We start from the raw sequence: 72,089 nt of genomic DNA on the forward strand, positions 1-72,089 counted from the left end.
GAGACTAACAGATCAGTTTAGAAAGCATTATCCAACCTTTAGCTGCATCCACAAAATTCACCTTACTGTCAAGGATTTCACAGCATGGTAAAAGGATGAAAAAGATGTCCTAAGCAAATGGACCCAAGAAGTAAACAGGTCTATCCATTTTAATATCTGAAAAAATATACTTCAAATCAAAACTAATTAGAAGATATAGGGAAGGATACCACATGCTCAACAAAGGAAAAATCCACAAAGGGAATATTGCAATTCTCAATGCCTATGCACCCAAAACAAGAGCACCTAAGTTCATAAATTAAACTTGACTACAGACAAAATCAAATATTGATCCTTGGGAGACTTCAGTATACTCAACTCTCAGCAGTAGACAGATCATTCAGACAAAAAACAAAGTAGAAATGCTAAAATTAAGGAAGCTCATAAGTCAAATGGACCTACTAGATACCCAGAGAACTTTCTAGTAGGACACTAAATATACCTTCTGTTCAGAAGCTCTTGGAACTTTCTCCAAATTTTACTACACATCAGGAAATAAACAATCCCAATAGATTTTAAAAAGTGAAATAATACCCTGCATCCTTTTGGCCATCATGAATTAAAGCTGGATATTAACAATAGAAATTACATGAAGTATACACACTCATAGAAGCTGAAAAACTCATCACTGAATGAAAATTGGGTCAAGACAGAAATCAAGGTGGAAATTGGGACTAAATGAAAATACAACATAGCTAAATGTATGGGATATGATGAGTGGAGCTCTAAGAAGCTAGTTCACATCACTAAGTAAATGCCTGCCTGTATAAAACTGACAAGCAAACTAACAAAATAAAAAAACTAGAAATGGCATGTTAGTAAATTTATAACACACTTAAAACCTCTAGAAAACAAGAAAAAAAATACCCACTGCAAGGGTGTCTCCTGTCCCTTTAAGAGACAAGCCCTGCCCACATCCCCACTTTCTGCTGAGGCTTGTGGATCTTCCTTCCACTTCCAGCCTGCACTCTCTCTGCCCTATCTCTCTTCGGAAGAGGTGGCTGCTGCTGTGGCTCCTCTCCTCTCCCCTCTTCTCTCTCTGTCTCTGTCTCTCTCTTTCCCTCTCCCCTTCCCTTTCCTTTCATAATCCACTAAATAAAATACTATGCATGCCATGCCTATCTGTCTCTGTCTCTCACCTGCCACAGCTCCTTGCCAGACCAGTCTCTCACCCACCACCTCCCACCCACCTGGGACCCACAGAGGCCAAAGGCCTCAGGTGATGGGACTGGCTGCCCATTGTGACCCACCATGGTCTCCTACCCGCCGCTGCCCTAAACCACCCACAGTGACCCACTGCTCCCCTTGGGGAATGGTACCGGTTTACCATTACATTGGTGTTCTGGGACTTGGCCAGGCTCTCTCCACATTTCCTCCCACTTTTGGGCAGGCCAGCTGAGGACACGTGGAACCCTGGGCTCGGGAACTGGGTTTCTTCAAAACAGCTCCATGTTCTATCTGCCTGAATGCTGACCTCTATGCATACCAGTGGCTTCAGTGGTGAGTTTTCCTTTTCCAGTCTGCTAAACTGTTTCTCTGAACCCAAGGAATTGACCGTGGAGCTCCTCTCAATCCTATGGTGTTCCTAGAAATGGGATATTGCCCCCAACCACTGCCTTCATGGCTACAGTTGAGCCCTCACTGACATTCATCTCTGGTTACTTCCCATAGCTAAAAACATGATCAGACTACCCAGGGTAGTCCTTCAGTGCTAGCACTGCAAACACTGAACAGGGCATTTGCATTGGGACCCGGGGTCTCTCGGATATTGTTTTCTCTTTTCTTTTCTTTTGGACCAGTCATAAGTGGTCCCTCCCATGAGAGACTGCTTGGAGTGGCCTCTACCAGAGTCACCAGACTGGGGCCAGTCAGGCTTCATCAACACCCTGCTGTAGAGAGAAGATATTCTCCTATAGGCCTTGCAGCGTTGCTGTTCTCACACGTTTTCAGCTATGGAGAATAAACCCTCAAACCAAATGCTCTGCCAGTGTCCTACCAGCTCTGCTTTGCCTATTGCTGAGCTTTCCCACCCACCTGAAAATGCTCTTTTCCTCTCGCTCCCATTCCTTCTATTCTACCCTGCCACTACTACCACTGGTTCCACAGAAACCATCGAGATTAGTCAGATCCATGAGGCATCTGTTTTCAATTCAAGCCTTTGCACCCTGCTCTGGCTTACTTATGGCATTGCAGCTTGGTAACAGGGCAGACATGCCTCTAGATCTCTCTTGTTATTATGTTTAAAACTCCTGCAGCTCAAAAAACATGACTTCTCCAGACAACACGTGACTGCTGCCATTTTGACTGAAGTCAGGTGACCTTACTGCCATCTTAACTGAGGTCAGGTGACTGACTTTACTACCATCTTAACTAACACCCTGGTTAGATAACCAAGTCCTGCCATCTTTACTGAGGTATATATACCCTGCACGTTCCCCTGTTTACTTACATTTTTGTCACTAAATTCCTCTTGCTGACTCTGTTACATGTGTGTGTTGCGCAGTGGCAGGCCTTTGGTAGGGCCTACCAAAAGCATCCACTTCCTGTTCACTGTTTTTGTGTGTGTGCATACGTGTAACTTCAATGCACTTATGTTTACTGTTAAATGTTGTCATTGTCTGTTCATTGTATCTCAGACTACAAAAGCAATAAGTCTCATGTTTTAAATTGGTATGTACTTTTAAGTCCCTTACAAAAATACGGTATAAAATATATTAAATTGTTCTCTACTATTGTCAGTTACATCATTAAGCTTTATTGCAAACAGGTTTTTTTTTCTTCTTTGTCTTTCACAAGTACAAATATTACCTGTTAATTTGAGATCCAATACAGTTAAACTTGGGTTCAGTTCTCCAGGAAGATTCTATATTGTAGTTATAACAGTAAACAGCCATCAAGTTCTCATAGATCTGGCATTTAAATGCTTAATTATTAAAAGATTTCATAACAAAAAGAGACAGGTTGGCTCCTAGCATCAGCACTCTACTTCCCCCAAAGAAGACAGAAGATAAACAGGCACAGAACAAAGTTCATCCACAATTTGCTTCAACTGTTAAGTGCTGACCACTGGGTAAAATTGCCTTTCATCTAAACTGAAGATCTCCAGATGGTGGACAGAACAGGATATCCAAGAGAAGTCCCACTGAGGACACAGCATCGACTGTAGCAGAATCCAGAGACCTTGAACCAGACCAGTAACTCTTTGTAATGAACACTTGCAAGTAAATATATATAGACAGAAGAGTTTACTGCATGACTCAGTGTGTCACATAATAGCTCCCATGACAAGATTGAGTTTTTCATCTTCTTATCTCTTAAATTTTTATTTAATAATAAAATAATTATTAAATATTTTTAAATAAAATTATTTTATTTGTGGGAAGGTGGTGCAAGGGCAGAGGGTAGATACAATAGGATGGAGAAATGAATGGGATTAAGATGCTTGATGTGAAAATAACAAACAATAAATACAAAGAAAATTTAAAAAACATATTAAAGGCTTATTCAATATAATCAAGTTGGCTTCATCCCAGTGATGCAAGCATAATTCAACATGCATAAATTAATAGATATAATCCACCACATCCTTTCTTGGTAAAAGTCCTGGAGAGATTAGGGATACAAGGGATATGCTTCAATACAATAAAGACAATTTATAGTAAGCCCATAGCCAACATCAACCTAAATGCAGAGAAACTCAAAACATTTCCTCTGAAACAAGACAAGATTGTCTACTATTTCCATACCTATAAAATATAGGACTTAAAGTCTTACCTAGAACAATAAGACAACTGAAGAAAATCAAGGGGCTACAAATAGGAAGGACTGAGAGAAAGACTATGATAACGTGCACAAGACCTTCACAGGTTCAAACTAGAAAAAAAAATCTAGCACTGAGAAGAGAAGTATGGCAGGGTTCATGCTTAGGAGAAGTTACCTAACACAGGACAAACTCCATTCTGTTGGTGTGTGTGTGTGTGTGTGTGTGTGTGTGTGTGTGTGTGTTTATACTTTTTGTTTTGTTTTGTTTTTGTCTTACTGACTTTTTCTTTTAGATTTATCTGTTTTGATTTTCATTTTTTTTGTTTTTTGTTGCTTCTCTTTTCTTTTTCTTTTTGAGAGGAAAAAACATGAAGTTGGGTGGGTAGTGAGTTAGAGACGATAAAGAAGGAGTTGGGGGAAGGCAAAGATTATGCTCAAAATATATTATATAAAAAATAATAATAAAAATTTTCAAAAGTTCATCATAAAATAAATGAAATCTTTCCTTCAAAAAAACTGGAAACAAGATAATGACTTAAGTTAATTTTAAAAAAACATGATATTATTGAATAACAAATAGGGTAATGGTAATTCCCTAGCATGATAGATAATTCCTGTATACTATCAAGAACTGAAACCAAAAAATCTGTTATGCTCTGTTCCTTACATGCAGAAAAATCTCACTGGAAACAAATCTATTACACATTGCAATATGAGATAAAAAAATACATTGTAAGGAAGACTGAGGCAAGTAACACAGTCAGAAGGCAATGCAGATCATTACCTCAGCCACTCATTAATCAAGAAGGTAACTCAAAATACTGATTAAAGAAATATTAGACGTGAAACTTTATTTTTATCTTTATAAAATGCAAAATATTGAATGTAGGAAATTATATTTCATTTTGGTTTTGTATGGCACAAAATGACTAAATTGCAAGTAGATGTGTTTTTACACTTTTAAAAAGTTGCTACCCCTATTCATTTCCAAACAGCATTTCTAACAACACTTTATATTTCCTTAATCATTTTTTGTATTTGTTGAACTATTTGACTATTTTGTATAAACAGTAACAAGTAATCACAATCAGGATAGTTTTTCTGACTAGAAGAACAATAGCTATTAGTAATCCTGCTCTGGAACCAAGGACTGGATTTCAATAGGACCTGCTTTCACCTAAGCCGAATTCCATCCTTGCTCTTGTTCTCTTCCAAGTATCTTCTTCACTGCTGCCTTGACATCCTTGTTCCTCAAGGTATAGATAAGAGGGTTAAGCATTGGGGTTATGAGTCCATAGAAGAGTGCCAAAAGCTTGCCCTTCAATTTAGCTGAGCTGCTCTTAGGTGCCATGTATGCATATCCACTGATGGCAGAGCCATAGAACATTATGACCACCAGAAGATGGGACCCGCAAGTGTGAAAAGCCTTCTTCCGACCTTCAGAAGACTGTATCCTTATGACTGCTCTGACAATATTGATATAAGAGAAAAAAATTAACCCTAGTGGGATAACCTTTATGACAACCACGGCAGCATACATCTCTACCTCATTGACCCAGGTGTCAACGCATGATAACTGAAGCATGGCAGGTACCTCACAGAAGAAATTCTCTATCTAGTATTTCCCACAACGAGGCAACAAAGAAGTCAGGACTGTTTGCACCAAGGAGTTGCTGAAACCAGTTATCCAGGCTACTGCTGCCAGCTGTTGACACAGCTGAGAGTGCATGACAACTGTGTAACGCAGAGGCTGGCAGATGGCCACATAACGATCAAAAGCCATGATGGAGAGAAGGACACATTCTGTAGACCCCAGGCCGAGGAAGATGAACAGTTGTGCTATGCAGCCCACATAGCTGATGCTTCTCTTATGACTCTGTATATTTATCAGCATCTGGGGGACAGTAGAAGTAGTATAGCAGAGATCTAAAAAGGAAAGGTTGGCCAGGAAGAAATACATGGGGGTATGGAGTTTAGGATCAAGGCGAGACAAAATGATAATAGCTGAATTACCAAAGATGGTTAATATATAGAAGATGGAGACGACCACAAGAAGAGCCATTTCCAGCTGGGGCCATTCAGAAAAGCCTACCAGAACAAAGCCATTGGTGTGATGGGGGGTGCTATTGAGCCTTCTCATTGCTGGAATTCCATTTTCTGAAAATATCAATAATAGAGCTTTGCTGTCCTGGTTATCCTTAACGTTTCATGTAGTAGAGAAACTGGATAGGGGATGCTGAAACAAAATCATGAATAACTTCATTTTATTTCCTTGATAAGAAAAATAGCATTAACAACTGTGCATGTATAGTCTGTCATCTGTTCTTTTACCCACATTTTTACAAGTAAAGAGTTTTAGAAAGTCAAATTAGAGCCAGGCATGGTAGCTCACACTGGTAACCCCAACACTTGAAAGGCTGAAGCATGTGAAAGAAAGGCCAGCATGGATTGCAGAGTGAGGGTCTGTCTCTCTCCATTGCTCCTGCAAGCTCCCGAAATACAAAACAAAAATAAAGAAATACAAGGCAAATATAATAAAGATGTATTATAAGATACTTGTTATCAGGTGTTGTATCTATTAAGACAGAAGTAAATGAAAACCTCACTGAAGCTTTATTAAGTTTGTAATTTACTCAAAATATTTTTGAACATAATTTTTCTCAATTGAACTTGCTTTCCTGTAGGTTCTTTTATTTATTTTTTAAAAGAGAACAAACTATCCTTTTTTTTCATTTTACATGCCAATACCAGTTCCCCCTCCCTCTTCTCCTCCCATTCCCTCCACTTTTCCCCCAACCCCATTCATTCCTCAGAGAGAGTAAGGCACATTCCTGCAGGTTCTTAATACTTTTGTATAATAGAAGTTTGAAATTGCTACCCGTGAAGAGCAGTATCAGTTGGTGGTGACAAATATACTTCCTTTTCTTTTCTTTATTTTTTGTAGAATCCTCTTTCTGCTTAATATAATTAAGATAATGAGGATAAAACCTCTAGGACGCAGGATAATGTGCATGTAGAATTAATAAACAAAGATGTTTAGCCACAGAATAATTAGGAGTTAACATCACTGAGACTGATGGTATAAAATGTGTCCCCTTTTGTTTATGTAAAGAAACATACACACAGCGGGACAGTGGTGGCGCATGCCTTTAATCCCAGCACTTCACTTGGAAGACAGAGGCAGGCAGATCTCCGTGATTCCAGAACAGGCTCCAAAGCTACAAAGAAACCTGTCTCAAAAACAGACAAACAAAAAAAAAGGTAAAAAGAAACACACACACACACACACATACACACACACACACACACACACACACACAACAGTCAAATAACACAAGCTATAAATGTCAGTTTCCAGAGATGATCTCATTCTTTCCAATTTAGTCATACTTCCGACATGAGGACAATTCTCACATGATTTCTTAGAATTTTGCATTATATTCATGTAATCTTCCTGAAGCTAGAATGCATGTTTATATATTCAGTTTTATGCAGCAGAATGGGAAAAGTTGTGAAGAATATTTTTAAATATTCTCTGGAACTTGTTTGTGTGTGACAGCCACCAAAAATATGACTATGTACATATGCAAATTGATTGCACGTATGTGTACTTTGTGTGTTTTATGCTCCTTTGTGTAAAATAAACACTTGGATTACATGAGAACAAATTACTCAAATTACACAGTTGAAGTACAAGGTTATATAAATGTAATATTGTTGTTAAGATATCAAACATTATCATGAATAAAGTGACTCTTGGTAAAAAGGTTTTGTAACCGCTTTAGAGATAATGTTTAATATAATTTAAGAATAGTTTTAATCCCAAAATAAAGGTGTGTATAATTCTTTTCCTTCACTTGCTGGAGAATTTTTGACAGTCTTACATGAATTTGTTTTTATCACCATCTTATTTTTGACAAAGTTGTATATGCTGTCTATAAGTAATTTGAGCAAAGGTTACACTATGACTAAATATAGTGACTTATTCATATGATATTAAATACTAATAATTATTGTTGAAAACACTTTACCTCAGCTCTGTTATCATTTTTCAATAATAGAAGGTATCTTTTCACCTATAGTCACTCCTTTGTATGATAGATCTCTTGCTCTTATCTCTCCTGTTTCACTGAAATGTCTTATCCTTTGCTCATTATCTCTGCAATTCCTTCTGCACCTCTCCAGGATCCCAGTAACTTTTGTTCAGCTCTGGTTCTGTCAGATCTTACAAAAGTATTGTCTCAGAATAACGCATTATATGAAGCAAACACAATATAAAAAGTGAAATATTTTCTCACTTTTTTGAGATATATGCAATGGGAATCATGAAAAAAACCACAAAAATAAAAAATGTGTTCTTTGCCTTTCATAGAATTAGCAATTTTATTTTATAATTGTATTACTCTTTTCCATATTTTATTTAGTGATTATGCTCTGTTTTCTACTAACCAATTACAATAGATGTGTTTAAATATAGTTCCCTTCCAAGGAACATTGTAGTTCTTCTTACTGATATTTGTCATACTTGGCATTGTGGTTTCAATTATTAACTGTCAGGACCCTCAATGAAGACATCAGGAGCTTTGCATGGAATAGAGAAAACATCCACGCATTTCATCTTAGTCACTTTATAGCCCTCATAGTGGAATAACTGGCTAGGGAAGATGTCATAGAAATTCAATGACTGGATGTAAGAGAGTAGAGATGGAACAAAAAAATTTTTCACTACATGAAAAATTTCAGATTGATTACTATCCCACAATGGCAAAGAATGTTTTGGTCACCAGTTTCCTTGTGGTTCACCAATTTCATAATGGATATATGCAGAACTATTTGATAAATTGTGGAGATAAATATTCTAAGTATAATTTGAGTTACCAGATCCCAGTAATAAACAGATTGTTCTCTTGCATGTACCAATAAGCATTCCTTTTGGATTTAACTGACATAAACATGAGAGTTAATATTTCATGAAAAGAAAGGTGTAAGACTTTTAGCCTTCATGGATGGTCTTTGGACAACAGAGAACATCTGGAAATGGTATTTAAAGTGGAGCAAACCATAAAATCAGATATCACGCATGGCGACATTTCAGTCTGGGACAACATGACTTCTTCATTTTTAAAGAATATGATTTGTTACTAATTTTAAGGAAAACACAGCAAAAAGAAATTTTAAAAATTTCTAAATTCAATGGTGTTTCCTGAGAAAATTTTCCAAATGGCCTTTATTATTCTGAGAAACTTTATAAGACAGAGTAGATATGTTTGGAGGTTTACTTAGAAAATAAGATTTATAGCTATTTTAAACAAATAGTTGACATCAATTATTCAAAAAAAATGTTCTCATGCTTACATTCATAGAAAAAAATGTAGCCTTTCAGTTTTAAGCAGAAAAGGACTTTGTGTATAAGGTGCATGATCAGATTGCCATGGGTAGAAGGCTCCTAGTAACCTGTCTTTTCATTGATTTATTTTTTTTGCGAGCTAACTAGAGTGATAACAAACTCATTGAGCATTTGCAAGGCTCATTGTGGGTAAGCAGTGCAAATAAAAAATGTAGACTCCCCAATCCCCAGTGGCCACTCTCTGCAGATTAAAGCTAATGCATATAGAATTATGACTATGTGATAAAGAGAAATCCAGTTTCTTGGTTATTTAAATCATTTCTCAAACCTATAATTTGGTTTCTTATGAAATCTCCTTTGGGTTTGAGGACAATGTCAGTTCATGCTTTAGCATAACTACCTGGCACAGCTTCTCCTGCCATTCACTTGGCTATCCTGATGGATGAAGCTAGTAATCAGTCCAATCTCAATATCACCTGTGATGGTCAAGTTTAAGATGGCTTTGGTTTAATTTATTGTAAATTAGTTTTTTATTGACAATAGTAATTTTAATTTCCAATCCCTGTTGTGCCTCTCACCTGCATTGCTTATAGCCTCTAACTGTGAAACAAATGCTTTTACTATCATTACAGTTCACAAAGCAATACTTTGAAAAATATAAGAAATAAAAGTAAAGTTACCGTTTTTAGAATACTGACTGCTCATCCTAATGGAAGATGTGTCTAGGGTTTTTGGGTACCTCACTTCTTAGGCTGGCTTCACCTTTCACCTCTGTAGTCCTTGCATCTCTGAATCTTAGGTGTATCTAACCTTCACCACAGAACTGACTCTACTTATTTTGTAAGTCATGTTTGCCTATAATCTGCCTTTTAACCTTTGTAGACTAGTGACATTAGAACAAAATATGTTAGAAATTCTGACCTTAGGGAGTCAGTCCCTCTGTTGCAATTAAGCAGAATTCAAGTAAATAAGAATTGTGGTCATGGGGGAAAATATAAGAAATAGAAGCATGAATTATTATAAAGCTATTAAATTTTATGTGATTCTTCTACAGGGTTCATCTCACTTTTTAAAAAAATTATCTATTCCTTTTGTGTAATACACACTGAAGACACTCCATATTTAAAGTTACATTCAGTTTTGAAGATGCCCCCTAGCTGCTGTGACTGACCCTCAGTGCTCCTTGAGACTCTTTCTAGTAAGGATGCTCTCAGATACTATTGAACTGTGCCTTACAGCTGCCTGCTTTTGAAATTAGGGTAATAAGCAGCACGTAATTCATATTGTGACTGGTTTCTGTTGTTAACATTTATGCTTTTCACATATCATTCCACCTATGAAAACAAGATGTGCAACAACAATTATACTTTTGGTTACATTTAGGAGCACATGATGTGGAAAGAACTTTCTCATATATATCTTTCAGTGAACAAATGAATAATTTTTATTTTTGCTAAATCTAAGAATGTAATTTCTTATCTAAATGTTAGAGCATATTCATTTTTTAATAAAGATTGCCAACCAGGTTACAAAAGGATTGAAACAATTTATGCTCCAAGGTCATCAATCTTCATTTCCTTAAAGCCTCTTAGCATGGTAATCTCATATTTTATAAAAATTATTATTTATCCATTTTGTTTTGTATATAAAAATCACCATTAAGACAATAATGTTTATGCTGAAATAAACATGAATATGTATAAATATTTTTCTATGCACCTACATAACATAATATTTTCTTCAACTCAAACATTCAAATAATGTAACTGTTGACTCAGTTAATGTTTGGTAATGATTAAGCTTGTTAAAAGTTTGTTATTTTGTCTAATTGGATATGAAATGCATTTAAAATTTGAGAATCCTTTCTGATTTAAGGTGAAGTATTTAGTTCTCCTCAGTAAACATCACCAGCTTACTGTGAGCATATGCTCTCTACTTAAATCTGACGTGCTATAAATATCAGTTCAATCGAAGCAGCTGAAAACTGCTCATACCTTCCTCCATCACATGTGTGTGTCTGTATGTCCATGCATAGAGCAGGTGTAATGCTCAACTATGTTCATACTAGCATTACTTGTAATAGCAAAAATCTTGAAACAATATAAATTCTCATCAAATGAAGAATGGATAAAGAAAATGAGGTACGTTTACATAATGGAGTAACACACAGCAGAAAAAAATAATGACATCTTGAAATTATCAGGCAAATGGATGGATCTCGAAAAAATCATGTTCAGTGAGGTAACCCAGACCCAGAAAGACAAATATAATATGCACCCAGTCATAAGAGGCTTTTAGAATTACTTCCAGCTGTCTTGGATGCAATATTATTTCTGTGGGATCCTTTAAAAACTAAAATGATGATTAAGTTTCAAGATTACTATCTGGTACAATTGTATATAGTCTCTGAGTATTTGATAGGATTTTTCTGAAGGTCTTATTTGAAGATCTGGCCAGAATGTTGTAACAAAGTACACCATCAGAGCTAGCCAAGTTGGAATTATCTTGAGCATTTTGTAGCTCAAAACCTATCCTAGTGTGTTGATAGCAGAATAATGGCACCATATGATCCAAGTGGAATCATTGTTGTGGGGTCCCATCTTCTTCCTGGAGACTTCAGAGATAACTGTAGGAAAATTTATTGTTCATTATAGAAAACTTAAACATTGTTCATATCAAAATAGAAAGTGAATTTATATAGACATGTACTCAAAGAAAGGTACCATAGAGACAAAAATAGGTATGCAGAGAAGTAAAATTTTTGAAAACAGAGTTTTAATAACTTTTGCCCCCAGACTTTATCTTCATTCAAGGTGACTCTTGATATGAGACAGAAACTCTAAATTTTTCTTTTAGCAACTCGCTTGAATTTAGAGAAGGAGAGCAACCATCCAGCTCTAAAGCCAGCTTTGATTTTTAAGTGAGTCAGGACTATTTCTATATTGAGAAGTGAGGAGATATGTATGTTTAAGTACTGAGATTTTATCCTGTGGAGGATATTGTATCATAAGTCAGATTTCTCATTGCTTGCTGATTCTTTCTAGATGGCTATATTTTTCTTCTTTAGAAATTTAGATGCCCAGTGTCTCTAGGCTACTTAAAGATGGGTATTTTCTGTTTTCCTGCAAAGACACGAACAGAACCCTGATCCAACTTTTGTGAGATTTCATTACAACTTGTAGGATTGTCTCTATTGGGAGACATATTGTCCTTTAATTGATTGTATATTACACTCAGGTCTAAATTTGGGAAGACTGTAATTAGAGATGCTGATGTATAGCCTTTTTTTGTTGCGTGGATATTTTGTTCCTTGGTTTCTGTTGCACTCTCTGATTCTGAGGAAAGTATGGTGGCTGTGTGTTTCCTGGTAAGAAATTCTTCTGGGATGCTGATAATTGTGGCCATTGGGTATTCCATGTAAAATGTGTTTCTAAGTTTTGGGAACTCACATTCATGTGGATGGGTTAGGAGGGAGGAACAGGGAAGGCCCATGGCCCACAAGAAGGAGGAAAGTTGTATGCTGTACCAGGATCTACTCAGTCCTCTAGGAACAGGGGCAGGGAATGAGAAGAGGCCACAACAGATAGTCTGCTACAGATCTGGAGATGAGACAGGTGATTGAATATGGAGGAAAGGAGGGTGAGTGAAAAATCTGAAGCTTACTTACCTTCCTCACTGGCCTACTTACTTCTCAGCCAGACATGGCTGGCAGGTTACCAGAGAGAGTCAGCAGGAGTTGGGTCTGGAAGAAGTCTTGAGAAGAAGCTCTGTATGATCCACTAGAGATGGGTGCAGAGAGGAGGTGGAGGCCTTATCAGATGATCTGCTATAGAGATGCGGAGAGACTAAAGGTTTGAATTTGCTGGAGAGGAGAAGCCTTGACTATCCACAGTTAGAATACTTTTTTCCCCTGGCAGAAGTAACCTGTGGTTTCCTGGAGAATGCCTTCTGGTTTTGGCTTCTAGGATGAAGTGATGAGTGGAGGAAGAAAGGTTGGAGGTGAACACCTGTGTGTTGCAGTGAAGATGGGAACAGAGATGGAGATGAGGCTGAAACAAGTCGTCTGTTATAGAGCTAGAGGTGTCAAAAGGAATTGGATTTGGAAGAGAGAAGGGAGAGACTAAGATCTGCAACTGACCTTCCTGTTTCCATGGCCTGCAGGACCTGCTCATCCCAGGGAATGCCTGCAGATGTTACATACTGGGATATCAGTACGAAGAAATATTGGGTGAAGAAATATTGCAGGAGAAGGTCTACATGATCTTTTGGGTGGGATTTCAGAGAGGAGGGGCTACTACAGTGGATGTTCTGCTGCAGAGCTGGGGATGAGACTGGGGATGGGACTGGGAAGAATGGAGGGAGAGGTAAAGACATTCAGTTAATCGAGCTGTTTCTCTGACCTGAATAACCTGCAAGTTCCAAAATATTGATCATTTAGCATTAAAAAAACTTTCGTGGAAACACTTGAAAATAAATGTTTTAATATTTTAAAGCAAATAGTTTCAAATTAACATTTCAGTATATTGTAATATTTACTGTATTTTAGTTAATTACAATTTACAAAAGAATTCAAAGACTTTCAGCATGTGATACTATGAAATAAAGACATGGACTGATATAAGACCATTATATAGTTACATTGGAATAAAGATTTGTGTGTAATATATGTGGAAAGGAAGCAGAAATTTGGGGGGCATCAGGGACTAGAATTTGCAAAACTTCTGAGATACAGCAATTTAGATTTTCATCCCGAACTTAAATATAACAGAATACTTTCTACTGTATTGGTCTGTTTACTTGTATCCCTTAGTATTTGAGATAATTTCAGAATTCGTAATTAGAACATATCCCTGAATGCAAAGGTACCTTTAAACTTACTAAGATATTCAACGTAAGTTGTAATTGGACCTTCTCTCCTGCCTGTCTGTTCCTGAACGAATACTCAGAGGATAAATATTAATTATAATTGTTTTGGTAATGGCTCAGGCATATTGCTGACAAGCTCCCACAATTAAATAACTAATTTTTACTAATTTGTAAAAATTAGTAAATGTGACTATAGCTTACCGGGAATGCTCTGGCATCTTTTTTCCTTTAGTGCCTCCCAGACTCCACCTTCTTTTTTCCTGTTTGGATTTCCTACCTAGGTATATTCTGCCCTGCCAAAGGCCCAAACAGCTTTATTCATCAACCAATAAAAGCGATATTCATTAACAACATACAGAATGACATCCCAGACCAATAAGTCAGACAGAAAATTGTATCAATGTTTGTTTGTTTACTCTGGTTCTATATGCATGCTTATTAGTGAATAATTCTGTGTGGTTCTGTTACCTATTCCTGCTCAGAACTTTTCTGAAGCCCAGAGTTCTCCTCAGTGCTTCTTTGACTTCCTTGTTCCGTAAACTATAGATGATGGGGTTCAGCATGGATGTCACCACTGTATAGAAGAGGGCCAAGAGTTTATCCATTCCTGGTGAGTGACTAGCCTTGGGCCTCAAGTAGGTAATAGATCCTGAGCCATAGAAGAGTGTGACTACGAGTAGGTGTGAGGAACAGGTAGAGAGAGCTTTATGGCGTCCCTCGGGTGAAGGCATCATCAGCACTGCAATCAGAATCCTGACATAGGAGGAAATGATCAGTAAAAATGGGCTGGATATGCAGAGGACTGCCGCCACAAAGACGGCAGCCTCGTTTTGGGATGTGTCTCCACAGGCAAGTGCCAGGAGGGGTGGAAGGTCACAGAAGAAGTGGTCTATCTCACAGGGCCCACAGAAGTCCAAAGAAAAAATAAAATTGGTCTGTCCCAACCCTACTATGCATCCCATTCCCCATGAAACCATTGCCAAATGGGCACATACCCCACGACTCATTCGGACTGCATAGTGGAGTGGGGAGCATATGGCCATGTAGCGGTCAAAAGCCATGGCTGCCAGTAGACTGCACTCAGTTATTGCAAAGAAAGTGAAGAAAAACATCTGTGTGGCACAACCCTCCCGAGAGATCCCTCGGGACTCACTCACAAGACTCTGCAGCATCTTGGGTATGACAGAGCAAGTGTAGCCAATCTCCAGGAGAGACAAGTTGGCCAGGAAAAAGTACATGGGTGTGTGCAGGGCTGGACTGGTAAAGATGGCAAGGGCTATGAGTGCATTGCCTGTCAGTGATACCAAGAACATGAGGAGGATGAGGGTGAACAGGAGGAAGCACTCTCCAGGGACCTCAGAGAACTTGGCAAATGCAAAGCGTTTGACAGACAAGCTGTTCTCCTGCCACAGGGAGCAGTTGACACTCATCTCCTGGAAGAGAGAAGAGCAAGTCATCAGAAGGATTCTTGCAGACGGGGAAAATTATTCAGTTTAATACTTATGATCTTCAGTTAAGTCAGAGACAGAATGTTTAGCTTCAGTCATAAAATTAAAATTTGCAAACAATTATTTATCCTCACAGAGTTTCATATCTAACCCTTTCTCTGCTTACCACATCTGGTGATTTTCCAAAGTGTACTGAGAATTATACTGAGTTTCCCAGGACTAAGGACAGGTGCTTTACCCTTGTATTCCCAGCCCCGATGAAGCTGAGGCACAAAGCTTACCATGGGTTTGAGTTCAGCCAAATTAAAAAAAAAAAAAAAGGAAAACATCAATTGTGGCTCAATTCTTTTTGCATGCTTTTTATTGATGAGTTATCAATATCACCCTGAAAATCTGCTCTCACACCAACTCATATCTATGCTTTCCTATTGTCATGGATACCCTCTCTCTAACCCATCTCAGAGTGTATTAGGGCCAGAGTAGTCTCTGATTTCTATTGTTAATATTCAGACGCATGCCTTAAAAATATCATTCCCTCAAACGTGATTCATATTTTTGTGAAGGTAAAATAAAATCAAATAGCCCTTCAATAAATAAATGATTGCTGTAATGCATAGAGTTAAAGACAGGGCACACTCTGCCATATGAGTGGTTTAATGAGAGTAGCAGAGATGTTTCTTAAGAAAAGATGAATAAGTTGAGACATGAGAGGGAAGTAGGGTTAACCAAAGGGCACCACAGCTCCTCAATGCACAACTGTGTGCACTGCTAAGAAAGCCTCATTATGGCGGCTGATTTCTGTGTCTTTTTTTTTTCTTTTTGTTTTTCCGAGACAGCATTTCTCTGTAACTTTGGAGTCTATCCTGTAACTAGCTCTGTAGACTAGGCTGACTTTAAACTCACAGACATCCACCTGCCTCTGCCTCCCGAGTACTGGGATTAAAGATGTGTGCCAGCATCATCCAACGATTTCTATATTTTTATAGTTTACATCTTCCAATAGAGTATACTTTCTTAGTGAGAGTATCATTGCTAGCACACTAAATTTCTGTGCTTTTCTTAATATTATTTATAAGATTCTATGAATTAGGGCATTGATTTAAATAAAGAAAAAAGTAAAAGAGATGAGTTCTTGGCATGTGTTTAAGGTTGACATCAAATTCCCAATTTCCCTGCCTCAGTCTCTTGAATGGTGGGATTTCCAGAGTGAGTCATCGTGTCTGGCATGATAGAAATTTCTCTTTGACCTTTTACTCAATGGACCTCACATTACAATCCCATCAAACTGCCTGCATTTTGCACATGTAGTATTTATACATTTCATTTTATCTTTGCTCACTTTCTCACTGGGAGGCTGCTGTGTCCTTATTTCATTGTTTGTCTGGTGAACTCTTCAGTTCCTGTATAACTTCGTTTTTTTTTTTTTTCTGGAAATCACACAATTCTTCCACCTAGCAGTCATACTTCATGCTTTTCATATTAAAACTGCTAAAATAGCATCTACCACTGTGGTGGTGATTACATCTCATTTCTTTCTGAGTACAGCCTACTACAGAGGCTGTGTATGGACTTCACTTTTCTATCATTACATCTGCCATTTTTACCAATCCGTAAATTCTCACGTAATGAGAAGTTTCAGTGTTTACCTTACTCTTCCTCCTTAGATTTTCGGCCCTGTTACTTCCCATTAAATCCTCTGGAGTTCAACCTAATGTTCCTCACATATTTCACATTCAGCCTACTCATTTATCTCTCGGTCTGGTATTTTTTCCTTTCAAATGAGATGACCATTCCTTTGTGTGATATATGTGGCACTGATGTATTTTTTCCTGTCAAAAATCTAAATACACCATGTTTTTTTCAAGAAGAGCAGAATAGGAGATAGTCCTCCCTCTACTCACTTGATAAACCAAGTATTACCAGGTCTTGCAGTGTTGTATGTGAGTAGATCACATCATGGTTGATCCACAAACCAAATATGGGCTTTAGGTTTCCCAAATTATTTTAAATAATTATATTACCAATGTTAATTAGCACGTATAAAACATGTACCTACGTACATGTCACATATACTTGTATGCCTGTATATCCATGCAGAAACACACACAGATGCACATAGGGTAGAACAAGGGTTTACTCTGGGAAGACTGTGCATCAGTTAAAATTTTAGTATAGACAACAATGTGGATAACATTGTTTGTTTAAACTCTGTTCCTTTATTTGACCACTTATTAAAAGGAGCTGAGAAAGAAATGTATTCCCCCATGAGACTGCTTCAGTGAGAACTAGGTTACTTCCCTAAAATCACTTTTAAAGTGGTCAGGTGCTAAATGCTTACTAGCTACACAGGATATGAACATGTTGTATGTCTACACACAGCCATACTATATTTACCTTTGTTTACACTGTATTTTGGGGAATCTCACACCATAATCCATAATCTTTGCTCCTATTCATTAATTGCTCTCTAAATTATATTTTTTATATTGTGGATAATGGAAAAGCAAAATTAATTAAAGCCTGCATACACATATAGAAATGGTGCCTGCATCTTCTTTCCTGAGAGGATATAAATGTGTATAATGCATTATTGTATCTGTTAGATAGATATTCACCTGTGCACGCAGAAGTTCTAAAAACTTAAGGGTAGAGAACACATGGTCTTACTTAAAGTTCTGATGAGTACGAAGCAGGAAGTCTGGGATTACTTGGACTTTCAGGGAATTCAGCTCTTGTAAGAATAGCCAAAACCCCGAGTATTCTGCTGTGATGTATTTTAAACTTACTTAAAAGTATTATAAACTTTCCTGTGTTCTATATTAAATTCAAATATCTACATTTCTCATGTATTTTGTATTGACAAAGTCCACATGTGATTGAGCGAAGGAAAATAATCCAAAAAGCCAACCCATAAAAAGTTATGTTTTAAATTTGAAATATTTTCTTAAATACCCTGCATTTATTGTAGTTTCTTTATTTGTATAATGAGCTCTCCATATAAAAAGTGTGATCCTGAATATCAATTAAATTTTCAGGACATGGAAGGAGAATGATATATTTTCATCTCCTTCTGTGGAGAGAGAAATATTTACTCAGAAGGAGTATCAAGATTCTTGAGAAAGAAATCAGGGTCAGAGTACTCTGGTATAAATATCCTATCTGCTTTTCATCTGTTATATTTTCTTGACCTTAATTTTGGAATAATTGGTTCCTTGTAAACACTGCATGATATAATCTTACCCCATCTTTCTAGTTAAGCTATTTTAAGTGGTTTTCTACCAATAATCAGCTCTATTTTATACACAGGCCTTCAGTGTTATGATGTGTGCCCTATGAACTGGTAAGGTCTGAGGTTCACTCAGGCAACTAGCTATATGCAAGAGATGGTGCCTGAGATGAGAGGATTTTGATATCTTACAGTCTTGGTTTTGTATAATACATTATACATCCCAGAGCCCCAAGTCAAGCTCACTATACGGTCTTCTCTTTTGTGAATGATACAGGTGAAAAACATCATTTTTTCTGGTGTCAGAAGGTTAGGAAAGTTCATTGGTGGGTTCAGTACCTTGTCTGATCTTGTAGGTTATGACACATTGTAAGATACTGTTTCTGAAACAGTGCAGTGTCTACATTAAGAAACTGTCAGGAAGTGAGAATTGTACTATTAAATAATGGCTCATTTAAAGTTCTATAACAGCACACAGAATTTCTGTAGATTGATCAGGAAAAGATAATTAGGATGCTCACTTCCCAGTTTTACCACATTCACTCACCAAGGACCATTTATGCAGCTGAGTAACACTTTAGGTCAACCCAGAAGAAAGAGTGGGATCACTTGATTAAATTACAACGTATCATATAACATGAGCATCACAGTGACAGATGAATTCTAATTCACCAGGAAACAAGTGATTGATAGCAATAGAGAGCTATTTTCTGAGGTGGATGCTCAAGTCTGCATAAACTATAAAAGTCTTAACAGAAGGAGACAGTAAGTAATTAGAATAAAAAGAACAGGAAAATGTTTTGAGTATTAAATATTCTTTTATATACTTTAATTCACCCTGCACATGTCTAGTATTGACAAATTAACTGTGCCACCTACCTCCAATCACAGTACTTAAAGAGATAACTAAGTAGTTTCTGCTTCTGATTAGCTACTCCAGACTTTCTCTTCATCCTTTTCTTACAACATACAGGGGACACACACAATCTTCTTTCTCGTCTCTACATTGTACTGAAAAGCTTCTGTTGTGATTAAAAGCATGCCTGATGTCAAGAAGATTGTGTCTCAGGAGAGAGCACCATGTCCTTCAAGGCAATGTTCCAGTATCACAGTTGCGCGCGCGCGCGCGCACACACACACACACACACACACACACACACACACACACACAAGCATCATTACTCCTAGAACACATATACACTTTCTTTTTTTCTGGAGAACAATGAGCCCTAAGCATATTATACTAAACTTCTTCTGTGTTCTGAGTCATTTTCATTTTACTCTCCCCAGGAGACTCACAATCTCTTCTCACTGGTGTGTTTCAGGAGTCACTGTATTGCCCTCCTGAGAGTCCTTATGGCTAGGGCAATAGCTCTGGGCAGAGCAGCCTCACTCTGCAGCAGCCCTTTCTCCTGAGAAATAGTTCTATCAAAAAACATCTGAATCACCTAATCCACAAGGATGGTGTCCCAATAGCCTAACCATCTTTCCACTGCATCAGCTTTTCCACCTGATGACAAAGGTCCAACATGGGGTCTCCTGGAGAAGTTATACAAACCAGAGCATTTATTCATGCCTAGACACTCTGAGTTTTGAGTTAAGGTCGTGAATATTGTATTCTTAGCTTGTGAGTGATATTTAAGTTTTTAGTCTCATCATAATGTGTTGACTGTGGTTTACTATAGATGCTTGTTATCTCTGTCTGTTACTATTTTATTATCTGATTTTTCTAATTCCTGAAAATATTTTGGATTTCATGAAATGTGATCTTCATCAACTGCAATAATTGTGTTACTGATATCATACACCTATTCACAACTGAAAAAAGTAATATAGTGTGTAAATGTTTTAATATTCTGCTGGATTAAGTCTACAGTGTTGTATGGTAGGTGATTGCTGTTGTTATTGCTTTATTCTTACTTCAAGTGATGTTAGTTTAAATTTTCTTGTCATGAGAGATCTGCTTTGCTTCACCAAATGAGGTAATATTGACCTGTTTTGTGCAACAAAAAGAAGGGCATAGTTCATGTTCTACTATCTTTTGGAAATGTTTGAAGGTAGGTATTTATCCTTTTTAAATGTTTGGCAGAATCCACCAAAGAACTCATCTGTTCAAGAAATTTATTTCTGTCGCAAATGAGTGCTGATTTAGTATATGTAACCATTACAGGTAAATTCAGATCTTGTGTTTCTACATTAAACAGCTTTGGCAACTTTTGTTTCTTAAGACTTAAGAGAAATATTTAAAAAAACATGAAAGAATAAAGTTAATTTCTTATTATATCATATTATCATAAACTAATAATCAGTATAAATAGTGCATAGAAACTATAAAACCACCTAGAATAGAATAAGACACTTTTGAAAGACTATTAATATATTCATGTGATCAGAGAGGAAAATTAAAAGTTCCTGGAATCAAATTAAAGTGTACACGCAGCTTGCAGGGTCTTTGTGATACAACAAAAGAAGTTTTGAGAGGAAATTCTGTGATGGACCTTGCATAGGAAGAATTGATTTTGAATCAATCATGGCCCTGATATTGGACTTACAGAGAAATGCTCCTGCCATGGCCTGACTTGAGTCTACCTAAGAATGATTAGTATCTGAAGTTCACCAGGGCTTGTGATGGCATGGTTGGTTCAAATTGTTTGAGGCAGTCATGGCTATAATAGTACCATCAGCAGCTCACATTACTCTTCGGCAGTAATCAGATACAGTTTTTGTGTGACTCTTTCAAGGCATCAGTGTTTGCAGCAGCCAGGTTTGACATGATAGCCTTCCAGTTGGCTGCCAGGCTAATAGCCTTTGTCTCAGTTAGTGTTTCTATTTCTGACAACAAACATCATGACTATAATCAACTTGGGAAATGGGGGAGTATTTCAACTTAAACTTTTTAGTCAGCTCACTATCCAGGGAAGTGAGGGGAGGAATTCGAAGCAGAAACCTGGAAACAAAAATTGATAAAGGGGCCATAGAGAAGAGCTGCTTACTAGCTTGTTTGATCATGTTTTGCTCAGCCTGTATTCTTAGAGCACCAACAGTCAAGGGGTGACATCACCCACAATGTCCTAGATATTCCTACCTTAATTACTAAACAAGAAAATGCACAACAGGTTTTTTTTTTTGTAAGATAACATGTTGGATACATTTTTCTCAATTGAGGTTCTCACTTCCCAAGCAATTATAGCTTGTGACAAGTTGAAATAAAACTAGCCACCATAGTTTTTCATTCCAGGAACCCAGGGCACCAGGAGTATATCTAGCATCTATTAATTAATGAATAAAAATTTCCCAGTGCATAATAGCTTATTAAAATAATGTTTGCCTTAAAGTCTTACTGCTAATTTAGACTCTATCTAACAGTGATCTAATGGTGTCTTATTTGTGCTCTGGTGACACAGAGAGATACATTCCTTCAATCTATCTCAACATAACACATAATTTTGTGTGTGAAACGACCATCATCTATTTATCTCTTCTTCAATGCATATACCTGTTTTCAGTTTGTTTTTACATATGACATCAAATGAACTGAGTCTTCATTTTAGGATCTTCTGAAAGTTATCAAAGAGAAGGATTAGCTGTGTTTGTATCTTCATGAGACCTATGTTGTTTGTATGTTTATTAGCATTGATTTATGGCTGATGTCAAAAGAATGGTGCCCTTTCTATCTTCAAATGTATGTTTCTGTGATGACGTATCTATACACTTGCCTAATATCTGTTTTATAGAAGTTCCTAAGATATATTACTCAAAATTAGCCAACAAAATAGTTGTAGGCAAATGATTTGGAACAAAGTAGGCTCAAGCAGCTCTAGCATACATGCTTTGCTTTGTATATTTGAAAGAAGTTCCATTGAACTTCATGAGTTTTTAAGAGGTTTCTATGTGAGGCCTCTCAAATTTATTGACCACAGAACCTTTTTATAAAAATTGAAGAATATGGGTAAAGCTGTCAAAATAACTACTCTTGTTTCTCTCCATCAGAATCCACATACTAAAATCCATTCCTAGGACAATGGTTGCCATGTCATTTATTCACCTCTATTCAGGTTAGGGGATCTCAAAGGTTACATTCTGATTATACAGAGACTACTAATCATGTCAATAAAGGAGATGATTCCTTGAGAATCAGTTATCTAATCTTGAGACTTGCTCATAGTGAGAAATTTATTCTCACTTTCTTCACAATCTAAGTCCAGCATGTGACTTGACAGCCTGGAAACATCTCATATTAAAGACCTACCTGTGAAGAAGCAGTGACTACAATACAGTTTCCCGGAAGATTTTGCTCTTGGTCACCCTTGTGTCTGATGGTAATTGCCCTTATAGGAATATAGGGATCCCCAGATCCCAGTTCGGGCTGACATCATTTCCTGCTGCAGTGATACACTGCGATATCCCCTGGCTCTGGCCAAAGCACTCATATCTTATATTTGACCTTGAATTCAAAGATTCATTTTCAGAGTCTTGTGTTTATGAAAAGCAACCTCTTTTCAGTCTATGAAAGTAATTGGAAGAATGAGTGGAGAAAATTTTTAGAGGTTAAAAAAAATAATCATATATTTTTCTTTTCTTCCTCTCTCCATAATACTAACTCTAACTAAGAAAGTAACATTTTCATCAACTGCCAAGTCAGCTTTCTTTAAATGACTCAATTAGTAATTCATATGTCTTTTGGCATGCTAAGCAGATTAAAAATTTTTGAGAAACATAGTAAATTAAATTTCACTATAAGATTACATTTGAAATAATTTATAAGGTAATTTATACTTACCTTGAGTTTGAAGAACATACACTCAGCAATAAGAAAAAGCAAAGAGAGATAAACAAAGAAAGATTATCTCTATTTGAAAGAATTTCCTTATGACTTAGATTTTTTAAAATATGAATTCCTTTCTAATATTGCAATAGTGTTGAATATACTTGTGCTGCTGAGGAGACAGCCTATGACTTTCTGTTTTTGTGAGTATACATGGTTATTACACATGTTCCTTTGATTTCTGTATTTTCTGAAAAAAATTATAGAGAATTAAAAGCATTGCTTTCATGTTAAATACTTGTATTTAAAATGTAAGTAAATTAACATGCTCATGTTTTCTATTTCCGCAACAAGGTTGAGTTACAAGAATACATCAAGACATTATGGCTACATCAAAAGAAAATCTTGAAAATACATTATGTAGCAGCTACGTTTACCAAAACACTAACGTTGCTGGGAAAACTTTACAGCATTATAATGTCAAAATACGTTTTCACACAATTACTAAAGACAGTCAGGTACCTTGAATGAACAGTGTGGAGTGCATAAAGTTGGAAATATACTCATGTTTATCATTAAATATGAATGATATTATATATATATATATACATGCAAATCTGTCAACTTTGAATTAGATAATTGGAGAAGCATTTACTATTTTATCACACCATTTACTTGATTGATGCTATAAACAATGTTTGCTATGTAAGAAAGGAAAAAATGGGTGAGTAACAATTAATAGGATGGTAAAAACAGCAACTTACTAAAAGTATGTTAATGTATATCCTGTTATTTGAAAATAATTGTTCATTTTAGATACATAAAAGGTATTTAAAAGAAACTTTTCTGCTCATTTAACATTCCCCTGCCCTTTTAGGGCATGTGGCCTGTTCTGTGAAATCGGAACATGTGTAAATTTACATGGTTTCAAACAGATCAACTCAGAGTTTCTGGAAGGATGCCCAGGAAATAGGCAGTGGCAGGTGTTGCGATAAAGAATAGTCCTAAACTATCCCAGAATGGAGTAAAACAAAGGTTTATTTGACTGCAATCTCACAGAAAGAGTAGAGATCCACAGTCCCCTGCAAGTGTGTGGAACTGTAACTGAATCTAGCAGCCAAGGGGCTCGTTTATGCCCCTACATCTGTGTTGTAGGGAGTCTGCTTCTTCTTCCCGACCACCCAGCTAGCTTACACCAGAAATAATCATATAGAAACTGTATTAATTAAATCACTGCTTGGCCCATTAGCACTAGCTTCTTATTGGCTAACTCTTACATATTAATTTAACCTGTTTCTATGAATAAGACTAAAGAAAGTGTGACACATATACACATTAGAGTTCTACTCAGCGGTTAAAAAAAATGACATCTTGAATTTTGCATGCAAAATGGATGGAAATAGAAAACAATATACTGAGTGAGATAACCCAGACCCAAAAAAGATGCATATGGTATACACTCATTAGTGGATTCTAGTCATAAACAAAGGACATTGAACCTATAGCTCGTGATCCTAGAGAAGCTAAATAATAAGGTGAACCCAAAGAAAAACATATATAGATCCTCCTGGAAACTGGAAGCAGACAAGATCGCCAGGCAAAAGTTGGGAGCATTGGGGTGGGGGCGGGGGAAGAGGGAAGGGGAAAGGGGGAGAAAGAAGGGAGAAGGGGTGGATTGGGGAGAGCTTGGGGGAGTGGAATGGTTGAGATGGAGGAAGGGCAGATATGGGAACAGGGAAGAAGTTAACTACATTAAGAGAGCCATTTTAAGGTTGACAAGAGACTTGGCTCTGCAAGGGTTCCCAGGTGTACAAGGGGATGTCCCCAGCTAGGTTCGTGGGCAGTAGAGAATGGGGTGCCTAAACTGACCTTGTCCCATAGCCACACTGATTAATATCTTGAATATCACCATAGAACCTTCATCCGGCAATGGATGGAGATAGAGACAGAGACCCACATTGGAGCAATGGACCGAGATCCCAAGGTCCAGTTGAAGAGCAGAAAGAGGGAGAAGATGAGCAAGGAAGTCAGGACTGCGAGGGGTTCATCCACCCACTTAGATGATGGGGCTGATCTAAGGGGAGGTCACCAAGGCCAGCTGGATTGGGACTGAAGGAGCATGTGATCAAACCGGACTCTCTGAATTTGGCTGACAATGGGGGCTGGCTGAGAAATCAATGATAATGGCACTGGGATTTGATTCTACTGCATGTACTAGTTTATTGGGATCTTAGTCTGTTTGGAAGCACACCTTCCTAGGCCTGGATGGAGGGGGGAAGGCCTTGGACTTCCCACAGGGCAGGGTACCCTGCCCTCTCTTAGGACTGGAGGGAGGGGAGAGAGTGAGGGGGAGAGTGGGAAGGAAATGGGAGGAGGGGAGGAGGTAGAAATTTTGAATGGTATTATTTATAAAGCAAAAAAATAAATAAAAAAATAAAAAAGAAAGTACAATGACCAAATTTTTCACCCATTGTTTTCCAGTTGCATCAAATCCATTAATTCTTTATTTCTCTTTTAATTAAAATGGATTTTTCTCTCATAAAATATGATTACAACTTATTCTCCCTCTACTCCTCCCACTCCCTCCCCACAGGATACACTCCCTTCTGTCTCTCATTAGAAAAGAACAGGTTTCTAAGTGATAACAACCAAACATGATGAAATTAAATACAAGATAAGACAAAAACCATCACATCGAAGCTGTACAGTGAAAATCAATAGAAGAAAGAGCTCAAGAGAAGGCACAAGAACCAGAGACCCACTTATTCGCACACTCAAAAATCCATGAAAACACTAAACTGAAAAGCTATAAGATATGCACAGAGGACCTGGTGCAGACCCGAGCAGGCATTGTGCCTGTTGCCTCAGTCTGCATTCATATAAGCTTTGCTCAGTTGGTTCAGAGCCTTGTTCTCTTCGTGTCCTGCATCTCCGCTGACTTTCACTCTTTCTGCCTCCTCTTCCTCTGGGTTCTCTGATCTCTGAGGGGAAGGTTTTGAGGAAGATTTTCTATTTAGAGCTCTGTGTTCCAAGGTTTCTCTCTCTGTGAATCGTCTGTCTGTGTGTCTCTGAACTTGTTTCCATCTGCTGCAGGGGGAAGCTTCTATGATGATGGCTGAATAAGGAAACCTCTGATCTATGAGTGTAGCAGAATATCTTCGAAGCTCATTTTGTTCTGACTTTTATTTTTGTTTTTGAGCATTAGCATTTTTTAAAAAAATATTTATTTATTTATTATGTATACAATATTCTGTCTATGTGCATGCCTGAAGAGGGCATCAAGTCTCATTACAGATAGTGGTGAGCCACCATGTGGTTGCTGGGAATTGAACTCAGGACCTTTGGAAGAGCAGACAATGCTCTTAACCGCTGAGCCATCTCCCCAGCCCTGAGCATTAGCATTTTTATCCTAATCCCTGATTCCTAGACACTTAAACAATGCTGCATATTCAAACCATACATTGGATAATTACTCCCACAGTGCACTGCATTGTGCTACTGTTGAGCCTTAGTATATCTTATAGGCAGGTTATCATGGTTCATCAAAGTTTTGTGGCTGGGCTGGAATATACATTTCTCATTTGGTAGACTGTAGAATACTTCCTTTACTAAAGATGCTAGATCATGGGTGAAGGTTCTATATAGGCGCCAGCTAGATGTCTCCAGTTCAATGAGTTGTGTGGGAATCATAATCTTCATAAATGATGTGATTTTTTTTAGCTTGAGATTTTGTGGGATTCCTAAAAGTTGGAGAGGGGGTGTCTCTGACACTTTTGCCTTCTCTTGGAACTCTTTTTTCTCTGCTGGGTTGTCCTAACCAGCCTTAATATGAGAATTTGGGCCTAGACATAAAGCATCTTCTTATACACTGTTCAACTGATATTTCTGGGAAGCCTGCTCTTTTCTTAAGAGAAGCTCAGGAGCCATGGATTCTCAGGAGAAGAGGGGGGATGCTGGGAAAAGTGGAGGCTGTGGTCAGAAATTATTGTATGAGAGAAGAATGAATAAAAAAAATCAGATGTATCCCCAGTTACTTATTGGTTTTTGCTATGTCCCTCATATTTGCCCATTCACATACAAATTCATTGATGGATTAGTTAACTGATAAGGTAAGTACCATCATAATCCAGTTACCTCTCAATGATGCTGCAAGGTTGGAACTAAGCCTTCAGTACAGGAGCCATTGGGGAAATTTTAAAAGAGAAACAATAATAGGAACAGGTAAACATGAAGGGCTAACTTTATGCCATAACCAGCTCTCATAATGAAGTGGTTAAGAAGGTATCCCCAAAAGATAGATTCCTCCTTTTTTCAGAGCCTATTGAGAATCAGTAGGAGAAGGATGCTCGTGAGTCTACAATTGTACTATGAAGGATGTGGAATGTTAGTATAATGACTATACTCTCTATACATTTTAAATTTTAGTTTTGAGATTACAATATGATTACAAATATTAATTACAATTGTTTTTCCTCCTTCCAAGCCATCCCATACACCCCTTCCTGCTCTCCTTCAAATTCATGGTCTTTTCTTTCACTAATTGTTATTGAAATACATATACATTTTTAAATTTAATCTGTTGGGTACATATAATGCTACCTATGTGTGTTCTGTTTTGTTTTGTTTTGTTCTGCTGACTGGCACTGGACAACAAATTGGTATGCTCTTCCCCATTGCCTATAGTTTTTTGTGTAGTGTTGAGATCTCATGGGTTTTGCCTTTTTCAGTTTGGCATGTCAGTATATGCCCTGTATTCTTGCTCATATTACTTCAGTTTTGTTTTTATGTAAGTCAGTAATTGAGGGACTGTGATTTTATAGTTAAGTATCAGAAAAGGAATACTTTCTATTCTTTAGTGTCTGAATTTTTCAGATCTTCATTTTGAGAACACGCCTTCACCATGAATGGCACAGTGGATTAGTGAAGAAGTTCTATGTCAACACCCAGTTGTCAGGAGAGTCTTCTAGCACTGTTACTGTGCAGTCAATTCCTCTCTAGATGCACTGGACTCAGAAAGCACTTGCTGGACTGCAGTTGTTAAACCTGAACTCTAAATTTCTTCTGAAGATTGGAAAACTTGGATGTAAATATATAAAAAGGGAGTGAGAGTAGAAGAATAAGGATAGGAGTTATGTAACAAGAGATACCAACTGTACCAATGTCTATGAAGAGTGTAAAAAGAGATGATATTGACTCAGGTTCACTGAGGCTGCTCTTGTTTAGGTAAATCTGTTAAAATGGATGTTTGACATTATATGCCGTCTTATCTTGGAAGAGTGCAACATACAGTTTGACTTTTGAATGTTTATGACACACGGAACTCTAGTAAAGTCCTAGTATCTGTAAGTGCTAGACGCTTTCATTCTAAGTGATCCGTGGTCAGAGACCAGAGTATAACCTATGGCATAAGAAATATAATTTGTACATGAAGGGCCGGCTTGTTGGGATATCTGTCCCACCCGGTACCCCACAACCGGCATACCCCAAGGAAAATCACACACAAGACTCCATAAGATTATAAATTGTTTGGCCCATTAGGTCAGGCTACTTGTTAACTCTTATAACTTATGTTACCCCATTATCCTTATCTACATTAGCCACATGGCTCCGTACCTTTCTCAGCTGGGCAAGTTACATGCTGCCTCTTCGGTGGTCTGCACAGGAGTGGCGGAGCTTCCTGCTTCCCAGAATACTCCCAGTCTCTTTGCTCCACCCCTACTTCCTGTCTGGCTTTCCTGCCTATACTGCCTGCCTGGCCAATCAGCGTTTTATTAAGAAATGATTGACGGAATACAAACAATTCTCCCACACCATTTCCCTCTTTTTTTTAACAAAGGAAAATACTCATAGTTCATTTGTTGGGAATGTGGACGTAGTATTTTAGGCTATTTTCTGCTGGTTGGGGGTGCTGATGATCTTATGGGGATATAAAGAAAATTTAAAGTTATAATCAAGTCCTGACTGGAGTATCCTGTGAGTCTCGATCATCTCAGGCAGCAGTCTTGAACCTGTTCTGGATGAAGAACTCAGACATCTGGGCCATCTGTTCCTGTCAGAGATTTCTCAGGTGGCCTCCCTTGATCAAAGCTGGTTTTTCTTAACTCAGAATGAATCCATAGCCTCTCATTTTCTGTGGAAACAAAAGCAAAATCTCTTCTTCAAAGTAACATATCTTTTGACTTTAGTTTTGAAGCCAAGGTATTTTCAAAATACCTATCTTGGTTTAGTTCAGCAGCATTTATAAACAAAAGTCTTTTAGCAGCTGTGGCTCCTTCCTCAGCATTCAAACAATTCAAAGAGAGCATAATAACATACAGTATCAAGATTCTCTGTGTACTTTCCATCTTTATGATGGCTTTATTTTAACCTCTATTTCTTTTATTTTTACTTTTACTTTTTGAGACAGGTTTTTTGTATATCTTTGTCCTGGAATAACTCTGTAGACCAGGCTGTCCTTGAACTCACAGAGATCGGCCTGTCTCTACCTCCCCAGTGCTGGGATTAAAGGCGTGTGCTACCACATCCCACCTTGAACTCACAGAGATCTGTCTGTCTCTGCCTCCCAGGCATTGGGATTAAAGGTGTGCACCACCACACCCTATTTCTCCCTTTTTTTCTTTTTTATTTTTAATGACTTTAACCTTTAGCCTGTATATATTTTTAACATATTGTAAATCATGTAGAGGTTTTTTTCCCTCTTTGAATCTCTCTTTATTGTTTATCTTTTTTTTTTGACCATATGAGTCTTTAAGGAGAGGACTAAAACTATGGCTTTTATGGCTGGAATTAGCCCATGTTTTAGCTTTTCAGCCTCATGGCAGAGGTACCTCCAGAGCCATTTTTATCGTCACAACTCTACAGTGTTTCAAGGTCACTGCCAACAAGCAAGTCGCAGCATTCTGCTCATAGACCATACTCAGTTGGACTGCCTGCCTGAAAGAGTCAGAGTTTGCCCTGGCAAGATGGCCCAGAAAGCCGGCATTTTAAAACAATGCAAACAATGCAGCTTTTTTTTTTTTTTTGCTACTGCGCAAATCCGAAAAGCATGCATTCAGTTTTTTATCAACATCGTTTAAGTGCTTTGCGGCAGGACCTCTTAAAAGAGCTGCAAGGTTTTGCAGATAAAGCTGAGTCAGGAAGCCTCTCTTAGATGAGAGCATTTGCTTGCCTCTAGCAAGCAGAGCAGACCCAAGAAATTGCTGCTACCAAGAAACCATGCATAATGTTGTTATTTTGTTCTAGAATTACTTTCCAAGCTGTTTTAGGCTTTATGTGGATACAGTTATGAGGGCCGGCTTGTTGAGGTTTCTGTCTTGCCCAGTACCCCACAGCCAACAAGTAGCAGAGAAAATCACACACAAGACTCCATAAGATTATAGATTGATTGGCCCATTAGGTCAGGCTACTTGTTAACTCTTATAACTTATGTTACCCCATTATCCTTATCTACATTAGCCACATGACTCCGTACCTTTCTCAGCTGGGCAAGTTACATGCTGCCTCTTCAGTGGTCTGCACAGGAGTGGCGGAGCTTCCTGCTTCCCAGAATACTCCCAGTCTCTTTGCTCCACCCCTACTTCCTGTCTGGCTTTCCCGCCTATACTGCCTGCCTGGCCAATCAGCGTTTTATTAAAATATGATTGACAGAATACAAACAATCCTCCCACACCAATAATTAACCTTTGCACCTAATTCTTGGCAGAGAGCTCATAAAACTTTTGGAATATACCTAGTAATAGGAGTGTCTTTTGTAATTCACAAGGAAACCCCTTTGCTCACATCAGAAATTATGGCAATGGGATGAGCTCAGGTGAGTTCCTCTACATAGCTTCAGTGTGAGAATGCTCAATAGAAGGAAACTCATGATAAATGTTTACAGTTTTCATTGGAATTGGAAAGTAGACTGGGTATGTCTGCCAAAATTCTAAACAATTAATTTCATTAATTTCTTGTTTTGTACACATGTCAGAATTCTGGGAGGATGATGTGCTCAGAGAGGCACAAAATCCACAATACCTACTCTCCAAAGCCTGATCTTACTTGTGTCTTTCACTTGACTATTCCTTCATAATAAACCAGTAAATATTACAATAATAATGATATACTGAACTGTGTTATAATTTAAAACTTTTCACTAAAGCTCAACAAAAGACTTATAAAGGAAAGACACAGAATAGATGAAAAATATCTGCAATCTCCATCTCTGCCACCGGTACATCCAAATATGCAAACAACTTTGTCAACTCCCCTTGTTCCCTTTCTGCCCTTTCACTCTTTCCCCCTTTATCTCACATGCGCCCCACTACACTTTTCCACTTCCTCAAAATCTTTTCTTTCCATTCCTGTTGTCCTCTTTCTTGTTTCATGAACTATACCAATACCCATACACATGTATACACCTGCAAAACATTAAAAGCTAGAACTCACATATGAGGGCAAAACTGAAATATTTATTTTTCTAAGTCTCAGTTATCTTGCTTAATATAATAATTTCTACATTCATTCATTTATACAAATTTTAAAATTTTGTTTTTCTTTGTAGCTGAATAAAATTTTATAATATATTTGTATTACATTTTCATTATCCATTATCTGTTGCTGGATTCTTAGACTGATTCCATTTTGACCCTATTTCCACCCTATTATAAATATGAATGCACAAGTATCATGGTGGTAGGATTCAAGTCCTTTGAGTATATGCCTAGGATTAGCATATTTTTAAATTAAAAGTTATGCCTTTGAGAGTTCTTAAATCATCTATTTCCATTCTAAGTTACCTGGCACTATCCTTTTCCAATTTTTATTTTCAGCATATTGAACATGATGTAAGGAACCACTAAGGTAAGCTGCCTTCAGACTTAGCAACATTATTAAACATGTTCCCATCCATAGATAAAGAGCTACATGCAATTAATGGATGCTGAGAAAGGAATAATCAGTCTTTTCTAGAGATGAGACCACTAACAGATTTCCCAATCACAAGCAGTCAGACATAAACACATACATATGAGCAAAACTGTATTCTTATATATATGTTCATTTTAGGTGTTTATATAAATGAACACAATAGGTTAAGTATACTTATATATTACATAAATGTACATATATATTACACACACACACACACACACACACATATATATATATATATAATTTAAATAGAAGAGATAATACATTTGAGACAGTTGGGGGTAACATGAAAGGAGTTGAAGGGGTAAAGGAAGGGTGAAGATAATGTAAGTCCAATACTCATGTATAAAATTCTCAAAAACAATTTAAAAAATAAAACAATATTTTTGGTGAGAATTATAGAAAACATAATTGCTATATACTAAAAACTTAAAGATTTGGTTGTGAAGTTACTGTTGTGTGTTTCTCTCATCAATTCAAACCTGAGCTAATGGCATAGAATTACAAATTTCAAAATCCACTGAGCTGTAAAGGACTTTAGGAAAGTTATAAAACTATTATTTAAATCATTGATTAAATATTTACCAAAGTAAAAAAAATAATCACGCTATCTTCTCATAATTACTCTTGTGGCCAGCTTGGTTCTAGTTTGCAAATAATAATCCAAGTTCAAAATATTTAACATAAAATATTTATGTCTTAAATTGATGTAGGTCATTTGGAAAATCACATAATCAGTGGCTACTCAAGGTACATCTGCACATATCTCATAACCAGTCCATTTGAGAATGGGACAATTGTCAACACTCTGGATAAGAGAATATTCAATTTAGTCATGTTACTTAAACTGAACTAGCAGATATGAACAATAACAAAAGAGCAACATAGATCTTTGTTGGAGGATGACAAATACAAGTTAAGCTTCATGTAGTATTAGTAAACAAGGCTTCCCCGTCAAACATTATTAAACCGGATGATTTTTGCTTAATGTCTTTTATTGCCTTTTGAAGGTAACAATCTCTGTAACGTTGATTGTTTTGCATTTTTTTGTCATTCATACTACATATGTAGCTCATAAATATCTGTAACATAGAAAATAAAAATTGGATAATACACCCATTTTATTAACTTATGAAATTTACAATGGAGGAAAAAGGTTTAACTCTAATCCCAAAACTGAGGTCACAAGAGACCAAAACACAAACTAAGAAATGTGGATTCAAAATAATGAATCTTAGAGGACCAGCACAAGAAATCCATATTGGGTCTGGTTAACCTTGGCCAACACTTTTGGATTGAGTAGTTACAGGTGTACAATATGCAGAACAGTGGTAATGAGATAGGAGTAACTCAGAACACAGACGATCAATTCAATGTACAGAAGTACGCACACATATCTTTTAAAGTCGCTTTTAAAACAGAAACCTTTAGGGATTGGATTGGTTGAAAGGATTAGTTGAAAGTTAGAAAATTAGAATAAAAAAGAAATTGATTCTATTAGCACAGGCATTTGACCTCCAGCTGTCTGAGAGGCTGGTGCAGGATAGCAAATTCAAGGCCTGTTTGGGCAACTTCGTGAGATTTCTTTAAATACAAAGAGCTAAAGAGATGTCTCAGTGGTCTAGAGTACTTGCTGTTCTTTGAAGGATACGAGTTCAGTTTCTAGCACCCATGTGATCCTGTAATTCCAGACTCATGGAATTCAACATTCTCTTCTGGCTTCTGTAGACACCTGTACACACATGGTATACACTCACGTAAATTCATTCACATACATAAAAATAAATCTTTAATGTTTTTAAAGTAAATAAATGATGCCCGTGGTGTAGTTCAAGGAAAGTATTTGATTTATTTGTAGAATACTCTGGTTTCAAAATAAAGTAAATAGGAAGAGTTGAGATGTATAAAACATAGTATTGGTATTTTATTTTGTAAATATTGTGGATCTTTCTCACAAATCAACTGTACTATATTGTTCAAGAAAATGACTATTAAAATAATTTATCTATCATATTGTGCCTGAATAAGCACTTTGAAAAAATTGAGAGTCTGTCTAACCAATAACTGATGAATAAAGTTAACACCACACCCCAAATAAAATGAAACTATTCTTGACACTGGAGGTAAGCTACCTTAAGGTTTTGATCTATGATTGTTCTGTCTTTTCAAGTAAAGAAACATAGAATAATATGTTAGCGTCTTTAGTTATCTGTGCGAACTCAAAATTCTCCACTCCAATCTTACCACTGCTCCCTTTACCTCCTTGTTCCTTAGTGTATAGATGAGGGGGTTAAGAGTCGGAGTTATTACAGTGTAGAAAAGGGTGAGAAACTTGCCCCATTCACGAGCATAGTGAGTCTTAAGTTGAAGATAGACACCTGTGACAGTACCATAGAAGAGGGAGACAACAAGGAGGTGAGAAGTGCATGTGCCAAACGCCTTTTTCTGCCCTGCCGTTGATTTTATTTTCAGCACAGACTTTACAATAGCAGCATAGGAGGAAAGGATGATGACCAAGGGTAGCACTAGGAAAATAACACTGGCTATGGACATCTGGACTTCATTGTAAGTAGTATCTGCACTGGAGAGCTGAATCAGGGCTGGAACTTCACATACAATGTCTTCTACCACCCGGTGGGAACAAAACGGCAATCTGAGGGTAGCAGAAGACTGGATCAGAGATTGAATCAGGTCAGCACTCCAAGCAAGGACAGCCAGTTGCACACAGACTTTGGGGTGCATGACAGTTGTGTATCTTAGGGGATGACACACTGCTACATAGCGGTCCACAGTCATGACAACAAGAAGAACACATTCGGTGGCACCAAGCCACAGGAAGATGTAGAGCTGAGTGGCGCAGCCATGATAGGTGATGATCTTATTTGGACCTCCCAAATTGACCAACATCTGAGGAACACAGCTGCTGGTGAAACAAATATCTAATAAGGAAAGATTGGAAAGGAAGAAATAAATGGGGATTTGAAGTTTTGGATCCTTCAAAGAAATGAGAATTATGATTGCATTTCCAGTAAGAGTCAAACAGTAAAAGATCAAAATGACCCCAAAAAGTACCTTCTCTAAATATGGCCTGTCTGAGAAGCCACGGAGGATGAAATTGTCGTGGCTGTCATTACAAACTGTGGCCATGCTTTCTTGGACAATCACCTCTTCAGGAGATGATACCAAAATGGTTGTTCAAAAGCTTGTGAAGATCCTTACAAGCAGGAAGCAAGTCAGTGCAAACTGTTTGTTTCCTTCTTACTTAAGAATATGAAGTTAGCTTGTAATGCTTAGGGGAGAAATAATAGATTGAGTGAGTAGTTTAATACTGGATATCTGCTATTCATTCTTTTTATCTTTGATGCTTTATATCTGTAGCTCTTCAAGGTAAACTGTGCAAAATATACTTACTTTCTAGTAAAACCACTTTGCTAAATATTAAATATGCTGCTTATTTGTTATAGAAGACAGCGTTTGCTACATTTCTTTAATGTATAGACTGTGGGATGCTTATTATCTTTCACTTCCTCTTGTATTTTGTGCATCTCAATTTATCCGACTATTTTCTTCTGGTTTCTCTCCCTACTCTGTAGTTTTCATTTTTTTCTTTTTGTCTTCTTCTCACACCTCCTTCATCTTTTTCATTCCTCCTTTTCACTTTGTCTTTTAAATTCTGAGCTTGAGTCATCACTTAGTCATTTTTATGCTGTGTGATCTTGTGAGTGGATTTGATCTTCTGCTTTATATTTTCACTATCTTTATGGGGAAAAAAAACAAAACCCTTAAAATAAATTAACTCAACTCCCCCAAGTAACTTCTGAGTTAATGTAATCATACACATCTATATGCAATGTCCTTTTCATCCGGTGAAGATTAGCACTTGATCTTTCATACAAGAATTCCTCATTCTCCATTTTGTGGCAAATTTGACACTAAAATATTAATTCCTAAATTTTATGTAGTAGGATATTCACATATTTTAAGGGGTGATGATGAAGAAGAAGAAGAAAGAAAGTGAACTGGATAAACCCAAACCTTGGAATTAGTATTAAAACATTTTAAGCAAGTAAAAAACCAAATAAGTACAAACAATTTAATGTCATATATGCAATTGGGCTCTGCTTTGGGAAAGACACATTGACGCAGATTTGGCTGAATGTTTCACAGTCACTATTTATCATAATTAAAAATGTTAGAGTGTGGATGGCTCCAGGAAAAGTTGTTTTTTCAGAGCACTTAGATGCATAATGCAAATTTTACTGTGTTTGGTTTACTAGTTTGTACTTTCATGGATTCTAGAACACTAGAAACAGTTCATACACTGTTTTAGTAATGTTATCTTTTCAGTGTCGTTTATCCTTTATGGTCTGTACAATTTTTTAACTGTGGTGATGTATTTGCACTTTCCCTGTGAATATGAGTATAACATAGTCACAGAAGGCTACTTGTTGTTTTGATGAATTTTGCTACCTGTATCCATATCTACAGTCTTATTCTATTCTTTGAGTTCTATCAAATTGTTTACAGTAACTGACTACCGGCTCTGTTTATCCAGATTCTGTCTGTTTCCTCACTTGAGTAGCAGTGTATCTATGTCTGCATTTCTTGGATTCTATATATCAGTTTATCTACATTCTGCCTCCCACTTTCTAATTAATTACTAATCATTTCAGGAAATATATTTTCCTAGGATCAACTGTTTATACACTGTTTTTCATTAGGAGACAGTCTTTACCTAACTGGTTTTCATTATACAAAATTCAATAATTCTCTTTCTATATTCTTGTTCAGATTCCCATTTTCCAGAGAATAACAATTATCTCTTGGTTGTTATTTCAACTCACCCTTTTTACTTTTTTTAGCTTTATACATGAAGTTTAAATAAACACATGGTGATTCTCTGATCCCTATGACCACACATTAAAAAGACAGCACTTGTATATTTCTCTTAAAGTTGATGTTTCTGATGTAAAAGTCTCTGGTTCTGATGTAGCTTGTCACTTGAACACTGGTCTTATTTCATCAAACTACTGAGTCCTCCGTGAACTCATATTCACTGCACACAATCTGACAGTCATCTACTTTAGAATTCTAGTATATACTCCTCTCTCTGTCTTGAGGCCTCAAACCATGAGAGACCATTTTGCATATGAAAAATAGTTTCCCAGAAACATTGAGTCTTAATAACCCAGGGGAAATCCTCAACTGGAGATATGGATAAATGTGTAACCAGTCTTCCTTCAGGTGCAAATGTCCTTTATCTGGACAGCCCTGAGAAAAGATAAAGCCATTCCATAAAATCTGGTTATCACCCTAATACCTGGTTATCAAAATTCTATATTGTGTTTCCTATTTATTTAGTCATTCTCCTTTCTTCTATTACACTTAACTTAGTATCACAGCCAAAGTTATTTAACTTCACCTACATCTTTAGCTAAATTCCTGCAATTAGGAGAACCTAAATAGAAAGTGAATGGTAGAAATTGACTTAGAAGTAAGTACCTTAGAAGAATATTTAGGAAATAAATTATGCATCAGTCAGAAAACCAAGGATCCTGAATTGTTAAAAAATCATGGTAAGACTGCAGGCAGGGAGACTTCTGACCAGCGAGGGGCTCTGATCCTGTACCAGAAGATACAATGGAGGGGTAAGTGTGTTGTTCCTGACCGCCACACAAGTCCGGTTAGGGAACACACAATATTCCCGCCATCCTTATCTCCCTGGCTACTCCAAAGGGGCAGCTTCCCCCAGCTAAACCCTCGCTCCTGCTACGCCATCACAGCTTTCTGCCTGGAATCCCTACCCTCCTCTCTCCCTTTTTCGGGGCTTAAATTCCTCCATCTCAGCCGGGGTGGGCGCCGCGGGCCAGGACAGGCGGTGAGTGCAAAGGGAGGGAAGTCCCTTTGTTCTGATAACCGGCCTGCAGCAAACTAAGACTACAGGCAGGGAGACTTCTGACCAGCCAGGGGCTCTGATCCTGTACCAGAAGATACAATGGAGGGATAAGTGTGCTGTTCCTGACCGCAACACAAGTTCGGTTAGGGAACACACAATATTCCCGCCATCCTTATCTCCCTGGCTATTCCAAGGGGTGGCTTCCCCCAGCTAAACCCTCTCTCCTGCTACGCCATCCCAGCTTTCTGCCTGAAACCTCTACCTTTCCCCTCTCCCTTTTTCGGGACTTAAATTCCTCCATCTCAGCCGGGGGTGGGCACCACGGGCCGGACAGGCGGTGAGTGCAAAGGGACGGAAGTCCCTTTGTTCTAATAGCCTGCCTGCAGCAAGCTAAGGCTGCAGGCAAAGTGATTCCTATATAGCAAGAAGCACTAATCCAGTAGAAGAAGACTCAGCGGAGGGAAGAGCCATTGGAGAGCATCTGAAGGAAGAGATGGGCAGGCGCCAAGGCAAGAATTCCTCCAATAATCTGAAAAAACAACATGAAAACACCAGATCCCAGCGATCTTACGACAAAAGGACTTGAACACCCTATTCCGGAAGAAGTGGAAAACAGTGTCATTATGAAAGCAATAGAGTCTCTTAAACAGGGTATGAATAACTCACTTAAAGAAATAGAAGACAAATATAACAAAAAGATGGAAGAAATGAGTAAAGAAATGGAAGACAAATATAACAAAAAGTTTGAAGAAATGAGTAAATTCGTAAATGATACCCTGGGAAACCAAGAAAAAGCAATCAAACAGGTAATGGAATCAGTTCAAGAATTGAAAACTGAAATGGAGGCAGTGAAGAAAACACAAACCGAGGGCCGGCTGGATATGGAAAATCTAGGTAAACAAACAGAGACTTCAGGAACAAGCATAACCAATAGAATACAAGAGATAGAAGAACGAATCTCAGATTATGGAGACACCATAGAGAAAATAAACACCCTGACCAAAGAAAACAGCAAATCCAACAAATTCTCATCACAAAACATTCAGGAAATATGGGACATAATAAAAAAAACAAATCTAAGAATAATAGGAGTAGAAGAAGGAAAAGAATTGCAGACCAAAGGTCCAGAAAATATATTCAACAAAATTATAGAAGAAAACTTTCCCAACCTAAAGAACAATATTCCTATGAAGGTGCAAGAAGCATACAGAACACCAAATAGACTGGATCAGAAAAAAAATCCCCTCGCCATATAATAATCAAAACACAAAGCATTCAGATTAAAGAAAGGATATTAAGAGCTGCAAAGGAAAAAGGTCAAGTAACCTATAAAGGTAAACCTATCAGACTTACACCAGACTTCTCTATGGAAACCATGAAAGCCAGAAGGTCCTGGATAGAGGTACTGCAGAAACTAAGGACCATGGATGCAAGCCCAGACTACTATATCCAGCCAAGCTTTCATTCACTATCAACGGAGAAAACAAAATATTCCAGGATAAAAACAAATCTAAACAACATGTAACTACTAATCCAGCCTTACAGAGAATATTAGAAGGAAAATTACATCCCAAGGAATCCAACATTGCCAACACTGCCTACAATAACTCAGACATTTCAACCCTTCACTAGCACAACTCAAAGAAGGAAAACACATACACTCTACTACCCAAAAAAAATATGACCAGGGTCAACAACCACTAGTCATTAATATCTCTTAATATCAATGGACTCAATTCACCTATAAAGAGACACAGACTTAGAGATTGGATATGAAAACAGGATCCAACATTCTGCTGTTTACAAGAAACACACCTCAACCACAAAGACAGACACCTACTCAGAGTAAAGGGTTGGGAAAAGGTTTTCCAAGCAAATGGACTTAAGAAACAAGCAGGTGTGGCCATTCTACTATCTAACAAAATCGACTTCAAACTAAAATCAATCAGAAGAGATGGAGATGGACATTTCATACTCATAACAGGAACAACTCAGCAGGAAGAAGTCTCAATCCTGAATATCTATGCCACTAATATAAAGGCACCCACATATGTAAAAGAAACTCTTCTAGAACTCAAGGCAGTCATCAAACCACACACGCTAATAGTAGGAGACTTCAACACTCCTCTCTCACCAATGGACAGGTCAATCAGACAGAAACCAAACAGAGAATTAAGAGATTTATTGGAGGTATTGAATCAAATGGACTTAACAGACATCTATAGAACACTCCACCCAAATAGGAAAGAATATACCTTCTTCTCTGCCGTTCATGGAACCTTCTCGAAGATTGACCACATACTCGGTAACAAAGCAAACTTCCACAGATACAAAAAAATATTAGTAACCACCTGTGTCTTGTCAGATCACCATGGATTAAAATTAGAATTCAACAACAATGCTACCCCCAGGAAGTCAACAAACTCATGGAAGTTGAACAGTCAACTACTAAATCACCCCTGGGTCAAAGACGAAATTAAGAAAGAAATTAAAGTCTTCCTTGAATCTAATGAAAACAAAGACACAACATACTCAAACCTATGGGACACTATGAAAGCAGTGCTAAGAGGAATGTTCATAGCAATAGGTGCCCAAATAAAGAAAACAGAGAAAGCACACACTGGAGACTTAACAGCACACTTTAAAGCTCTAGAAAAAAAAAGTAGCCGATTCACCCAGGAGGAGTAGAAGACTGGAAATAATCAAACTGAGGGCTGAAATCAACAAAATAGAAACACAGAAAACAATCCAAAGAATCAATGAATCAAAAAGCTGGTTCTTGGAGAAAATCAACAAGATTGACAAACCCCTATCCAAACTAATCAAATGGCAGAGAGAGAACATGCAAATTAGTAGGATCAGAAATGAAAAGGGGGACATAACCACAGACACAGAGGAAATTCATAGAATCATTAGATCTTACTACGAAAGTTTATATGCCACAAATTTGGAAAATGTAAAAGAAATGGACATTTTTTTAGATAAGTACCATATACCAAAGTTGAACCAAGAACAGGTGAACAATCTAAATAGACCTATTAGTCGTGAAGAATTAGAAGCCGTTATCAGAAATCTCCCTACCAAACAAAGCCCAGGACCAGATGGTTTCAATGCAGAATTCTACCAGAACTTCCAGGAAGAGCTAATACCTATACTCCTTAATGTATTTCACAATATAGAAACAGAAGAGTCATTGCCAAACTCCTTTTATGAAGCTACAGTTACCCTAATACCAAAACCACACAAAGACACAACCAAGAAAGACAATTACAGGCCAATCTCACTCATGAACATCGACGCGAAAATTCTCAATAAAATCCTGGCAAACCGAATCCAGGAACACATTAGAAAAATTATCCATTATGATCAAGTGGGCTTCATCCCAGAGATGCAGGGCTGGTTCAACATACGCAAATCTATCAATGTAATCCATCATATAAATAAACTGAAAGAAAAAAACCATATGATCATTTCATTGGATGCTGAAAAAGCATTTGACAAAATTCAACACCCATTTACGATAAAGGTGTTGGACAGACTGGGGATACAAGGATCATACCTAAATATAATAAAAGCAATATAAAGCAAGCCGACAGCTAGCATCAAATTAAATGGAGAGAAACACAAAGCCTTTCCACTAAAATCAGGAACACGACAACTCTGTCGACTCTCTCCATACCTCTTCAATTTAGTGCTTGAAGTTCTAGCAATAGCAATAAAACAACATAAGAGGATCAAGGGGATTCAAATTGGAAAGGATGAAGTTAAACTTTCGTTATTTTCTGACGATATGATAGTGTATATAAGTGACCCCAAAAACTCTACCAAAGAACTCCTACAGCTGATAAACACCTTTAGTAACGTGGCAGGATACAAGATCAACTCCAAAAAATCAGTGACCCTCCTATACACAAAGGATAAAGAAGCAGAGAGGTAAATCAGAGAAACATCACCTTTCATGATAGCCACAAATAGCATAAAATATCTTGGGGTTACTCTAACCAAGGAAGTGAAAGACCTATTTGACAAGAACTTTAAGTCTTTGAAGAAAGAAACTGAGGAGGATACCAGAAAATGGAAAGACCTCCCCTGCTCTTGGATTGGGAGAATCAACATAGTAAAAATGGCAATTCTACCAAAAGCTATCTATAGATTCAATGCAATCCGCATCAAAATCCCATCAAACTTCTTCACAGACCTTGAGAGAACAATAATCAAGTTTATATGGCAAAACAAAAAACCCAGGATAGCCAAAACAATCTTATACAATAAAGGAACTTCAGGAGGCATTACCATCCCTGACTTCAAACTCTATTACAGAGCTACAGTATTGAAAACAGCTTGGTATTGGCATAACAACAGAGAAATCGACCTTTGGAATCGAATAGAAGACCCGGATATTAACCCACAAACCTATGAGCACCTAATTTTTGACAAGGGAGAGGATGTGGGGTGAGGGGAACACTCATCCATTGTTGGTGGGAATGCAAACTTGTGCAGCCACTGTGGAAATCAGTGTGGCGGTTTCTCAGGAAACTGGGAGTCAATCTCCCTCAAGACCCAGCAATTCCACTCTTGGGAATATACCCTAGAGATTCCCTAACATACTACAAAAGCATTTGTTCAACTATGTTCATAGCAGCACTATTTGTAATAGCCAGAACCTGGAAACAGCCTAGGTGCCCCTCAATAGAAGAATGGTTAAAAAAGGTGTGGAACATATACACATTAGAGTTTTACTCAGCGGTAAAAAACAATGACATCTTGAATTTTGCATGCAAATGGATGGAAATAGAAAACGCTTTACTGAGTGAGGTAAGCCAGACCCAAAAAGAGGAACACGGTATGTATTCACTCATAAGTGGATTCTAACCATAATTAAAGGTCTTTGAGCCTATTATTCGTGATCCTAGAGCAGCTAAATAAGAAGATGAACCTGATGAAGATAATTTAGCTATCCGCCAGGAGGTAGAAATAGTCAAGAGTCCCAGGTAACCGCGGGTGCATGGGTGAGGGGGTGGGAGGGTTGTTGGATGGGGAGAGGGTTAGAGAGAAGGGAATAGGGGAGAAATAGGGAAAGCTCGGTGGACCCAGATTGGGGGGAGGGAAGAAGGATGAATATGGGATCAGGGAAGAATATATTTCAACTAAGGGAGTCATTTTAGGGTTTACAGGAGATTTGATTATATATGGGACCCCAGGTCCAAGGAGAGATCCCCAGATTGTTCTCTGGACAGAGGAGAGGGTGCCTGAACCGGCCTTGGCCCATAACCATACTGATGTATATTTTGCTTATCACCATAGATCCTTCATCTGGAGATGGATGGCGATACAGGCGGAGACCCACATTGGAGCACCGTACTGAGCCCCCCAAGGTCCAAATGAGGAACAGAAGGACGAAGAAAATGAAAAAGGAAATAAGGACTGCGAGGGATGATATCACCCACTGATACAAGGGGACGGATCTAATGAGAGTTTACCAAGGCCAGTTTGACTGCGACTGAACAAGGATGTGATCCAACCAGATTCTCTGAATGTGTCTGGCCCGGAGTCTTTCTGAAAAGCCATTGACAATGGCACTGGGACTTGTTTCCTCTGCATATACTGGATTTTGGGGATCCAGTCTGTTTGGATATTCACCTTCCTGGATCTGGAGGGAGGGGGGAGGAACTTGAACTTCCCACAGGGCAGGAAACCCTGACTGCCCTTAGGGACGAAGAGGGAGGAGGAGAGGGAGTGGGGGGAGTGGGAGGGTGTTGGGAAGAGGGGCATAAATGGAAACTTTTATAATTTAATAAAATTACTTTAAAAAAAATCATGGTAACTCCTATCATGTGCCAACATCACCATCACTCATAATCAGTCTCACTGTTGGCTTTAGATGAGGAAGTTGAAGGGGTTCTAGGAAGCCTGAGCATGGCAAACATAGGCATAAGCATGACAAATATTGTAGACTTTTCTTCTCTCTTACTAAAACCATTAAGATTCTAAGACCTGCTCCTAAGATCTATTCCCATATTTGGCCACTGAATCATTCCTGAGACAAAACACCAAAGTTCAACAGTCAAAATTCAGTATTTGGCTAATATGTCCAATCAGGATTTACCAACTCACCCTAGCAATACTCCTCTCCTTTCCCATTAATAACCCAGTCCTACAGAAACACTCTATCTTGATTCTCTTGTTCTTGTTCTCTTGTTTTACTTGTTTGCTGCTGCTGCCTCCCTACTACCACCATCTCCACCTTTCCTCCCCATGGCAATAAATCTCCTTTGTGCTGAGAATTTGATATCTGGGTATGTCCTTTACTGACTCCAGGGGAACAACCTCTGTAGCATGAATAATAAAAACCCAGAGACTGATACAGGAATTAATGCTTATGATTAGAGAAACAGAACAGTAAGTCACTAGAAAGACCTTTTACCTCTACCAATGCTCAGACCAAAGGGGCAATCCTCAGACTGCCTAGATTGTACTGTATCTCCACCAAATCTCAGACTCCACACTCCGATGAGTTCCTGTTTCTTTCCCTTCATATTCCTCCCTCCAACCAGCCATATCACTCCTGTCTCCACTTCCCTAGTGCTGGGATTAAAGGCATGAGATCACGAGTATTTGAATTAAAGGTGTGTGATGCCCAAACAATAGGATTATAGGTACGAGCCACCCCACCTGGATCTGTTTCTGGTTCAGTCTTGCATAGCCCAATGTAATTTTGAATTTACAGAGATCTGTCTTCCTCTGTCTCCCGAACCTGGGATTAAAGGTGTGTGCCACCACTCCCTGGTCTCTAGTGGCTTAGCTTTGCGCTCTGATCTTCAGGCAAACCTTATTTATCAAATAAATAATATTAGATATAATAATATCAAAATATTAAAATAGAAGAAAAATTATTCAACCTGACACCACCTTGCTGCGGGAATTCCTACAGCCAGTAGGCTTAAGTTATCTGCTCACTTGGGCTTGGCCTGTTATACTAGTTATTCTATATATACATTTCTAAATATAATCTGTTATACTAGTTATACCATATATACATTTATAAATATAATCTGTTATACTAGGTATACTATATATACATTTCTAAATATAATCTGTTATACTAGGTATACTATATATACATTTCTAAATATAATCTGTTATACTAAGTATACTATATATACATTTCTAAATATAATCTGTTATACTAGGTATACTATATATACATTTTCTCATTGTACATTTCAGTGAACAATGAATTTTCCTGCAGTGATCTTTGAAATTTCCAGGAAGGAGATCGGGCCCCACAACAACTCCACCTGGTTGATATGATGTCATGATGCTGATAGTGCTACTATATGACCTGTTTTGGGTACCAGCTGCTCAAGATTGTTCCAACTTGGTTAGCTGATATGGTACCCTTTTTACAACATTCTGGCTGGAACTCCAAATAGGAGGCTCAGAAAAAACCTACCAAATACTCAGAGATACCAGACAGAAATCTTGGAACCTAATCATCATCTTACTTTCACAGGATCCCATCAAAAGAACATCACCCTCATGACAGCTGGAAGTAATTCTAGAAGACCACGTCCCCTCTCACAACAAAGATATATGTATTGTCTTAGTTAGGGCTACTATTGCTATGATGAAACACCATGGCCAGAAACAAGTTGAGAAAATATGGTTTATTTGACTTATACTTTCATATTGTAGTCTATCATTGAAGGAAGCCATGGCAAGAACTCAAACATGTCAGAAAGCTGGAGGCAGGAGCTGATGCAGAGACCACAGAGGGTGCTGCTTACTGGTTGCTCATCATCACCTGCTCAGTCTGCTTTCTTATAGAACCCAGAACCACCAGCCCAGGGATTGTACCACCCACAATGAGCTATGGCCTCCAGTGTCAATCACTAATTTGGAAAATGTCCTACAGCCGGATCTATGGAGGTATTTTCTCAATTGAGGTTCCTTTCTCTCAGATGACTCTAGCTTTTATCCAGTTGACATAAAATTATCCAGCACTGGCATATATAAATTATAATGTAATTAAAGATGGTGCTAGTTTAAAAATGTGGCAGTTGTGGATTCTCCTCCAAAATTGATGACCTCAGAAGCCCCAGGAAGTTGGCTTGGTTCTAGTACAACATATAGTTTCCTTGTATACCTAAAGTTTTTTGTGTGTGTTTGTATGCATATGTAGTTTAAATGAAATCTTCCTTTCTAAGTTGAAAATTCTCCCTATAAGAATCACATACTCTCTAAACAACCCCACACCACAAATGAAAAGCTTCCTTTGAGCTGCTAGTCAGGGTTGCCCAAGAGACTACCCAATACTCCAAACCAGCTGTCATTTCAGTGTCTACTCTTTCTCTTATCATCCTTACGAGACAGCCATGGAAGAAATACCAGAGGGTTGGAGGACAGAGAAAAGGAAAATAAACACCCAGCACATGTGCAGCGAAAAAGTGGTACTCAGATGTAGTAACTTTGTTTAGAAGGACTATGGAATGGGTGGACAAAGAGAAATACCTCTACTTGTACCTGTTTTTTGAAAGTGTTTGAATTTACTTCTCAAATTAATGTACATTTGGATTATTAAATGCTTATAATACACACTGAAATATTCCAAATAACAAGATTTCCTAATGTTGCTGCAAGGTCAGAGTGAATATGTTTATTAGAATTAGATACATTGGTTGTGTATGAATTCATGAAGAACAAATCTAAAACTGCTGCATGGCCTATGTGAGAAAATTGTAACAAGTGAATGTAAGAGGGTATAGTAGGTATTGCTAAGTAAGCAGTAGGCAGATTACTTTCTCATCATTGCCTTTTTATTGTGATAAAATATTAAATATTTAGAAGATTTTGAGTATTTCCAGAATACTCATAGTGGATACTATATTTCATTATGTATTATTTTTGTTATTCTCGTTTTTTTGTTATACTTTATTGTTATATGATATCTTTAAATAAGGTGATAAATCAAAAAATTCTTAGTTCCCCAAAAAAACCTGATTCATACAAACTCATCTTTAATTGTATAGATTTTAGCTCATATTCAGAGTGTTGGGAAATGGAAGCTCTTTTAAAATGCATTCCCACTGAGACAGAGATCGGCTCCAAGCCTCAGGACAGAGGTAACTAATTGTGTTGACGTAAAGCATGTCCTCAGAGAATTCTTTCCCAAGGAACTGTCTTTGTCTAGTCAGTCAGGAAAATGGTAAATGAGTTGTCTATGGAAACAATTCTCAAGAGTCTCAGAAATAGCAAAGAACGATGATAACTTAAACGCCTTCTTGGTGTTTTCTTTCCCTGTCTTCCTAACTTGAACTTTCCCTCCACTTTGGCACATTTGACTGAACTGAAAACCTGAGAGTTCTGAAACAAAACTCCCACCTTCATTAGAGTATCTATGCTTCAGAAAAGGAAAAAGTCAAATACCTTCTTTTATAATCAGTTTTTTTTTTACCAAATAAAGCGTGTTCATCAAAAATAAGGTAAGTAAAGAGACACTTGTATTAACAAGCAGGCTCTCCCAAGAAGTGTAGAAAATTGGGCTGCAGTGTCTAATTACTACACAGAAATGAGTTTCATTCAAAAAAGTCATTTATAAGCTTTTGGTGTATGTCTTTCAGTTGCTCTATGAACAGCTAGACTTTAATTTGTAACTCATTTCTTTCTAAGTCTATCACTAAAACCAAACTTAGAAGCCCTTCAGTGTTCATAATTACTATGGATATTGATTACCTTAGTGAAGTATTAATGCTTTCATCAGTCATCTGACCTCATAAAACATGCTAAAAATACTATTAATTTTTTCACATTTAATCCAATGCTTTAGTCTCTAATTTTAAAAGTCTTCTTTAATGAAGAGTGTTTTCAAAATAAACATGGATTTTTTGCAACATCCAAATCCCAAAGTACCGTAAATATAAATGAAATTCTGTGCAATATCAAATTGATTATGAATATGTTATGTTAATATGAAAATGCAAGCAGAAATATGGCCAGCATGGCAAAGGAAAATCATCCTGTAATTTATCAATGATTTTAAACTCTCTTAGATGTATCCATCCCTGTGAGTTGAAATAGTGATCAATCACTGAATAAGAAAATAAAAATCTCTCTCCTGTTTCCATCCCCACCAGCCCCAGTCCACCCACAAATCTAAATGAACTCTTCCCAAGGGAATTCTTGATACCCCCTAGACCTCTCCTCTTTATCTGACTTCTCTGGGTCAAAGGATTTCACTATTTTTTACTTTAGAGTTAATATCTGCTTATAAATGAGTACATAAAACGTTTGATTTTCTGGGTCTTGGTTGTGTCAGGATGGTTTGTTTTAGTTTCATCCATTTTTTTGTTGGACTCCTAACAGTGGAAGTGGGGTGTCTCTGACTCTTTTGCCTCCTAGTGAGATCCTTTTCCTCATGCTGGGTTACCTCATCCATCCTTGGCATAAGGGTTTATGTCTCTTAGAGTCTTATTGAGTCTTATAATGTCATATTTGGTTGGTATCTCTGGAAGGCCTGCTCTTTTCTAAAGGTAAAACAAAGGAGCAGCTGATCTGGGGGAGAGAGGGGATGTGTTGGGTAGACTGGTAGGAGAGAAGGGAGTGGAAACCATCTCAAGATGTATTTTACGAGAGAAGAATAAAGAAAAAGATAAAAAGAAAATCAAAGTCATTGAATTCAAGAGCTGTACATAATGTATCACAAAAATAACTAAAATAATCCAAAAGTGCACAGACAAGAATAAAGATAAATATACTAGGAGGCAAGTCTCATTCATCTTAGCAGAAATAGGAAGGGAAAGGTAGAGTACACATTAAAATGAGTGTTAGATAAACTTAATTATGAAAGAATTTGTAGAGGCTAAATCTAAACTTACTCTTTGTAAAACTAATGGTTCACATATGTTTCAAAACTATAACTATAGCCATGTTAAATAAACAGTATTCAGTAATGTGCATAGATTATATTTTTGAAAATACTTATTTTACAATCATGATAATTGATACAAAGCTCTCATTTCATATTTCTTCGACAACTTTTTCACATTAAATAAGAGTTTAGTCTACAATATCTATGATATTAGAGGTGCTTTTCTAAAAATAGTCAGATCAGAAGTATGCAACATCCACATGCACCATACCCTTAGTGTCAGGTATTTTCTGTGAAGTCTTTAATGCTGACTTATAATCTGCTGATTTGCAACTATATTTTAGGCACTGTTAATTCTTGATGTCCTAGGTTAATCCATAGTTCTTAGAAAACTAACAGAACAAGTTCCTACAAGTATGTTAAAATATATAAATGAGATCTTCTGTGCCATAGCATTCGAGAACAGGTGCTAAAGGATTTTTAAGAGTGGAAAAAGCTTGCTACAGTGATTATGACAAGGGCTCACTAGGAAGTTGTTGGAGAGACTGGATAGATGACTCAACAGTTAAGAATATTGACTGTTTTTCCACATAAGCTGGGTTCTATTTCCAGCATTAACATGGAGGCTCAAAAGACATCGTTGATTCAAGTTCCAGGAATCCTTTGCCCTCTTCAGGTCTCTGTGGGCACCAAACACTCATCTGGTGCACAGATATCTATACAGGGGAAACATGCCTTAATGCAAAATACTTTTTAATTTGTGTTGAGAAACAGAAGTTGTTGGAATGATTATTTTATTACATGGAAGTCTTTTGCTTTCTGTTTTTAAAGCAGGCATCTTACCTAGGATAGCAGATAGTCAAAAAACACGATTCATATCTTAGTCTGGGTGGCCCCTTATAAAGCCTCACAAAGTGGGTGAGCCTTCAGTGAAATGAGGGCTGTGCATCTGCTTCTAACTATAACAAATTAGTCTGCTCTTAAGATGCTGATTTGTAGAGTAATTCAGATTTGGTCAGTGGAATGTAATGTTAACATCATGTTTGAATATTCATTTTTACAGGGATGACTTTTTATGAAACACTAATAAATAAAATGTATATTTTTCAAGCATTGTTTTACTCCATTCCTTGATTTTGTTGTATTACCATTTCCTTTAGCTGCAAAGAAAGGCAAAAAATAAATCCAGGAAACATAAAATTGCTGAGATTTTAATGCCTCTTTGTCTGAAGTAACATACCTGCTGAAGAACATTTCCGAGGTTGGAAACTATATTCACAATACCAGAGTGACTAACAGAAAGTAATGCATCCCTGATAATTGGCCAAATTTTTATACTAGGAAAAAAAAAGCATTGAGCTCAATTGATAAAGAAGTACCTCTACATTCTCTAACAAATAACTGATGGAACAATCACATAGCTTGATCTCTTGGTGAAGCTCCTAACAGAGAGAACAGAACCTCTCCCTGATGGTTAACTGACTATTTGCAACCTGTTACTTGTGTTGTATTACCTGTACCCACATCAATGTAAGGGGAGAAGCTGGGTCCTGCCTCAAGTTGATGTGCCAAGCTTTGTTTAAGTCTTTGGGAGCCCTGACTCTTTTGGGATGGAGATGGAGAAGTACATGGTGAGGGGGGTAGATGGAAAATGGGAAAAGACAGGAAGGAAGGAGGAAGGGGAAACTGGTTGGTTTGTAAAATAATTGGAAAAGGTGTTACTTAAATGAAAAAGAAATTATCTCTGCAACATGGATAAATTAGCTATAATTGATCATGAATTATTGAATCTAAAACTTTCACTAAATAGTTATAAAACAAAACACATAAATGCCAAAAATAATAACACTGTAATTGTAGCTTAACTCATTTGACTAATAAAATAGGAAGCTGTTGATAACTGTATTAATATGAAGAATAAATATTAACAGTGCATAAACTATTTGACTCAATCTCAAGTACACAAAGAAGGCTTGTTTAAATAACAAATATCCTCATTCCTCAAACAGAAGATTTGATCAATCAGCTCAGAAGAGTTCAACCATCCATTGTCAGAGCTCAGAGCTCTTCTTATCAAATTCTCTGATTGTCTCTGGACATGTTCATATGTTTCTATAATGCCTTTAGCACTGCTGTTTTAATTAGCTCCTCAGCTTTATGCCACATGTACTTTCAGATAGTCAGAAATTCCCTTTAAAATTTAGTATAATAAATAGATTATAATAAAAAGTTTTTAGATTATTATGTTATTTTTGTGCATGCAGAAGCTATATGTATATGTGTGGATATGCAGACATTATGTGTGCTGTGGGTGTGTTGTGTATATAAAATCCAGAGTCCAGTTCAAGTTTTTTCTACATATGATTACTACTTTATGTTTTGATATTGTGCCTTCAACTAAGCTTGGAACTTATCAATTCAGCTACACTAACCAGCCAGCAAGCCCTAGAAAATAACTAATGTTTTCTTAAGCTTATATTTCTTATATTTCTTATATTGATCTTATATTGATCTGTTATATTGATCTTATATTGATCTGTTTCCATTCTGAGCATTTTACCTGAGTAATGGAGATAGAACTTATGTCCTCTTGCTTTGGCAGAAGGATTTATTCTGACTCAATTATCTGTGAAGCACTTCCGCCATGTTATTTCAACCACAGAATACCAATCCTGTCTTTGATAATCCCAACCAACAAATCAAGAGTCTTTGCCATGCCTATAATACTAACTTTCTTGATACTTCTTTACATTAGGTGAATCAGACTGCAAAGAATGACAGTCATCAATAAAAGTCACCCAGAAGAATTCATTCTGCTTGGCTTTGCAGACTGTCCTTGGCTGGAACTTCCTCTCTTCATCATTCTTCTGGTAACATATCCACTGGCCATGTTGGGCAACATTGCCATCATTCTGGTGTCCATATTAGACATCCATCTCCACAGTCCCATGTATTTCTTCCTCACCAACCTCTCCTTTCTGGACATGTGCTACACCACAAGCATTGTGCCTCAGATGCTAACTAACCTTGGAGGATCAACAAAGACCATCAGCTACATGAGGTGTGTAGTTCAACTTTATTTCTTCCACATAATGGGGGGCACAGAATGTGTCCTCCTGGCTCTTATGTCCTTTGACCGCTATGTTGCCATCTGCAAACCTCTGCACTACAGCCTTATCATGAATCGGCGTACCTGTCTCCTATTAGTGTCCACTGTGTGGCTAACAGGAATTATCTATGCTGTCTCAGAGGCCACTGTGACACTGCAATTGCCACTGTGTGGCCACAATAAGCTGGATCACTTGGTGTGTGAGATTCCAGTTCTGATAAAAACTGCCTGTGGTGAAAAAGAGACTAATGAGCTTGCTCTCTCTGTGGTATGCATATTTATCTTAGCTGTTCCCCTATGCTTTATTCTTGCCTCCTATGCTAGTATTGGACATGCTGTACTGAAAATCAAATCTTCAGAGGGAAGGAAAAAGGCCTTTGGGACATGCTCCTCTCATCTCATAGTAGTTCTCTTATTCTATGGCCCAGCCATTAGCATGTATCTTCAACCACCCTCCTCTATTACAAAAGACCAACCCAAATTCATGGCTCTTTTCTATGGAGTAGTGACTCCTACTCTGAACCCCTTCATCTACACCCTAAGAAATAAAGATGTAAAGGGAGCTTTAAGTAAGCTATCCAGATACATTTTCAGTCCAAAGAGAAATTTTGTAGACATCAAACAAAATAGTTAACAAATTAGAGGATTTTCATATAACTCATTTACTATACAGGGCTTGTCTTTTTTTTATGTGCTCTTACAAAAGATGTCTTGTTACTTATGTTCTTTTTAACCATGGTAGGCATTGGTTAATCTTGGGTAGTATCAACCAATATGGATGAGTGTTCTGATTAAAACATATGTTGAAATACTTGTTTTGAGGTTAATAATGTAAGAAATAGTTACTTAAGTGTTAAACAATCATTTAATTTATAACAAAATTACATTGTTTCAAGTTAATTGCCATGAAAATCACATTGCAACCATTTAACAACGGCTCTTTAATTTGTCATTTGTGAAATAAATCTTTATATTCTTTAAGTTTTCTCAGTTTCTTGAGGGACAGCGTTCTATATAGAATGAAGCAGAAACTGCATTTAATAAGCTATTTTGTAAGGCCATAGACTTTCTTTATGTTGATGCTTACAAGATTCATCATTATTTTTTCTTAAAGATAAATACATCTTTGGTGTGAGGAATTGAGGAATTTATCACTAAATCTGTAAAAAGTATGATAAAAGATGAAAATATGTTAGTTTTTTTAACATTTCTATGGAATATCTGGGTCAGTTAAATAACAAGAAAGTAATATGTAATGACATCTGGGGTCATTTCTGTTCTTATACCTACAAGAAGATGGAATGCCTTGTAAAAACAGGAATAGTGCAGGGGAAAGAGCCACTGCTTTGTCCGGGCTGCATGGCTAGCTTAGCACCAAAACAACCACATAGAAACTGTATTCATTAAAACACTGCTTGGCCCATTAGCTTTAATTTCTTATTGGCTAATTCTTACATCTTAATTTAACCCATTTTTATTAATTTGTATATCACCACATGGCAGAGGCTTATTTTGTAAAATTTAGCACATCTATCTCTGGCAGTAGATCCATGGCATCTTTCCTTGACTGTGCTTTCTTCCTCCCAGCATTCAGTTCTGTCTTCATGCCTACCTAAATTCTGTCCTAGCAAAAGGCCAAGGCAGTTTCTTTATTCATTAACCAATGAAAGAAACACAAGAACAGAAGGATCTCCTACACCATTTTCCTTTCTCTGTTTAAACAAAAGGGAAGGCTTTAACTGTAACATAGTAAAATTACATATAACATGTATCAAGCAAGAATTACAGTTATAATATTTCCATTTACTTTATCTTTTATCATAACTAAAGAAAACTACAACTATCTATCTATTCTTCAACTCCATCAAAGATCCCAGAAAGATACAATATTATCTAACTAAACAGAAAATACATTGTAAGCAACTTCCAAAACTCTAGAGTTGACAGAAACATCTTGCTGCCTGGACAGTCACCCAAAGTTTTTCTGTACCGTTGGGGCATCCTTCAGGCCCATAGTATCTGGCAGACTTTTCCATGAAGCAGGAAATTTCAAAGACAGTTCCACCTATATTGGCAGTTTTTCAGTTACTTTCTTCTATGTCCTACAGGATAGACATTCTTGCAGATATTTTTATGAAACAGGAACCCTGAATGACTGTTTTACCTTCTTTAGGCAACTTTAGCAGTCATTTCTCTGTGAGTCCTGCATGACCAGTTCACACAGCATACCATCAAGTAGTCCATGCAAGAGCAGTTTCTTGCCCAAATGGCTAACAAACTCCTAAAGGAGGCTCTCCAATGCCCATCATCCTCTTGAAGTAGCTTAGTGTATCTCATTGTCACAAAAAATCTTAAGCTATTAAAATGTTTTGAATGCCATGTTCTGAAGATCTCTGGAAGATTTGAAGAATACCTATCTAAAATTAAATATCTCTCTTTTAATCTAGAAAACCTAACTACAAGCTTGACTATTATAGATGACTATCCATTAACCTATATTTCTTAATTATACATTATATTTTCAAATGAACGGCACAATCACAATACCCTAATCAAGAGAAGAAACATACATATAAGAAGATTGACCCAAAACCTGCATCAACAAGATCAACCAAGATCTATACCAATGCAAATCTTTATAGAACATCCCCCTTTAAATGTAAACAAACATTTATAAACAGTATTTGGGAATTTGGACATAGTTCTCTCCAAAATGCTTCCTGCTTTATGTCAGGCAAAGTATTTTGGAGGGTGTTCATGATGACCATTCAGGGGCTCTTGGTCCATCAAACCACATTAGTCTGGAAGAATTCCACAGGTTCTCATCCTCTGTAAAAACAAAAGAAGCACCCCTTTTCTAAAGCAACATATCCTTAGACCAAAGTTTTGAAGACAAAATACCTTTAAAACATATATTTCAATATTTCAATTTTGAATTAATTAAAGCCTTAAAAGAAGTAGCCAGTTCTGGGAATTGGCAAGGTCATCATTAGGAAAATTCCTTGATGATGTGGAACAAAAGGAGTTAATTTTACTAGGAAAAACCTTAGAAGCCTTCTGTAGGAAAACAGCTGCAGCAACACTAGATGTTTGCCTGAGAATTACGTGCAGGAGGCCTCTGCAGCCTTCATTATGGCCAGAATAAACCTAGGCTAATTACAACATCTGACCCTGAGAGTCAGGGAGGGAAGAAAGTTGAGATTTATGGTTTAAGACAAGTTTGAGATCATGTCTTTAAAATTTCCTAGCAGAAAGTTTTCCCAGGGAGATAGTGGCCTTCTCCTCTCACACCCCAAGATATTCTGGACACAAGGTCACTTAGCCCAGCCAGCTGCCTGGTACAGACTGGGCGAAAGTTCTTGTGCTCAAGTCAAAGCATTTTCAAAGATTCTTTTTGTAAACTGTTTTATGCTTTTTTATGATCTGATGATGTATGCCTTTGCCAAGTTCTTTGTTTGTAAAAATATAAAAACCTCGCACTAAAAAAGTAAAGTCGCAACAGCATGTCTCAAATACACTGAGAGTGGTCTGTTTGTCACTTTCCTAGCCGTATCCTGATTTCTCCTGTGCCTTCGCCCTGATTCCCTCATGGTCTGAGTGTCTCCCCTGAGCCAGTCCGTAGCATATGGGTGTGTGTAGAGTAGTGTGTGGTAATCAACTGCAGGTTCACAGAAAGGTTCTGTTAAGGAAATAAGGCAGAGAAGAAGACATCAATATAATCTATTGATTTTCACAAGCATGTTTACAGATTCAGGCTCATACTTACACAATATGTGCACACACATGCAACACACGAGAGAGAGAGAGAGAAAGAGAGAGAGAGAGAGAGAGAGAGAGAGAGAGAGAGAGAGAGAGAGAGAAATTAGTCTCTAACTTTAAAATCATAAATTGTCATACTAGTTTCAGTATGTGTCGATTCTATGGAAATCATACTGACCCACATGGAATTGTGAAGTTCTAAATTCAAGTGAAATAAGTCATAACAAAGCCACAGCCTGGAAATATCTAAGAGTTCATGAATGGAAGAAATGCACATATATGGTAAGTCAATGTGAATGAATCCTAAGCACTGTTCATAATCATTCATTTACCATGTAACATAATGTAAGATTGACTGACTTTTCTTACCTTTTGATTTTTCCACAAACATTCTCTCTACTGAATTTTGAAACACAGAATTGGAAGTCCTAACCTCAAAAATAATCTTCATCTTTTTTATTTTATTTTTATGATGTTTTATTTTTAAAATTTTAATACAATTGCATCATTTTCTTACTCCCTTTTACCTCTCCAACCCTCCATGCAGTCCCCTTGCACACTTTCAAATTCATGACCTATTTCTTACTGCTGCTGGAGCTACTTTTGCTCCTTCAGTCAATAGCTTTTGAGATACCAGCCCACTGGGGTGTGGTATCTTTCACTCTAAAAATAAGCGGCAGCAGCCCTCTCGCTCTCTTGCTTCTGATTGTGCTTCTGGCTATCAGATGCTTTTCCTGGAAATGCAGGAGGCTGTTTTCTAGGAGGATGATCTGTAAGTTTTTTCCCTTTAAATAAATAACCCTTTTATTATTCATAATTCCAAATTGGTGTGGTATTATTTTGTGATTTATTCCATTATCTTACATAAACACAAACCAATATAATGTTATTTGTATATGTATATATGATCTCACAGGTGATTACTCAGCATTGGTTAGTCAATTGGGGGAATCTTCCTTAGGGAAAAATATTTCGTTCTTGCTTGCATTCCCCTGTTGTAGATAATTTGCTGTCTAGGTTTTAAACTTTTTGAGCTTCCCCCCATTACAGCATGTCCTTTGTCTTGTTTTAAGCAATCATGTTGGTGAGACTGTATGGATGTATCCTTTCTGAATTTTCTAGAAGATACCATATCATCACAAACTTTCTGTTCTTTTGACTTTTTTAAGTTTTCTGTGACATCATCTATAGTGCTACCTGACTGACAGGTACAAGATTCTTGTTACAGATGTATAGATGGAACTGGGACCATGTGATATCCCTCCCTGCATTTTGATACACTTTGATTTCTATAATGTTCTCTGGTGAAAAAAAGTTTTTTTGCCAAAAGAATAAGAACAACTTTTATATGTGTATTATCTTAGTTAATGTTACTATTACTATAATGAAACATCATGGCCAAAAACATGTTGGGGAAGAAAGAGTTTATTTGGCTTATATTTTTACATTGTTTTCCATCATTGAAGGAAGACAGGACAGGAACACAAACAGAACATGAACCTGGAGGCAGGAGCTGATTCAAAGGCCAGATGTGTGCTGTTTACTGTATTGCTCATCATCATTGTTATAGAACCCACGATCACCAGCCCAGGAATGGTACCACACATATTGAGCTATGACTTCCCATGTAAATCAGTAATTTGGAAAATACCCTACAGATGGATCTTATGGAGGCATTTTCTCAGTTGAAGTTTCTTCCTCTCAAATGACTCTATATTATAAGAAGTTAACATAAAATTACCCAGTCCATACCTATATAAAAGATTTATATTTTTAATGTAATTAGGGGTAGTGCAAGTTTAGTAATGTGAGAGTTGTAGATTCTCCTCCAAAACTGATGACCTTACAAGTCCTAGGAAGTTATATTGGTTCTAGTACCAGACACAGTTTCCCTCTCTACCTAAAGTTATGTGTTCATGTGCATGTGCATGTGTGTGTGTGTGTGTGTGTGTGTGTGTGAGAGAGAGAGAGAGAGAGAGAGAGAGAGAGAGAGAGAGAGAGAGAGAGCACATACACATGCATGCACATATGTAGTTTAAATGAAATCTTCCTGTATGGGTTGACAGTTCTCCCTATAAGGGTCACAGACTATATAAGAACAACCTCACACCAGTAATGGAAAACTACGTTTGAGTTGTTGGTCAGGGTTTCCCAACAGACTCCTGAAATAAGAAAGGCTACTGTTGTTAACCTTCTTTACAGTGCAGGGGTAGAAGGCAAGTCCCTATTTCTGAAGACCAACTTTCATGGTTCCAGAAAGCTCCAAGGAAGCAAAACAATCAGTAGTCACATCCAACTATGATGCCTATAAAGCATAAAAATAACCAGCGTGGCATGAAAGAAATATTGAGGGATAAATAATGTGGGATACTGCTCTTTTACTCTGTAAAGATTTGTCACTTTTATTGGTTTATTGAATGCTGATTGCCCATTAGCCAGGTAGGAAGGGTAGGTGAGGTGACCAGACTAGGATAATTCTGGGAAGAGGAAAGGCTCAGTCTGCAGTCACCACCCAGACCCAAAGAAAGCAAGACGAGAATGTTATACTGAGAAAAGGTACCAAGTCATGCCTCTAAACATAGATAAGAAATAAGGTCTAATTTAAGTTGGAAGAGCTAGATAATAATGATCCTGAGCTAATAGGCCAAACAGTTTATTGTTAATATAAGCCTTTGAGTGTTTCTTTGGGACTGAACAGCTGCAGGACAAGGCAGGACAGAAACTTATGTCTACAGAGAAATAGTAGCACATATACCATAGTGTCAACCAACATCTTTCTAGTTGATCTTGATCTCTATTTAATGTGCTGTTGCATATGAATCTTTGGCTATAGATGGTCTATGTCAAACTGGAGATGGGGGAAAATTTAGCAATGGAAATATTTTAAAAGATAAGGGAAATATTTTAAAACATCAATAATGGATTATCATGGACCTAGCACTAACTGTAAGGCTATTCTCAACACATAGTTTGAGGTAACAAAGGGATATGTGTGGAACCCAAATGCCCTTTGAAGACACCAAACATTCTATAAAAGCTTGTAGAGAGTAATGTGAGGGCATAGCCACTACAGGATCTGTGAACATGTGTCACTGAATTCCTGTTTGTAAACATTCAAAATTGGCTTTGCTTTCACTCTCTACTCTTTCTCTGAACAGTCTTTTTTATTTTATCTTTTATTGATTTTTTTCTGCTCCTCTTCCTGCCTGTCCCCTCCCCCTTCAACCCTCACTCAAGATCCCCATGCTCCCAATTTCTACGTTGGCATTCTCATAAGCCAAAGACTCAATTACTATATTTCTTGCTTCTGGATCAGGTATCTCTATTTGTACAGCCTTAGTTAGTCTTTGTAAAAAGTCACTAAAGGGTTCTCTCTGACTCTGTTTTACCCTGACATATGATTCTACTCTCTGACCTGAGTCTTGAACCCTGTCCCAGGCCCTTAGAGCTGCTGTGGCACATATGGATAAGATGTTTTCATCATAAAGAACTTGTTCCTGAGGATCAGAGTAAAGTCCTTCACCTAGAATTAGATCTAGAGAAATCTCAATTCCTTTCACTGATTCTTGTTGTTGTAAAAGTCTGGCCTCTTGCTTGAATAGGCATTTGAAATGCCATAAAGGTCCATTCTCAAGGACAGCTGACATGAGCTGGTTCCAATCTTGAGAGGTGGCCCTGCTGCTGAGAACCCAGGATTTTAACATCTCTCTAACAAAGGATGAATGTAGTCCATAATTCACAATTGCTTGTTTAAATTATTTCAGATCATTCATACGTATAGGCTCCCATGTATGTTCTTTAATGACCTTAGGGTTTTTGGAGCCGGTTATCTTTTCTGATGTTATTACTGGAAAGGCAGGTATAACTCTGTGTAGACTGAGAGTTTTTGGAGGTAAATGTTGCCTTTCTACCTTTTGCTCCTGTTCATCGGAGTCTATGATTTCCTCAATCTTATTAAATCTGCTCACCATTGCCTTCTGTAAACCCTGGATCTCCTGTCCAGTATTATGCTCCAAAGCCTTCATTAACGATTCTAAGGCATGGAGCTTGTGCATCAGAGACACCATTTCCTCCCTGGACACTATCTCCTTCATTGATAATTCTAAGGCATGGAGCTTGTCCGTTAGAGATGCTATATCCTCCTTGGACATAATCCTCATGGCATGCACTGTGCCTTCTTGTATGGAAATCCTGTCATTTAATCTATCATACCCTTTTGATAAAGTCCAATTTTCACATCCAATGGTTTTAATCCTCTCAGCTAATGTTTCAGCACTTACAGTCAGGGACTGGAGGTTACGAGTCATTTTGGTTGTCCCCTCCTTGAGAGCTCCAAACTCTGATCTAGTCTCTTCCTTGAAAACTCCAAACTCTTTTTTGAGGAGGTTGGTGTCAGTCTGAATTGTCCTTAAGGTTTTAATCTCTGCCCTCAGCATAGTAGATTCGATCTGTAATGACTGAATCATCCTTATAAAATATCCAAACACCAGAAAAGCGACAAGTCCCAGAAATAACCAAGTAAGAGGAATATCAGAAACCTCATGGAGGATATCCTCCATGGTGCAATTAAAAAGGCCATTGAATTTTTGAATAGTAGTATTTTCTGACATGTTCAATCAAAAGAAATTGTATTTATTTATTTGTTTTCAACTGAATAGAAAAATCTTACCTGTAATGACCCTTGCCTGCCAGTAAGTGGCGAGGGCACACCTGAATCCACGTGGCAATGGCGCCGACCTGGAAAGATTCTGAAATATATATAAACTCAAATCCAGAGGTTACTTTCAGGCTAGCAGCGCAAGCCAAACTCAGCCGGGGCTGCAGGAAATACACTGCCTGAATGGGGGTAGAGCTGCCGCTTGCTCGAGTTCTGCAGCTTTTGCAGAAGCTGGAAAGTCCCTGGCCCTATTCTATTGAATGGAGCAGGGATCCAGTGCAGGCTTTACTGTAAAAGCCGCCAGGTACTGTATGCGCTCAGGCTGCTAGGCCTGCGCCACAAGGTGGGAAAAAGGGCCCACATTCAGGCGCCAAATTGTAGCCACAGGGCGATTGGTAATGAAAAGTCCCCAGACTATCTTGACACAAAATATACAGCTTTAATAAACAGAAGTAAGACTTACTACAGCTTACACCAGAATCCAAAGGATCCGTCCAGATGCAGGAGCCAGGCGAAAAAGAGAGCTAGCAAACATGCTTGCTAAGTTTATAGGCAGGCTTTAGCCTGAGGTCGGCACGCCCCCAAAACAGAATGTGATTGACTGAATTCCCCTATCATAAGTTCTCTGAGATTGTGGTTTGTAGGCTGTGTTTCTTTACTTTATGTTTAAAAAACACCTATGAATGAGTACATGTGATAATTGTCTTTCTGTGACTGGGTTACCTCACTCAAAATAATGCTTTATGAACAGTCTTAAGGGGCCTGGCCATGGAAGAATACCAGAGGATTGGGGTCTATTGGAAAGGAACATAGAACACTCAACATCTGTGTAATGAAAAAGGTGCACTCAGATATCACTGACTTTGTTTAGAGGAAGGCCTATGATATAGGTGGACAAAAAGAAACACCTCTGATTGTACCTGTTTTTCAATAGGTTTGAATTTATTTTCCCGATTAATGTGCACTTGGATTATTAAGAGGTTATAATGCATATCAAAATATTCCAAATAACATTGACTTCATTATGTTGCTATGAGGACAGAGTGAATACAGTTATCAGAGTTAGATACATTGATTGTGCATAAATTCCTAGAAGCACAAATCTAAGCCTGATGTATGGCATATATGAGAAAATTGTAACGGCTGAATATGAGAATATAAAGTAGGTATTAATTAGTAAGAAGTAGGCAGATTATTCTCATTATTGCCTTTTTATTGTGATAAAAGACTACATATTTAAAAGATTTTTTGATATTTCTAGGTTATTCATAATGGTAACTGCATTTTTCATTGCATATTATTTTTGCTGTTTTCATGGATTTTATTATCCTTTATTATTATACTATAGAGAAACAAAATCTTAAAGTCGTATATGATATCATTGATAAAGGTGATATATCAAAAAATTCTCATTTAAATTCCTCATAATAACTGATTCCAAAAAGCTCATATATAATTATATGCATTTTAGCTGGTGTTCAGTATGTTGTGAAATGGAGTCTGTTCATCTCAAATTCCATCCCACTGCAACAGAATTGGTCCCTATCCTCAGCACAGCATGTAAATAATTGTGCTTGTGAAACACGTCCTCAGAGAACTCTTTCCTCAGAAACAGTCTCTGTCTAGTCACTCTGGAAAAGGGTAAATGAGTTATCTGTGGAAACAATTCCCTAGAGTCTCGGAAACAGCAAGGAAAGACGATAATTTAAAAGTCATCTTGGTATTTTCTTTCACTGTCTTCCTAACTTGAACTTTCCCTCCATTTTGGCACCTTTGTATGAACTGAAAACTTGAGAATTCTGAAACAAATCTTAAACTCTAACCTTTGTTAGAGTCTGCCTTCTGCAAAGAAAATATTCAAATACCTTTCTTTGTAATTACTTTTTACCAAATAAAGGGTGTCCATCAAAATAAGGTAGGAAAAGAGACACCTGTACTGACAGGCATGCATCCCCAGGAAAGGTGGAAAGGTGGGTTGCTGTGGCTAATATATACACTGGAAAGACAGCATCATTTCAAAAAGCCATTTGTAAGCTTTGGCTGTATCTATTTCAGTGGCACTAGGAACAGCTTGACTTTAATTTGCAATTCATTTCTTTCTCAGTTTATCACTAAGCACAAGTGTAAAAGTCCTTAAGTTATCATAAACACAATATTCCTCAGATGCTGATTACCTGAGTGAAGTATTAGTGCTTTTGCCAGTCATTTGATAGATAGACCATTTACTGGATAAAGTACCAGATGGAAAGTCACATTCATCTCAGGAAAAGTTGTATGGAGAAGGCATAGTACATATGATTATGAGAGGTAGATAAATTTAATTATAGAAGAATTTATAGATACTAAATTAAATTTCTCTTTAAAAACTAACAGTTCACTTGTGTTTCAATACTATGACTATAGCCATGTTAAGTAAACAGCATTCAGTAATGTGCTTAGGTTACATTTTTGGAAATGCTTAATTTATTATCATAATAATTGATAAAATGTTTATTTTATATTTTATCAACAACGCAGAGATTCACATGAAATAAGTGTTTAGTCTAAGATATCTTCAGATATTAGAGAGGCTTATCTAAATACTGTCACATCAGAAGCTGTGTAACATCTGATATATACATCACACCAATAGTATTGGGTGCTGTTTGTGGAGTCCATACATGTTTATTTATAATCTGCTGCTTTGTGACTATATTTTAGGCACAGATAATTTTTTGATATTTAGGTTATCCATAGTTCTTATGAAACTAACAGAATACGCAACTGAAAGTATCTTAACATAAGAAAAAAATCTGCTCATAGTAATTGGGGACAGGAGATTAAGAATTTTAAGAATGGGAAAAACTTGCTACAGTGATTATAACAAGGGATTCAGCAAGAAGTTGTTGGAGAGACTGGATAGATGACTCGGCGGTTAAGAATATTGACTGCTCTTTTACAGGAGCTGGGTTCTATTTCCAGTATTCACATGGAGGGTCAGAATCATCATTAATTCCAGTTACAGGAATTCTTTGCCCACTTCTGGTCTCTGTGGGCACCATACATACATGTGATTCACAGACATATATACAGGCAAAACACTCATACACAGAAAGTAATTTTATAAATATGTGTTAAAATAGATGTTTTTAGTATTCTGATTTTAATGTATGCATCTGACTTACAATAGTGGATAGTCAAAGAACCTGATTCATATCAGAGTGGCTCTTATGGAACCTAAGGTGACTGTGAGCCTTCAATGAAATGAAGACTATGGCATCTGCTTTGAACTATAAGAAATTAGTCTGCTACAAAACTGCTGATTGGTAGAGTAACTCAGATTTGATCCATGGAATGCTATCTTAACTTCATGTTTGAAAATTAAAATTTTCAGAGATAACTTTTTATGAAACACTATAAAAATGTGTATTTTTTTCAAGCTTTATTTTACTCTGCACCTTGATTTTGTTGTATTAGCACTCACTTTAGCTACAACATAGGCAAAACATAAAATCAGGAAACAAAATTACTGGGATTTGAATGTCATTTTGTCTGAATTAAAATACCTGCTGGAAAAGACTTTTGGAGTTGAAAACTATATTCGCAATACCAGTGGGATTAACAAAATATAATACATCCCCAATAACTGACCAAATTTTTATACCAGAAAAAATTTTTAGTTCAATTAAATATCTCTACATATTCTATTCAGTAATTGGTAGAACAATCTCCTAACTTGGTCTCCTAGTAAAGGACTTCTAACAGGGAGAACAGGACCTCTCCCTAGGGGTTAACTGGCTTTTTGCAACTTGTTCCTCATGCTGGATTACCTGACCCCAACTCAACATAAGGGGAGAAGCAGATTTTGCCTGAACTTGATGTGCCAATCCTTGTGGAAGTCCTTGGGAGGTCTTACTTTTTCTGAATAGAGATGGAGGAAGAATGTTTGGGGAAGGGGTGGATGTAAAATGGGGGGTGATAGGAAGAGAAGAGGGAGGGGAAACTGGTTGGTTTGTAAAATAAATGGAAAAAATATTATTTAAATCGAAATAAGTATCTCTGCTATATGAAAAAACTATAATTTGACATGAATTATTGAATGCTGAAATTTACAATATAGATATACAATAAAAAACATGAATGCCAAAGATAACAACAAGGTAATTGTGGCTTAATTCATTTGGCTAATAAAATAGGGGGCTGTTGATAACTGTACAAATATTAAGAAATATATATATATTTCTAATTTTTTTCTTTTTTTCTTTTTATTTATTTTATTTTTTATTTTGTTTTTTATTTTGTTTTTTTTACCATGACCTTGGGAGCAAAAAAAAATATATTATCAGTGTTTTTAAACTATTTGGTTCAATCTCAAGTACATAGAGGAGGTTTCTTTAGATCTTCAAATATCCTAATTCCACATACAGAAGATTTGATGATTCAGCACGGGAGAGTACAACTTTTCATACTCAGAGCTCAGAGATCTTTGAATCAAATTCTCTGGCTATCTCTGGACATGTTTATATGTTTCTATAATGCCTTTAGCACTGCTGTTTTAATTAGCTCCTCAGCTTTATTCCACATGAACTTACATATAATCAGAAATTCTCCTTGAAATTTAGTATTATAAATAGAAGCTAAGTAGCCAGTTTTGAGATTGTATGTTATTTGTGTGCATGTAGATGCTTTATGTGTGTGTGTGTGTGTGTGTGTGTGTGTGTGTGTGTGTGTGCATACATGTTTGGGTGCTGTGGGTGTGTTGTACATATAAAATTCAGGGCCCATATTAAGATTTTTTTCTGAATTTTATTAGTACCTTATGTTTTGAGACATGCCTCCAAGATCTTATTAATTTAGCTACACTAGCTGACCAGCAAGCCCCAGAAAATAACCAATATTCCAATATTTTCTTAACTGTTTTTATAGTGATGTGTTTCCTTTGACAACATTTTACTTGAGTAGTAGATATAAAACTCAAGTCCACTGGGTTTGGCAGAAGGCTCTACACTAACTGAATTATTTGCTAAGATCTCTGACATGTTATTTCAACCAAAAATCCAAACCAACAAGTCACATATCTTTGCTATGCCTATAATACTAACTTTCTTGATACTTCTTTACATTAGGTGAATCAGACTGCAAAGAATGACAGTCATCAATAAAAGTCACCCAGAAGAATTCATTCTGCTTGGCTTTGCAGACCGTCCTTGGCTGGAACTTCCTCTCTTCATCATTCTTCTGGTAACATATCCACTGGCCATGTTGGGCAACATTGCCATCATTCTGGTGTTCATATTAGACCCCCATCTCCACAGTCCCATGTATTTCTTCCTCACCAACCTCTCCTTTCTGGACATGTGCTACATCACAAGCATTGTGCCTCAGATGCTAACTAACCTTGGAGGATCAACAAAGACCATCAGCTACATGAGGTGTGTAGTTCAGCTTTACTTCTTTCACACAATGGCGGCCACAGAATGTGTCCTCCTGGCTCTTATGTCCTTTGACCGCTATGTTGCCATCTGCAAACCTCTACACTACAGCCTTATCATGAATCAGTGTACCTGTCTCCTGTTAGTGTCCACTGTGTGGCTAACAGGAATTATCTATGCTGTCTCAGAGGTCACAATGACACTGCAATTGCCACTGTGTGGCCACAATAAGCTGGATCACTTGATGTGTGAGATTCCAGTTCTGATAAAAACTGCCTGTGGTGAAAAAGAGACTAATGAGCTTGCTCTCTCTGTGGCATGCATATTTTTTTTAGCTGTTCCCCTGTGCTTAATTCTTGCCTCCTATGCTAGTATTGGACAAGCTGTACTGAAAATCAAATCTTCAGAGGGAAGGAAAAAGGCCTTTGGGACATGCTCCTCTCATCTCATAGTAGTTCTCTTATTCTATGGCCCAGCCATTAGCATGTATCTTCAACCACCATCCTCTATTACAAAAGACCAACCCCAATTTATGGCTCTTTTCTATGGAGTAGTGACTCCTACTCTGAACCCCTTCATCTATACCCTAAGAAATAAGGATGTAAAGGGGGCATTAAGTAAGCTATTAAGAAACATTTTTAGCCCAAAGAGAAATTTTATAGACAGCAAAGAAAATAGCTGACAAATTAGAGATTCTTCATATAACTCATTTTGTATACAGGTCTTGCATTTCTTTTTCTATGTGTTCCTACAAAAACATATCTTGCTATTTGTGTTCTTTATAATCATGCCAGGCATTGGTTAATCTTGGATAGTATCAAGAAATATGGATGGGTGCTCTGATTAGACATATATTAAAATACTTATATTGAGGTTAGTACATTTATAAATAGTTACCTTATCAAGTGCAAAAGAATCATTTAATTTACAATACAATTATATTGTTTTAGGCTATTTGTCATGAAAACCACATTGTAATTATCCATCAATGACTTTTGAATTTGTCATTTGTGAAATAAATCTTGTCAGGGATCAGCCTTGAAAAACCTGTCTCTTAACTTTTTATAATTTAATAAAATTACTAAAAGAAAAAAAAATAAATAAATAAATAAAAAAAGAAAAAAGAAAAACCTGTCTCTTGCCAGGATGTAGGAAAGGGGATTTAGAAATGTAGTAAAGAATATGAAGACATGAAAGAAAACAATAAAATGGAGCAACATAGAATAGCATCAGGAGGAAATTCTAATGAGTACTAAAATTTGTCCCGTACTGAATTTCCAATTGCTTAAATAACCCTGACCCCAAAAGGTAGGAGTAAGACAAAAGACTACATTGACATAATACAAAAATTGAACTTATCAACTGAAGGTCATGGGCTACATTCATAGCTAAACATTCTGTTGCTGGAAAAAAAACAAGTCATGCTCACACACTACACCAAAACATTCTATAGGCAAATCACTCCCTGGGTGGAATTCCAAGTTATCTCTGAAAAGGGAACTGGAACTTAGTTGGATCCTAATACTTTTGTTTGAGTTAGTAACAATCTACTTCTCTATTCTTGGAGTACAAGATCTGGCTATTAGGCACACCTGTTGACAATAACTTTGGTAGACCAGAGCTCTCTGATCTACATCTAAGAGGGACCTTTGCTTGACACACAAGCACAATAGCCTTGAAGGAACTAGAGGCAAGCTCCAACCCTCTAACTTTTGGTCAACATCGAAATAGGGTCACACTTCTGGGCCTTCACAATTTCTCCATTTTCATTAATTTTAATAAAGCCTGGGCTTCTGCAACAGGAGAGACAACTGCATTTGCCTTAGGTTGAATACTTTTCCATTTCCCACACTTACCTGTCTTGGGAACATGCATTTTAACTATACAAGTCCATGTCTTAGTTGTTTGGTGGGGGGGGGGTCAAAACACATACTGACTGTGGACCTCTGTAAACAAGGGATTAAAGGAGGAAGTATTGGGTTCTGTGTCTCTGAGGCAAGTTCAGTCAAGAGAGTTCATCAACAATTTACTAATGGTAAGCAAGCTTTTAATACTTTGTGTTAAGCATATTCTATGGCTAATATATCTCCTAATTAAAGGAGTGGAGGATCACCAGGGTTGGGAATGCCGACTTTTGAACTGGTCTAGAATATTCAACTATATCAAAATCTGTATTTGTCTTCTCGAACAAGTAAAATTCAAGAATTCATTGCTAGTGTCAAGCTTTTCTTAGATAGGTTCTAATCATCTTCAAGACATTAACATCTTATAGTGAACTAAAGCATTGATTGGTCAATACCATAATATGATTTAACAGGTCAATACCATAACACAATTTGTCAAATCATGATTCTTTTAAATCCATTCTAATGAAAAGACGAGAAAAGATTTTTGTAATGAGTAAGAGTCCAAATGCAATGCTGCTTTTAAACAAATGTCCCAATCTCTGAACAGCAGGAAAAACCCTTAGGCTACCCTCCTCATATCTGAAGAGCAGCCCTAATCACTCCTTGTAATGACTCTTTTATCCTTTCCTGGGAAAATTAAGGTCTCAATTTTCAGGTTCTATCAACATTTCTACAGCAAACTGAAAACCTCACTGACAGTCTGAGCTCTGAGTCCAAGGCAGTCAAATGTTCAGTCTATGTTTCAGGTCTGGATCCAAAGTAAACAGGACTCACTAAGTCTGGAAGTTTGCCTGGCAAGTCTATCAAAAATCTAGGAATCACCAGTCAACACTGTGATCTTCTTTCCCTTGTGGGACTGTAGCATCATGGTGTGAGTCAGGAACACTGGTTCAGGTTCCCCTTTCTGTGGCCTGCAGCATGGTGGTATGAGGAAGTCATGATCTCAGGTTCAGGAACCTCTGTCCACTTCTCCTTTGGAGTTATCAATGGCTGCGATGTCATCAGGGCTGGCATTCCTCTGCTGTACACATTGAACTGGATGTTCTGGAAGCCATCTCACTTGATCCTCATCCTGTGAGAAAACACAGACATGCCCTTGATCACACATTAACACAGGATCAGGTCCTTTCTATAATCCAGTGCAAGGGTCTTTCCACTTTACTTTAGCAAAGGTCACCTTGGTACCATAATGCCAAAATCTGTCCACAGCAGATTGTTCATGAACATCCATATTCAAGAAGTTTAGCATAAAAAGTGCATGACTCAAGACATTATGTGGCCTTTGAGGATATAATTTTTCTGCTTATATTTTTTAAAGTTGTATTTTCAAAAAGGCATGGGCACACTCCTCAGTTCCTTGTCCTTGAGAATTTTAAGGAATACTTGTCTTGTGTTTGCTGAAATAAAATTGCTGAAATGCTTTACAAACACGTCTGAATCCATTATCTGTCTTATGATTTTTGGGGTTCCTATACATGAGAAGCATCTTAAGCAATTGGTTATTACATATTTAGTGGCTTCTCTAGTTTGTGCAGTGGCCATTAAGAATCCTGAATATGTATTGACTGTCACAAGCCCATAACTTGATTTTCCAAATTCTGCAATGTGAGTAACATTCATTGGCCATAAATGATTAGGAAGTAGTCCTCAGGGATTTATCCCCAGATTTGATACAGGTAAATACTGTGAGCATATATAATACTGCCTAACAATTTGATGAGCAGCTTCTCTTGTTAATCTAAATTGTTTTCTTGAACTTATACTATTTTGATAATTCAGAGTATGCTGTGCCTGAGTCCTAGGACCCCCAAGAAGACTACCATGGGGCCACACTTCCAAATACAAAAGCAAGGGTTCATTTATTAAGTTCAGACTGGCACAGATCCTCTGCCTCACAGCCTGGCATAGCAGATGGAGGGAGAAGGACTCTGTCTATTTTTGTAAGACATTTATAAAGACAAAAGCCACAAATCAGTCACAAGGTTACAGTCTCAAAATACAAAATTACTTATCCTATATCATAATGGGATAAAGGTGAGACAAAGTTCAGCTGTTAGTTCCTGAAAGGCTATTAGTATCTAAGAGGGATAGCAACAGCCCTTGATTAGGAGGATCATCTGTCTATTTGTTACTTTCATTGGTTAATAAAGAAACTGCCTTGGCTTTTGATAGGACAGCAGCTTAGATAGGTGGAGTAGACAGAACAGAATGCTGGGAGAAAGAAGCAGAGTCAGGCAGAGGCAGAGAGCCACTGCCATGAAGCTGCAGGGTCAGATATGCTGAATCTTTCCTGGTAAGCCACGAGCTTGTGGTGACATACAGATTATTAGAAATGGGTTGAATCAATATGTAAAAGCTAGCCAAAAAGAGGCTACAGATAATGAGCCAGGCAGTGTTTAGAAGAATACAGTTTCCATGTAATTATTTTGAGTGTAAATTAGCCAGGAGCCAGGCAGCGGGAACACAGTCTGCCATTCCTTTAACAAGAGTGGCGCCCAACATGGTAACTAAATCCACTTGAAAACCTGAGAGGGCTTTATAAAAGGGGGGGGGGAGAAAGTTTAACACAGCTTTTTGCTGTTTGTTAGGACATGCTGTGGAGAGATTTCCTGACTCAGCAGCCTCAGCAGGAAAAAAACCTGTGCCATTTTAAAATGTGGCTTCCTGAGCTGTGCCGCCAGTGCAAGCTCTGGCTTTAAAGCATTTCAATGGCTCTTATGGGACTGGATGTTTGTATGCCCACTCGGGATCGGGAAGAAAGTACTCTGAGACCATGCCAATGGCTCAGCGCTCTCCCCCTGCACCTAGGCAGACGGCAAAATCAGGCTTAGGCAGGTGGGAGAGCATGGCAGATTTCTGCCACCATACAGAGAGATGCTTCCAGGCTGTGCAGTGCTCTACATGTCAGATTTGGATGTAACTTCAATGAAAAGAGTTTCTGTACTGCATGCTCAGTCTCAGAGTTAAACTGCTGAGTGTGGCTCCTACCTGACAGCCCCAGAGCTAGCAGAAATGGTACATTAACCATTTTGAAATTGGAGAGAGGTGGCCCCAACATCCAGAGCAGCCCACCACTCTGCAACTCAGAGGCACAACTGATTCAGAGTCACAAGGGGCTCCGCCATGTTGGACTGGGTGTGGCAAGCCTGCAGTACCTGCTTTTGACCTAGGAATGTCACAGCTTTAGATTCTTAAGTGCTTAGTGACTTAAAAATGCAAAACAAAAATGCTCCTGGATAGTAAAAAATTACAGATTCACAATAGGACAGATTCAGACATAAATGACCTCTAAATGGGTCGTAGTGTTATATAGAGTTAGACATAGGTAGGCTTGGGAGAGAGAAGAAAAAGAATATAGAGAATAAAGTTAATGCCTTAAAAAAAGGGTAAAGTCTTTAAAGAGACAGAATAAAGTAAAGTGATAGAGTGAAAAAAAGCGATGTAAAAATGAAAATTCACAGAGAGTCTGGATTATGTACATTGTGTTTTTCTTTAAAATTTTTGACTGTGAAGGAGCTAAATACAGACAGACATTTCATTATATGGGCTGCCAAGCTAAACCAGAATGGATTTCATAAGTGTATTATGACTTCAAAATTTGGATCTAAGGTTATGATGCTTTAGAAAAATCTTTCTTTTGTTTTCACAGAGGATGAGACCCTATGGATAGATTCTATCCCAATATGGTATGATAGACCACGCCCTTTTGAAAGATCACCATGAACACCTTCAGAAAATTACTTCACTCAACTGCTGACTGAGATGAATCTAGCACACAGGTTATACCATGAAAGACCTGAATAACAGCACCCCCATTCAGCACGAAGTAGTATGGAGAGAAATAACTACGTCAATATTCCCAAATATGGTTTATAAATGTTCTTTTACATTTAAAGGTGGATATGATATAGATATGAATAATTTGCATTGGTATGGATTTTAAGGTCAATTTTGTTATATGTATATGTATTTCTGATCTTAATTAAGGTATTGTGATTGTGTAGTTCATTTTAAAAATGTAATGTATAATTAGGAAATGTAGGTTGTAAATGGATAATCATCAATAATAGTCAAACTTGAAGACATGTTAGTCAGATTTTCTAGATGTGCATAGATATAT

At 37.4% G+C, this 72,089-nt stretch overlaps 4 protein-coding genes and 1 pseudogene across 5 annotated transcripts; 2 read left to right on the forward strand and 3 right to left on the reverse strand.

The window, feature by feature from the left end:
- Window positions 1-4,978: 4,978 nt before the first annotated feature.
- LOC125397700 (olfactory receptor 2B6-like) lies at window positions 4,979-5,941 on the reverse strand (annotated as a pseudogene).
- An 8,537-nt stretch (window positions 5,942-14,478) lies between these two features.
- On the reverse strand, window positions 14,479-15,444 carry LOC148119303 (olfactory receptor 10C1-like). 2 transcript variants are annotated; one of them, XM_087897865.1, is made up of 2 exons: window positions 15,090-15,444; window positions 14,479-14,684 (listed from the first exon to the last, which is right to left on the reverse strand). In XM_087897865.1, the coding sequence occupies exons 1-2, from the start codon at window positions 15,442-15,444 to the stop codon at window positions 14,479-14,481; spliced, it is 561 nt and encodes a 186-aa protein (XP_087753991.1). The 2 variants fall into 2 exon arrangements, with proteins under 2 accessions (XP_087753991.1, XP_087753990.1); XM_087897864.1 differs by having other exon boundaries at window positions 14,479-15,444.
- Window positions 15,445-34,568: 19,124 nt separating this feature from the next.
- On the reverse strand, window positions 34,569-35,510 carry LOC148119304 (olfactory receptor 2H2-like). Its single transcript, XM_087897866.1, has one exon. The coding sequence runs from the start codon at window positions 35,508-35,510 to the stop codon at window positions 34,569-34,571; it is 942 nt and encodes a 313-aa protein (XP_087753992.1).
- Window positions 35,511-51,900: 16,390 nt separating this feature from the next.
- Window positions 51,901-52,869, forward strand: LOC148119305 (olfactory receptor 2B11-like). Its single transcript, XM_087897867.1, has one exon. It carries the CDS (start codon window positions 51,901-51,903, stop codon window positions 52,867-52,869), a length of 969 nt encoding a protein of 322 aa, XP_087753993.1.
- Window positions 52,870-65,775: 12,906 nt separating this feature from the next.
- Window positions 65,776-66,744, forward strand: LOC146890795 (olfactory receptor 2B11-like). The gene has a single exon (XM_085680160.2). The coding sequence runs from the start codon at window positions 65,776-65,778 to the stop codon at window positions 66,742-66,744; it is 969 nt and encodes a 322-aa protein (XP_085536286.1).
- Window positions 66,745-72,089: the final 5,345 nt, after the last annotated feature.

This window comes from Myodes glareolus, chromosome 18 (assembly GCF_982192425.1).
Source record: "Myodes glareolus chromosome 18, mMyoGla1.1, whole genome shotgun sequence".
Taxonomy (NCBI): Eukaryota; Metazoa; Chordata; class Mammalia; order Rodentia; family Cricetidae; genus Myodes; species Myodes glareolus.

Coding starts and splice junctions, on each gene's coding strand:
- LOC148119304 (XM_087897866.1), bottom strand. CDS start 35,510: ATGGCCACAGTTTGTAATGACAGCCACGACAATTTCATCCTCCGTGGC.
- LOC146890795 (XM_085680160.2), top strand. CDS start 65,776: ATGACAGTCATCAATAAAAGTCACCCAGAAGAATTCATTCTGCTTGGC.
- LOC148119303 (XM_087897864.1), bottom strand. CDS start 15,444: ATGAGTGTCAACTGCTCCCTGTGGCAGGAGAACAGCTTGTCTGTCAAA.
- LOC148119305 (XM_087897867.1), top strand. CDS start 51,901: ATGACAGTCATCAATAAAAGTCACCCAGAAGAATTCATTCTGCTTGGC.